Source organism: Peromyscus eremicus, chromosome 3 (genome assembly GCF_949786415.1).
Source record: "Peromyscus eremicus chromosome 3, PerEre_H2_v1, whole genome shotgun sequence".
NCBI lineage: Eukaryota > Metazoa > Chordata > Mammalia > Rodentia > Cricetidae > Peromyscus > Peromyscus eremicus.
The window spans coordinates 118,814,544-118,886,632 of record NC_081418.1 but is presented as its reverse complement, the minus strand read 5'-3'; positions in this window follow the sequence as shown (position 1 = coordinate 118,886,632).

Below are 72,089 nucleotides of genomic sequence, written 5' to 3'. Positions count from 1 at the left end.
ATGCTTCCTGTTCTAGTTGATGACCTGAGTTCAGATTCTAGTTAGTACCCACTCACAACTGCCTGTAACTCCAGCTCTAAGGGATCTGATGCCCCCTTCTGGCCTCTGAGAACACCTGCACTTACTTGTATGTACCCACGTAGAGACATGCACATATAATTAAAAATAATAAAATAAAATCTTAAATTGGAAAAAAGAAAGTTCTTGGCTGATTGCCAACCTAATCGCTATCTGCACATTGCATTGGTGTCATTCCCAGAGACTCTAGGTAAGGGCAGAGTGGCTTGTCTTCTGGTACTGAAGTCACCTTTATACCATTTTTAGTTTCAGTTCACTTTCGTTCCTCTAGGAAAAGGCTTAGAAATCACGGTGCTGAAATTCACTGTCCCCATTTTCATAAACATAATACATACACTTAGTTTTAGACCTGGGGCCTATGAGGTTATAACAGAAAGACTGGCAGATAGGTTCAGCACACACACAACCTGTTTTATGTACATTTTATAAACACTTGAGATCACAGAATTTCCTCTTTATTTCTTGTAGTTTGTCTGCCAGGTTTGTCCCATTTTTCCTGGACTTCTTTTATTTTTATGAAAAAGCAGTCTCATGCTTTTTTTTTTCCCATTTGTGAGCATGTAAACAGTTGTCTCTGATAAATCACTAACCACATTCCATCATAGATAACCAAGTGCTTATCTTCCAGATGGATCATCTATTGAAATGATGATCCTCCCTCACCTGATTTCACTTCACATTGTACCCTTGACTATCCCTGTTCAAACCTTTGCTTCATGTACAAGCTGTCTTTTAGAACAGAGAGTCAGTGTTTGAGTTTTAGGAGTACGAAGAGAGCAAGCCCCAAACAGACATGCAATGTATAAATGGTAACTTACCTAGTTTTCGGAAGTGAGGTCATTGTCACTCAATTTAGCGAGTGCCAGAGGATTTAGGATCTGAAAAGAACTTAAGATATGATCCATTTAAACCCATTCATTTTACAGATGGGCAAACTGAAGTTTCCAGAAAGTTAATACTTCTGTGATCTCAGAGGTTCTAGGAAACTTGACTACACTTAACTTTTATATAAGTCTGTTAGTGGCAGAGCCAGGCCCAAGAGCGGAGTTTTTTGTTGATATTTGGAGAACTTAAACTGGAGCCTAAACTCTTTCAGATATTCATGCATATATCTTCTCCCACTTGGCTTAAAAAATTTCCCATAGTTTTTGTATTCTAAGTCTGTTTTTTTTTCATTATTTTGAAATTATCATATTATACATGCACTTTGCTAGACTGCTGTATGTGAACTCAAGAGATCAGGCAGCAAATTCAGACAAATGGGTCCATCTCAAATTATAAAGTGCCACACACAGCTGAGGAAACCAGAGAATGGGAACAAATACATCTGACCCATACCATATGTGTGACAAGAGGTTCATATCTAAGTTATACAAGGAATTCAGATTTCAATGGTAAGAAAGTAAGTATACAAAGGATTTGAATATGCATTTTAAAGGAAATATACAAATGGCCAACAAGTACATGAAAAGCATGTTTATAATCACTATTGAAGAACAGGTCTTCGTGCCTGTTAGAATGGCCATTATAGGAAAGCATTGGTGAGAGGTCTGGAGGAATTGGCTCAGCAGTTAAGAGTACTGGAGTACTGGCTGCTCTTCCAGAGGATCTGGGTTTGATTCCCAGTACCCACATGGTAGCTCTCTGTAAGTTCTGCAGTACCAGGGTAAATAATGCCCTCTTCTGGCCTCCATGGGCAGCAGGTACCATGTGGTAGACAGACATATATGCAGGCAAAACACCCAGACTCATGGGGGAGGGAAGGAAGAGATATTCCAAGATGGCTCAGCAGGTGAGGGTGCTTCCTGCGGAGCCTGAGGACCTGAATGTAATCCTGGGACCCATGTGATGGAAGGAGAAAAACAACTCTCGAAAGTTATTCTTGGACCTCCATGGGAACATGGTGGTATGTGTGTCCCTCATAAACAAATAAATGCAATCATTTTTTTTTAGTTATGAGAAAGAGAAAAACTAAATAAATGAGAATATGGAGGAAATGGAACCCTTACACATCATTGATTGAAAGGTAAATTATTTCAGCCATTATGGGAAGCAGACAGATGTGGAGGTTTCTCACAAAGTTGACCGTAGAAAAGCGTATGATTCAGCAATGTGCACTCACTAGTGAGTGTAGAAACAGAAGGTAAGCCTGGTGCAGGGAGGTAGGTGGTGACTGAGAACATCAACAAGTTCTACTTTGCTAAAGGCATTCATACTCAAAGATTTTTGAATGTATAGTCTCTGGTGTATAAAGTATTTAGAGATGGTAACCCAAATATGTTATTGCTGAAGTTGGGATCTTAAATGTCCCTCCATAGGCACATAAGTCAAAAGTGAGGTACCATGTTGGTGCTATTGGGAGGTGGAGAATACTTTACAAGAAAGGCAGAGATCTTCTGCTCATCAAAGCAAGAGGTTCAGAGAAGGAGCAGGACCCAGTCTATTCCTTTTTTGTTCTTTCTTGTCTTGTCCATGAGGTTAATGGCTTTGTTCTTCCATATGACCCTGTCATGATGCACTGCCTCCCCACAGGCCTGCAGCAATGGTACACATTCATGGACGGAAAACTTCAGAACTATGAACCTAAACAACCTTTCTCTTTAAAAATTAATTTTCTCAGATATTTGTTACAGTAACAGGAAGATAACTGGCACAGTTACACATTTTGTATGTACAAATGTTTAGCATCCTGGATCAAAATGTCATTCATTGGTCAGCCAGTTACCTCTTGCTTATATGAGCCCCTTGAAAAGTCAAAACAAATATCTGCCCAGCCTACACCCACAGTTTCCAGAGCAAATCTAGCAGTCTAAGGAAGCATTTTACAAATGATAGAATCTGTGTGTATGTATGTATATATATATATATATAAAATTTATACTTATAATTAATTATTTACATTTATATTTATAGTATAATTATTTACTATATATAACTATATTCATAATTATGAATATATATTTATAATGCCATGAGTATTTTCAAGTTGTCTCAGATGTGGCCTTATAGAATGAGGTTCTCAAGGATTCTGACAGCCTACAGCTTGTGGGTGATGACTAACAGAGAACGAACTGGCCAACTCTGCCTGCTCCATTTCATCTGAGTTCCTGGGCAGAAAACAACATACCAAAGGGCCTGGGGAAGATGACTAAGTGCTCTGTAGGCCCATTCCTTCAGAAGTCTGGAAAGAGTACCCATACTGGAGTACTGGATGCAATAGTCTGTAGATTTTTTTTCCCCATCACAGATTGTTCCATTTGAGTAATGATGACATCAATGACAGTAATTTAACATATATCATGCATTCCTTGTGTGCTAAGCATGTACAATTTTTCCATGGGTTCCACATAATTCTCATGAAGATCCCATGAGCTAGCCATTATTATCACTCTCATTTATCGGATGAATTAATGGAGACCTTAGTGACGATGGGTAACTTGACATTGGTCACCAGTCTGATACCTTCAGGAACATAGTCCCTTAACTATCATGTAATCTTCAGTCTCTGGAGCTATCCGCTATATTGCTATAATCTGAAAGTCCTGCACCATTTTGCTTATATCAACATAGATACTGCATCTGGTCAGGAAATAACTTACAAACTCAAAAAACAAAACAAACTGAATTACTACCCTAGAAGCTGTCCCCAGACACCTGAATTCTTTCTGCAAGGAATGGTGCTCATATTTTATCAGAATAATGGTGATAGTCACAAAAATAGCAGGATTTGAAAGTCGGCAGCAAGGGATTTGGCGAAATTTCTAAAGCAGAGGAATGAAGTTTCAGTTGGTAACACTGGTGCACATGAAGGGCCAGCCATGGATGACCTGCTTGATTCTTCAGGAATAAGCTTTTGAATGGGACTTGTTGGCCAAGGCCACTTTTTAGAATGTCATCTGTAGAACCTATAAGAACTGGACTCTGGACTCACCTTTACTGTTAATAGCTTCATTTATCTGACCCAAATTGTTGGTATGTTAAGTAAGGCATTGATTGGATTCTTGGCAAGTAAAGTAAGGCATAGATTGGAGTCTGTGAGGTTCATAATTTCACACCCCCCCAGGACTCTTTGGTTAAATTAACTCATAAATACCATACTAAGATATTTAAGCAGCACACAAGCTGGATTAGCAGCTAGAGAAAACAACCACTGCACCAGGTACAATTGTTCATCATGTGGTGCCTATCACACTATTTTCTGGTAGGCAGAAATTGTGCACAGGTCACTGAAAAGATGCTGCCATTGTCCTTGCTGGAAGACCTTGCACTCACATCATTATTCTTTGTCTGTAGCTTACCTGTCCTTTTGTATTGCTTGATCACACCTAGCCTTGGTGATCAGCAGGAATCCAGCTGCAAGGGTTAGGACTAGGAACAAAGATATCTAGGCAGCACTCAAGGTGGGTGTTGGTGGTTCAGACTCACAATCCCTACCCTCTGTGTTCACTGAAGGTGTCCAGAGCAGCAGCCCTTACTTTATTCTTCCCTGGCTCTTTGGGTGTTGATGGTATCTCGATCATTCCCTGAATAGGCTTTACAGATCAAGTTAGAAATTCATCAAACTACATTAATTTTGAAGTTCTCTTTGATGCTAACATTCCTTGAGTCTAAGCATTTCCAAGGTTAAAGTTGAGGAGTTTAAACAAGTATTTCCCTATAGGTTTTGGCTAACTCCAATCTACTCCTTGTAATTACCAGTATTTGAGAATATCATATCCAAGGGATGCAGCTTTATCAGCATTTACATTTTAGTCGAAATCTTTGTTTCCATATATCAAAGCAGAAAACCCAACTCAAATCACAGGAAAGGGAGGGGAGAAACACTTGACCAAGATGTTGTGTGGACTATCTTTACAGAAGCTTGTGTTTTGGCCTTTCAAGGGAAGCATTTTGAGTCAGGCATACTTGCAGATGCAGTTAAAAGAAAACTGCTCACAGGGTTTGGCAGAGATTCAAATTTATAATCTCCAAACACAAAGCTCCAAGATCAAAAGAAAGAGCAGGCAAATATAAGCTACCTTGAGCAACACAGATATGTTTATATAATCTCTCACTCTTTAATGTCTCTGAGTTATCAAAAATAATAATTGAAGTTATCAAGGCACCAAAAAACATCAGAAAGCGGCAAAGTTCCATTTCCTAAATTTATCTTTTAATGAATTAATTTATTAGTTTATGTGTACGGGTATTTTGCCTGAATGTATGTCTGTGTACCACCTGTGTGCCTGGTGCCCATGAAGGAAGTTCAGATTCCCTGGAATTAGAGTTACAGATGGTTGTACTGGGATTTGAACTTGGACTATCTGGAAGAGCAGCCAGTGCTCTTAGCTATCAAGCCCTTTCCAGCCCCACATCTTACAAATAAAAAAAAATGATATTATTATTGGGGCTGGAGAAGTGGCTCGATGGTTAAGAGCACTGGCTGCTCTTGCAGAGAACCTGGGTTCAAATCCCAGCTCTCACATGATATCTTACAATCATCTGTAACTGTTGCTTGTGGGCCTGCGGCAAGCCAGTACTGTACAGTGGGAATGTAAGGCTCAACAAAAGCACTAATCTCATGACCAGGGAGTAAAAGAAAGAGGATGGGTCTGGGCTTCCACTGTTTCCTTCAAGGGCATGCTTTCAGTGGCCTAATGATCTCCTAGGTCACATTTTTTACAAGCTCCTCCACCTCCTAGTAGCACTTATCTGAGAACCAAGCCTTTTATCATGTGGGCTTTGGGGGAGAATTCTGGGGTCCAAATTCTAGAAGAAGTCTCCTTTGACTTGGTACTTTTGGGGCCCAAATGACATTGTCCACTGAGCAGGGACTTTGGAAAGCTGCTGCTGAGGAGAGGAAAAATATGCCCCCCATTCTGTCCTTCTAGAGAAGACATATGATGCTCTCCCTCAGGCCCTGTGTTCTTAGCCATCACTAAGACATACTGATCCTTTCCCTGTGAGTCTTTCTTAGCTTTAAAACATCACCCTTGCTGTTTATTATGGGTGGCTTTTGACTACTAGATTTGATTCATTAAATGTTGATGAGCATCAATTGACATGTAAAGCTTACAGCATGTGAAATGTAAAGCCAAACTGCCATAGGCACCAATGTGATAAAGCTTTGATGAATATGTGTTGTATTTTAAGGACTACTTTTGGCTCTGAGCATTAGCTAGGCCAATAGGGAATGATGTTTAAAAAGTAGACATTGGGATTGACTGTGCTCACAAATATGATGGAAAACTACACATGGTATATGTAATTGATTGTTTCAGTTTTCTTGAGGACTGAGGGGTCATCTGAGACATAAAACTTTTGTTTCTTTAAAACCAAGTCTGAGTGATTTCCCAGAATATGATAGTTTGGTAATTAAAGCCAGGAAGTTTGCGGCTTAACTAGAAGGGCTTGGTAGTTCTGACAGTTTTTCCATCCCTGAATAGGATTTGCTTTTCTGTTGCTGTGATAAAATATTTTGACCAAAAGCAACTTGGGAGCAGAAAGGGTTTATTTGGCTTAGACTTGCAGGTTATAACCCATCATTGGGGGAGAAATATCGGCAGGAACTGAAGCAGAAACTGGAGCAGAAACCATGGAGGAAGCCTGCTTACTGACACAGGCTCGGCTAGCTTCCTTCCCTAGCCCTGGTCTGCCTAGGAATGGCAACACCCTTAGTAGACTGGGCTCTGCAACCTGAGTCAGCAATGAAGAGTTCTTCACAGACATGGCCATGGTACAATATGATTGAGGCAATTCTTCAGTTGATATTCCCATTTCCCAGATGACAACTATATATAAAATTGGTTAAGGTTTTTAAAAAATACACTATATGTATAATTGAGAAATATATATGGTTGTATATAATATATTAATATTATAAATATGTATCAATATATATTTAAAAGATTTTTCAAAACCCTAATAACAATAAACAATAACCATAGACACTTGGGGCCAGCAAGATCATTCGGTGGGCAAAGGCATTTGCCAAACAAATCTAGTGACCTGAGTTCGATTCCTGGAAGTCACATAAAGGTAGAAGGAGAGAACTGACTCCAGCTAAGTTGTGGCGTGTGCACTATGACGCACACATCATACATGCATGCATACACTAATAATAGCAATGAATTCTTAATTGGAAATTATCCCCAATGAAAAGCTTTAAACTGGGATACTGTGGTAACTAGGATGCTATGGTAATGTGCAGAGCCATGGAGCTGGGTTAGGCTAGAGCTCAGACTCTGGCTCTACTTCTCCCCACGGAGATTTCCTTGAGAAATTATCAACCTCTCTGGACTTCACATCTTTCAATGATAGACTGCCTTGAAAGTGAGAAGCTCTCTATCTGCACATTTATCTGTGGTAACTTCCATTTATTTTTGCCATATAGCCCTGGACATGCTATTTGTGTTTCAGTTGAGAATGCTCCAAAGTTAATAACCAATTGTTAGCTCCTCAGGTGCAGCACGATTGTTATGTCTTGCGTGTCTCCTAAAAGCTTTTAGACCTTAGCATAGTCAAATTCTAAGAGTACAGATTTCTGAGTTTGGTACGCAGTGCCCTGGGGAACAATTTTTTTTTAATCATTTTAAACTACCCATCTACTATCATGAATGTTAATTTTATATTTTTTCTATATAAATATAAATGTTTTATCACAGCAACAGAAAGCAAACTAGAGCAGTGCCTAATGAGGGATGGAAAAACTGTTAGAATTACCAAGCCCTTCTAGTTAAGCCACAAACTTCTTGGTTTTAATTATCAAACTATCATATTCTGGGAAATCACTCAGACTTGGTTTTAAAGAAACAAAAGTTTTATGTCTCAGATGACCCCTCAGTCCCAAGAAAACTGAGACAATCAATTACATATACCATGTGTAGTTTTCTATCATATTTGTGAGCAGCACAGATCATATCCTTTTGAAGCCCTCCCCCACCTAAATCATCACAGTTAAATCCCTTTATCTGTGTGATTCCTTGTCTTGTGCAGAGTCAGTGGCAGGAGAAGGTGGCAGAGACGAGACAGATGCATTCCCTGCCATGCTAACGAGACAGAAATCCTTCAATGCCTCTAAGCTTGAGAAAGCACAGTTGAAATGTCAAAGCTAACAACATGAGTCCTTGTGTTTTTAAGCAGCAACACATCAGCCACATGCAATCCACTTGACCAAATAGAGGAAAATTCTTTGTAATTTGAAATTTTTTGTTAACATATGGTTTTTCAGTCTGCTCGTTTGGAAACTCCCAAGAGTTTTCTGTAAAAGTACCACTTGGAAAAGGAAAGCCCAACCCTGTAGTTACCTTTACTTTTTCCACATGAACTCTTCTCTTCCTCTTTCCTACTTCCATCTGTCTAGTACTTCTGGCAGTTTCTGTGACTGACTTCCTGCCAAATGTTTATCTGGTATCTTGCTGTTCTTGTTGTTTATTTAGTTGAGACAGGATCTTATGTATCCCAGGCTGACCTTGAACTTGCCATGTAGTAGAGGCTATATTTGAACTTCTAATTCTCCTGCCTTCACTTTCTGACTACTGACATTATAGATGTGAACCACATCATCTAGTTTCTGCCCTGCTGGTGCTTAAACTCAGAGCCTCAGGCATGTTAGCAAACCAGTTGTGCTACACCCTCAGCCCCTCATCTAACATCTTCAACACATGTTATTATATGATGGCTACAATGGTCTCCACTCCAGTCTCTTCTCTCGTCTGTTGAAGCAGCTGGGTCAGGTGCTCTAGCTAAAGATATAGCATATTCTGAGAGCTAGTTTATTCGAGGTTGGCTCTACACCAGGGTGGAAAGTTCTGCTAAAACTGCATAATGAACACTTCCTTCTCATGCTTAAAGGTGCTGCTGAGTTCGTGATTATGGATTCTAAAAGGTGATTCCCCTATCTTCGAAGGTTCCAGAGGAATGAGGGCAGGTAACTGAATGTTTATAACTTCCCAAGAGCTAATGTGACCCCAGCTTTCATTAGAAGTACTTTGGTTGAAGATGGGAGAGGTTTTAGCTAAACACGAGCTGTCTTCAAACTAAATTATTCATTTCTTCAACTAAAATGCATGACACCTAGTCTGTGAAAGCCTCGGTGCTGTGAGAGATACAAAAATAATAAGTAGCACAGTGAGACAGGCATAAATCCTATCAGATGAGAGCTCTGTTGGAGGACTACTGCCGCTCTGGTTTGGCTCATGGAAATACCAAAGACTTTAGCAAAGCAGTCCCCAGCCTGCATGTCTGCAGGGGCTTGGCAGGGGCTTGGCAGAAGAGAGGAAAGTGGCCTAGGAGAATTGGGACCAAACTGGAGAGGATGTGCCTGCCCTGCTTAAAGTGGGCAGCTGTTCTTCCCTTCTCTTAGATTGTCATAGTTTAGAATGTAGGTCTGGTTTTGCCAAAAGTAGCTAGACATCCAGATTGTATGAGAAATATATTAACATAGAGATGTTCCTCAGCTTATGATGGGACTATGTCTTGTTCAAAATATCTAGTTAAAAATTCATTAACTAAATCTAATCTATTACCTGTCATAGCTTAGCAACATAGGATACTGTTTAACACTCCTACCCCCCAACCCCGACTAAATGGCTGGTTGAGAATCATGCCAAATAAAGAAATACCATACCTACACCATGTACATGGACTACTTTCATCCTGAAAAGAAGTCATGGGCCATGTTCTGGTCAGTTGTTACTTACACACATTAAATTTACAATACCAAATCTGGTCATGGTTACCACCCTATTCCTTAGGTAGAAGTTGAAATGTCAAAGGGACATTTCACCTCCTCCCTGCTATTTTTGTAAAGTAAATGAAGTAATAATTGACATTCTAAATGAGGGCTATCACCTGCTAGTTCTGAAGTAAACACATGACTGGTAAGTTTGTTCCAATGTGTCTTGCCTAGAATGGAAAGGCTAGAATGCAGGTAGCCTCTAATACCTGCATAGAAACTGATTATGTAATTAATCATATGTATATATAACATATTGCTTATGTATAATATAAAATTATTGCTTTTAAAATATTTTTATTTTATGTGTATGTGTGTTTTGCCTTCATGTATGTCTGTGTACCACAGAGGCCAACTGGAGTTGCAGTAAGTTAGCTCCCATATAGGTACTGAGAGCCAAGCCCTGTGCTCTGGATGAGCAGCAGTGCTCTTAACGGTAGTCATCTCTCTAGATTTTAATCCTCACTTGCAGACTACTTGTAGTAACTACTCAGGTGGTTACATATTCATAGAGGGAAAGAACTTGAACTTCGCGGGGGTGGGGAGGGCGTGTTGCTGGGGATGGAGAAATACCATTCAAGCCTTGTCAGCTGCTAAATTTTGATCTTTTGATTTTCATGAGATTTGTGATTTTTTTTATATCTTCACATACTAAATAGAGGATTAAGTTATGATTCACTGTTATTTGTGGATGGTTGATGAATGTTTGACAATTCCACCATTGCGTCAACACTGATCCCACCCTTCAGTGGAAGCTGATGCCTTTGTGCCCTTTTAATCTGTTTGTGAAAAATGTGTTTCCAGAATGTGTGTGTGTGTGTGTGTGTGTGTGTGTGTGTGTGTGTGTGTATGCACCTGTGTACTTTCTGTGAGCTAAAGACTTGACTAAAGTCCAATCATTATTTAACCAGCAGTCTCATGCTGTAATTGTTGTGTCCTGCTGCACATTTCAGGAACTGATATTGGGAGTAAATGAGAAACTTGCTCAAAATTTTGCAATTGATAATGTAAGGATTCAGGATTTGAACCCAGCTGTCTTATTTTCATATCAAATTCACTGCAGCTATGAAATACATTTGTAACTCTGGTTACTCAGAAATTACTTTATAAAATTCATACTAACTTGTACCAAGAACATAGTCAATATGAATCCAGATACTTTAAGCAAATCCATTTAAGTTTGGAATTATCACTTAAGAGGCAAAGAGATGGTACAAAAAAACCCTAAGTTCCCATTAAATTTAAAATACAGTAAAAGTACACTTGACACCCTTCTTTCAGCAAATTAACTGACATAGCTAAGCAGAAATTATTCTCTGTTGAATGGAAATGTCCTACAAGGATCTGTGGTCTCAGATTCTGAAGTTCTAGCTCAACATTTGAATCAGGAACTGTTACAGGCACAGGGATGAAGGGTATTTTTAGGAAGAGCCTTTAAATATGATCTTATCAAAATGGACAAATGCAACTGTGTGTGGCCCTGCTCCTTAAAACTGGTCCTCTGCATGTATCAGCACTTGCCTGTTGTTACTTTAGAAGGAAAGAGAAACCATAAATCAAATGCAATTTGAACAATCAAATCTCTATTGGAATCTCTTGCATAATGTCAGGTCAGAGCAACTTGAAACCCCCTTTAACCTTTATGAATACAATTATTTTTCCTTAATTCCCTCTAATAGTGTCCCCCACCCTAGACCCATACTTGACTCCAAAATATTCTCTGTTCCCACATTTCTCTTTTATAGCTTAAACAAACTTTCATTTTTAATGCCTGATTGTTTTTCTTATACCACTTCTTTTATGAGTAAATTGTGGCCTTCTGTGTGTGTGTGTGTGTGTGTGTGTGTGTGTGTGTGTGTGTGTGTGTTTTAATCCATTGTTTCTTAAAAGACTTTCTGTCCATTGTTCAGATTGTTTACCACAAAATTCAAGGAATCAAGCCATTAAAGACATAATTTGTGGAGCAGGGGAGATACCTCAGTGGGCAGAGCTTGTAATTCAAATGAGAGGACCTGAGTTTGATCTCCAGCACTCCTCAGGCATATTAACATGTGCTTGTAATTTCAACACTGGGGAGGCAGAGTCAGAGTTGCTGAGGCTCACTGGCCAGCCAGCCCTACCAAACTGCTGAATCCCAGGTCCCAGTGAGAAATACCGTCTAAAAAAAAAAAAGGTGCACAGGTCAAGAGAAATAATGTCTGAAGTTGCCCCGTGGTTTGTACTCGCACATGCACACATGTGCATGCATATACCCCATGCACATACATATATGTGAACACACATGTCTTAAGAATAGATTTTCCTTTAGATCAGTGGTTCTCAACCTTCCTAAAGCTGAGACCCTTTAGTACAGTCCCTCATATTGTGGTGACCCCTAACCATAAAATTATTTTGTTGCTACTTCATAACTGTAAAAATTCTACTGCTATGAATCATAATGTCAATATCTGTGTTTCCTGATGGTCTTAAGTTACCCTTGTGAAAGTGTCATTTGACCCCCAAAGGGGTGACAACCCACAGGTTGTGGACCACTACATTAGATGTTGGAGCCTAGAGAATATTTATACTTTATTTATTTTTGGTCTACCTCACATAAATGCTACATGCTATTACTAAGAACTGAATATAACATAAGCTGTCTAGACACATCATTCATAAGCCCTCAGCTCGCACAAGATTCTTGAACCACAGGTTTAGAGAAATCCCAAGAGTTAAAATGAGGAGATATTCAGTCTGTGGTGGAGGTGAGGTAAGATTTGCAGACCTATGAGTTGAAATTCCTCATCAGGTAGAATATGACAGTATTGTTTTAAATCACTTAAAAATAACACTTAAAAGCTTCTTTTTAAGCATCATCAAAATAACCCTTTGCCCCAGTGTCTGCCAGACTGTTCTTACTTTGCCTTTGATGACTCTAGTGTTTTTGCTCCTCATTTCCTCCCTTGTTTTAGTCTCGTGGCTACTCTGCTGGCTAGTATTTATGTCAACTTGACACAAGCTAGAGTCATCTGAGAGGAGGGAACTTCAATTGAGAAAATACCTCCATAAGATCAGGCTGCAAACAAGCCTGTAAGGCATTTTCTTAATTATTGATTGATGGGGGAGGGCCCAGCCCATGATGGCCTCTGCATCAGCTCCTGCCTCCACTTGCTGGGCCTGCTTGAGTGCCTGGCCTGATCCTTTGATGATGTGGAAGTTTAAGCAAAATAAAGCCTTTCCTTCCTAACTTGTTTTTGGTCATTGTGTTTCCTCACAGCAGTAGTAACCCTAACTGAGACAGAAATCAGATAAGGTTGAGTTGAAATGTCAGGGTTGGAAAGAACTGTAAAGGTCACAGACTTCAGCAATTCCCAAATCTCACACTTTGGCTGCTTTTTCCACATGTGCATCCTTCCGTTCTCATCCTCAGAGATTCTTCTTTACTGACTTGTGATGGAGCTCCAGAATCTGCACAGAAACAACAAACCAATTTTTTCCAGGTACACAAATGATATGTGTGTGTGTGTGTGTGTATGTATATAGATAAATACGTGTGTGTATGTATTTATATGATACAGTTAATTGATCCTAGAACCATGTTGAACAAAGCTTCACGAGATTAACTCAAACATAAAAAAGGTGACCAATGTCTCAGTGGGAAAAGCCATTTGTTGAGCAAGTGTAAGGACCAGAGTTGTATCCCTAGTATCTACATAAAAAGCCTGGCATGGCCTCACATGTGCCTATAACTCCAGTTTTGTGGGGATGGCAGCAGGAGGACTGTTGGGGCTTGCTGTCTGCCAGCCTATCTCCAGGTTCAGTGAGAGACTCAAGGGAATAAGTTGGAAAGTTGTAGAGCGGGATACCTGATACCTTCCTCTGAACTTAGCACTCAAGCATGGGTATATGCATTACACACACATTACATGTACATCATACAATTATACACCACACATCTTTGGCACACATACTCTCGCACACACTAAATAAATAAATAAATCAAGCACAGGAGAGAATGGTGTGAAGAGTGTTACACATGAGTTGTATGATTGTGCCACTATAGCATGAAATACTGTGTAAAATGCTTTTATAAACAGAAGGGCACTATCAATGATAAAGATATCATATAGTAAACACACATGAAAACCACATGCTTATTATGTAATACATACACAGAGAATAAGGAGATGGTTCAGTGGTTAGAGAACACTCACTGATCTTACAGAGGATCTGAGTTTAGTTCCTAACACCCACATCAGGTGGTTCACAACCTGGAATTCCCCAGGTAATCTGATGCCCTCTTTTGGCCTCCATGAGTATCCACACACACATGGCATACACACATAGATATACACATCAATAAAAATACAAAATGAATCTTTAAAGCAGTATATAAAATAATGTCCTTATTAACTCTCACATACTGTACATAATTGTGTATGCTCTTATGGGTTTGTTTGTATGCACATCCCCACAAACAATTGAATAATGTATTGCAATATGATGTCAGGACATCTATGATATCACTAGGTAACAGTAGTTTTTCATTTACATCATAATCTTGTGGTACTGTATTTATCTCATGATTACATAACAATCTTGAGAGAAAAGACTATTCTCCTTGTCCCTCTAATTGCTGAATTTGCTATAGACTCACTGTTCTAGGTGTTGGTCCATCCAGGTACTGCTTGCCCATGAGTCAGTACTACCTAATCTGCAGCCCTGAAATGCTGTGGGATGGTCTGTATGTCAAATTGCTCTGATTGGTCAATAAATAAAACACTGATTGGCCAGTGGCCAGGCAGGAAGTATAGGCGGGACTAACAGAGAGGAGAACTGAGAGAACAGGAAGGCAGAGGGAGACACTGCCAGCCACCATGACAAGCAGCATGTGAAGATGCCAGTAAGCCACGAGCCAAGTGGCAAGGTATAGATTTATAGAAATGGATTAATTTAAGCTATAAGAACAGTTAGCAAGGAGCCTGCCATGGTCATACAGTTTGTAAGCAATATAAGTCTCTGTGTTTACTTGCTTGGGTCTGAGCGGCTGTGGGACTGGCGGGTGACAGAGATTTGTCCTGACTGCGGGCCAGGCAGGAAAACTTTAGCTACACTGAAATGCATGCCTCTCTTTTGGGCTTTGCAACATCTGTGCTTACTTCTTCCATATTTCACTGGGAAGACAATACAGTTTATCAGCTAAGGATGTGGATTCTGAAGCCAGACTCTGGATTTTATGTCCAATTCTGCTTCCTTCTGGTACTGTTGCTCTGAGCTAGCTCAATTTGTATTGCCCTAATTTCTTCATTTGTGAAATAGAGATTAAAAATGGCATCTCTGCTGAGCATTTAATATGAGGATCGATGCATAAATGCACATTAAACATTTAGCTTATACTCAAGGAGGAAATAAATGCCCCATAAATATTACCTTTCATTATTTTATTACTTGTCTTTCTCACTAATGGGTCATGAGTTTCTTGAATGCTGAGATACTATCTTCTTCAACCTTTATGCTTTCCATCTGAAATTCCAAACTTCTTTCATAAAGAACTTTGGGTCTCCAGGGGGAGCAGGGTAGCTCTCAGTCACTCTTGTTTTCAAGTATAAGAAAATCCAAGCTGCATTTACTATTTATAAGCTGTGTTTTCACATTGTCACATGACGAGATGATGCTCTGCTTTTAAGAACCAGCAAAGGATATGAGATTCATTATCTTTTAATGTAAAAAGGATAGTAGAAAACTCCACCATGTAATGCACAACCAGAAGGCTCACTGTTGCCCTAGAATTGGCATTAACATCTTTCTTCTAGAAATTAGTAAACTACATGCCATGTTTATAAACACACTATTTGACATAAAAGCAGTACATGTTGGAAATGGCATTTGAGAATTAATTGCTGTACACGATTCATAAAAAGAACAATCCAGCAGCAACATCCTGGTACTGAACTCTGGAGTCTCTCTCCTCTCCTCTTCTCTCCTCTTCTCTCCTCTCCTTCCCTCCCTCCTTCCTTTGTCCTCCCCCTTCATGTGTGTGTGTGTGTGTGTGTGTGTGTGTGTGTGTGTGTGTGTGTGTGTGTATGTGTATCTTTAAAGAACATCTAATAAAGAAGCCCATGAGCTTTGCTATCACACCCATCTTTCAACAAGGGGTCCAGGGCCATTTCTGCCTCAGTGTCATTCCACTTTTAAGTACAACAAGAATGAAATGGAAACAATCAAAGGAATTAGAATTGAAGCTAAAAATTAACCTCATCACCCCACTTGTTCTAGAAGAGAATTTAATTTGTATTTAAATCATTTTTCTCTGAGGCATGGCTGATTGTCAGAGAATTATCATAGAATTTACTCTTCTCTTGAAATCCATTTTCTAATTCTCTTTCCTAAAACATTGAATATTCATTCTTTCAACTATGGTCTACTACTGGAATTGATAAACTATCTCCTTCAACTATGGTCTACTACTGGAATTGGTGAACTATCTCCTACTGCCTGTATTTGAACTGCTTGCTGAGTGCTTTTCACATTTCCATTTTTTTTTGGACAATTTAGCAAACTTTACTGATGGTTTTAGATGAAGAGCTCCCTAAAGTTGCCCCTGCCCCTGGCTCCCATTTCATGAGGTCTAGAATGGAAACTGTAAGGAGTGGAACTTCGTAGTATGATGGATGCTGAGTTGGGGTATGGACACCCCAGTAGTCTAGGGTCTCCTTTTCCCTCTTACATTCCTTCTGGAATGGATGACACAGGGACTCTTCCTTCCCGGAGGCCATGTGAATCATGAACCTCTTGGTGAGGTTGAAGGAATTTGATAATGTTGTCACTGAGAGAAATGCCAAGCCCAGCCTCCAAGGTGGAAGATTGGATGTTATTGTTGAATTACAGTGGTCCTCAGTGTAGCCCATGATGTCCTTTAAAGGGTCTGATGATGTTTGCTTTATTGTCTTGTTGATGTCATCATATTTAGTAGCTTTTTCTATGAGGCAGATCAGATCTGCCTATGATGGATACTTTTGAGTTGAGAGTGCTAAATGCCATGCCAGTTGAGTTTTCCATTCAGCTCCAGGATAGTAGCTGAAGGTTTTCCTGTGTCCTGCCTGTTCCAACAGCTGCTTAGACCCAAGTAAACACACAGAGGCTTATATCAATTACAAATTGCATGGAAAATGGCTCAGGCTTCTTGCTAGCTAGCCCTTACATCTTAAATTAACCCATTTCTATAAATCTATACTTTGCCACGTGGCTTGTGGCTTACCAGTATATTTACATCTTGCTTCTCCTGGCGGCAGCTAACAGTGTCTCCTCTACTCTCTTTTCTCCTTCCTCCCTTTCTAGTTGGAATGTCCCAACTAAGCTTACTCTGCCTCACCATTGGCCAAACAGCTTTATTTATCAACCAATCCGTGCAACACATATTTACAGCATACAGAATGATATTACCCATTACAGGATAACCTTGTCCACAATCTTGGACACAGAAATGATGTTCTGTGCAGTCTTATGATCATCATGCCACAGTTTCCCAGAGGGGCTATACATGATCTTCTGGGTGATAATGATGGCATGAAATATAGTCATGAGTTCCTCCATAATGTTATGAATGATCTTAGACAACAGGGCTAAACTCAGGTAGTATAGGAGTCACTGCTGATAATCTTAATTGAGTTGTACTTCTCACAGTTCATGCCTATAAAAAATATGGGGGCATCAGCAGATTCATCAGAGGTGATGACTCTTGCCTCTACCCTTCAAGTGGGCCTCAGCATTCTCCATGGTAATGAAGAAACCAGTTGATTCCACAGAATACTCCTTGATGGTATCATCCTATTCCATGTTGGCAGGATTTACTCATGAAAGATGATATATGTCACCTTCTGTCTTAATCAGTGTTCTATTGCTGTGAGGAGACACCATGACCATGGCAACTCTTACAAAAGAAAGCATTTAATTGAGGTTTTCTTACAGTTTCAAAGGTTTAGAACACTATCCTTATGGAAGGGAGCATGGTGGTACACAGGCAGACATAGTCGCTGATAGTTCCACATTTGAATCTTTAGGCAGCAGGAAAAGAGGACTCTGGGCTTGGCATGAGCTTCTGAAACCTCACATCCCCACCCCAGTAACACACTCCAACAAGGCCATAATCCTAATCCTTTCAAACAGTGCCCCTCCTCGGTGGTCAAGCATTCAAATCCATGAGTCTAAGGGAAGCATTCTTACTTAAACCACCAAATTCCACTTCCTGACCCCATAGAGTTGAAACCATATAATAATGTAAAAATACGTTTGTTCCAACCTCAGTGTGTGTGTGTGTGTGTGTGTGTGTGTGTGTGTGTGTGTATCAGCCTCAACACCATTCAAAGTCTCTTCTGAGACTCAAGGCAATTTCAGACCAGTAGGATTTGCAGAAGGATGCAGAGGAAGGACGATCATGAGTTTGAGGCCAGTCTGGGCTACTGAAGTTGGTACCAAGAAGCAAGGTATTGCTGTGACAGGCCTGACTATGCTGCTTGGAGCAGAATGTGGATTTGGGGACTTTGAATTAGGAAAGGTGAACACTTTAAGTGAGGCTCAATGGGCCTTTCTAGAAGGAACATGGAGGACAATATTGCTGAGAGCAATGTATATTATGATAGCCTGTTTCAAGAGGTTTCAGAGAAGAATATTATTAGTATGTGGCATAGAAACTGTTCTTGTGTGATATTTTGGCAAATAATGCGGCTGTTTTCTGCCTTTGTCCAAAAAATCTGCCTGAGACTAAATTGAAGAGGTTTGGATTAATAGCATTGGCAGAGTAAATTTCAAGACAACCTAGTACTGACTCTACCATGTGTTTATTAGTGGTCACTCTTATACAAATCTATAATGAAAAGGGGTAAGCCAGTAAGCAGAACCCCTCCATGACTTCTGCATCAGCTCCTGCCTCTACATTCCTGCCTGTTTGAGTTTTCCTCCTGACTTCCATCAATGATGAACAATGCTATGGAAGTGAAAGCCAAATAAACCCTTTCCTCCCCAGGTTGTTGTGGTCATGGAGTCTTATCACAGCAACAGTAGCCCTAACTAAGATACTTCACTATTGATAACAAGTATCCCATTGTCAGCCTACACTGTGCCATGGGACCATCCATCAAATAGAAGAAGCACACTGTAACACATAGACTATGTATTTGAGGTCAAGAAATGATTGGTATCCATTTTAATGGAGTTGAAACAGCCCTGGTGACCACAAACTCAAAACAACTAAATCCTGACCCTCACGATCATGCCATCATATCTCAGAAACAGGGACTTGTTTAGTACTACATGAAAAGAAGCAGCTGTCTGCCTGGTGGGGTAGGGATGGGGCGAGGCAGAGGGATTCTTTTAAATTTTTAAATGCTTTGAAAAAAATCAAAGGAAGAATGACTTTTTTTTTGGACAGGTGGAAATTATGTGAAAAATCAAATATTAGTGTCTATAAATAACGTATCAGAACAGGCCCATACTCATCATCATCATCATCATCATCATCCTGTCTGCAGCTGCTCATGGCCATTTTAGTCACTCAGGAGTTCTGCTTTGTTCTCCTGGCTCTAAATCCACCAGCATGCACTAAAGCCTTTTGTTTCTGGCATCCCCATTGCCTTGTACTTTTTATTCCTTTGCTCTGCTTAGCTTCCTTTGTGAGGCAGCAGCCATCCACATGGTTGATCCCAATTCTATTTTTTTTTCAAGGCAGATCTACAGCCCATCATCTAGTTCCACCTAAATCTACTTCCAGCCTCATCTGCCTAGTTGGAACACAGATATTCTATGTCTAGATCTGGAGCTTGGATAGTATAAAGATAACAGTCATTGATGTTTGTTTTAAAATATTGTATTTAAAATTGCCCTGGGATTCTCTGATATTTATTTATTTGTTTGTTTGTTTGTTTAAGGTTAAGTATAGGTATCACTTTCACACTTCTTTAAAAAAAACAAAAATAACAAACAAACTATGTGAATGAGGGTTTTGCCTGCATATATGTCCGCACACCCGGTAGGTATCTAGAGCCCATGGAGGCTAGACATGGACATTGGGTCACCTGGAACTGGAGTTAAAGATGAGTGTGAGCCACATTGTGGGGTATGGGAGTTGAACCCAGGTCCTCTGCAAGACTAGCTATTTCTCCTAACCTCTGAACAAACTCTTCAGCCCCATGTTCAAACTTGATAAATCTTTCCTGATTAGTTTTGTCCCAGCGTTCTGCCTATGGATATGTTTTTTAACTTCCCTCGGTTGGCCACTGTATTGCTTACTTTCTTAGCTGTGTGTGTTGTAAAGACCTCCCACACTCAACAGACATATTATACATTTTAATCTGATAGACTGATCAAAACAGTCAAGAGCATTCCACCACAGACGAAGCTTTGTGGCACTGTCTTACAAATTTAATATTGATCTGTTAAGTAGTACTTATTTGCAATGGCTTGTTCAAATAATTGCTGATCCCCTGAGCATCATGCAATTATAGGAGATGCTCAGGTATTTTTACCAACATTACAGTAAACTATGTCTCGGTCCTTCTCCTATTCCATATGCTGTTTGTAATAGGGCAGAGGTTGCAAGTTTGATCTTTGCTTTCTTTCTTGACCTCTCTTTCATTTCCCACCATAGATTGAAATAGCAAGGAAGCCCTTTCTAGAAGCTGGCTCTGCGTTCCTGAACTTACCAACCTCTAGAAATAAAAAAGCAAATAAATTTCTGTTCGTCATAAATCACATCTGTGGTGTTATGGTAAAGCACTACAAAGTGGACTAAGAGAAATTCCGACTGAGAGAGAGGGTGGGGATGGAAAAGAATTGATGTTAGAGAGTTCCTCTTACTTGATTTTTTGATGTTTTAATCCTCTCAAGGAGAATGTTGGGGCGATAGATCTATCTGCCCACCAGTCTTTTGAACACCACTTTGACTTTACTCAAAAGTACTGAGTTCTTCTTTGATCTCAGAAATGGGTATTAGGTATATGATTTTATCTAGAGTGAAATAGCATTCAACTTATTAGAACTTATGAAGAGTTGCCAGAATGTAAGAGTAATGTAGGAATGGTCTTCTGGCCTCAGCAGCGTTTCTTCTGTGCCAAATATGAAAGCTGGCACCTCAGATAATTTCTACCTAGTATTGCTTCTTAATGTTCAGTCAAGTCTGATGGAAAAACAATGGAGCTGAATTAGTTACTTACTTTTCTATTGTTTTGATAAAACATCATAGCTAAGACAGTTGCAGAAGAAAGAGTTTATTTGGGTTTATGATTCCAGAGGGATAAGAGTCCATCATGGTGGGAAAGAATGGAGGTAAGCAACAGGTGTGGAGACAGGATCAGGAAGATGAGAGCTCACATCTTTCAATGCAAGCATGAAGCAGAAAGAAGTGGCTGGAGGATTTCAACTCTCAAACCCCAGCCCCAGTACATCCTCCACCAAAGCTGCACTTCCTAAACTTCCCCCAAATAGCATTGAAAACTGGGGACCAAGTATCCAACTATCCAATCAGAAGAGGGATTGGATATTTTTCATTTAAACCCCCATAGGAGTGATAGATGGCACTTTGAGGAAGTCAGGGAAGTTTGTGTATTAGGAATACAAGTCTTGGCATCAGATTCTGGACTTACTGCCTAGTTGGATGAAGTGAGATAAACTCATAAAACAAAACAAAAACAGGAGAAAATAACCTGTCTTTACAAACACCTCATATTTTATCTGATAGGAGGTCATAGTTTAAAATCTTTTGTGGCTTAACACAGAGTACACCAAACATCGTCAGGGAAATGATAAATTTTGGGAAGAGGGTATTAGAATGTAAGTTATAATAAAGTGAAAGCAGAGATGGAGAATACTGGGGAGTGAAAAGTTTCAAAAAGGAAGTGGGATGTTAGGGATGAGGAAGCAAGGGCCCAGAAGACGACTTAATCAAAATGAAGTCTGTATAAAAGTGACTTGTAATCTAAGTGAAAGATGTGTAATAAGAGGGGATAGTAAAACATACGTGATATGTGAAAACAGGGGGATATTGAAGGTTTACGTGGCAATCCTCTGCTGTGGAATAGAAGAAAGGAGGAGAAGGGGTGGGTTAAATCCAAGCTAAGGATGTACAAACAGTTGTACGAAACCTCACTAGTTTGTAAGCTAACTGAAAACATGCTTTAAGAAAAAAAGTGTATACCCTGACCCTCCTAAAAAAAAAAAAAGAAAAAAATTAAAGCCGGTCTTTATTATTTTGCAAAATGAGCATCATCATAATAAAACTATAGACATTTTCATTAGAGTGAATTGCCTGCTCATACAAAGAGCTTAGAGGAGGTGTTGGATTAGAATAAATGGCCACTAAATGTCATTCATTCTTTTTCATAATGTTTTTTTATTCTCCCACAGTGCATACATATTTTATTGATAGGAATAAAATATTCCTTATAGAACATACTTATGAGGGAATAAGAAAAAAAGAAGTAAAAAGTTCTGAATATTTCTAAAGCCATCAATTGAAGTTAACTGGGCCCCTTAAGTTTCCATTAATATGTAGGACAGAGGACTGACCCATCCAATAGTCAATACCTTCATACGTCTTCATTTTTGAACTTTAAGATGGTGACAGAGCATTTTTTTTAAGTCTTAGAGTTTTAAGTGTTCTTTGTAGACCTTAAAATAAAAATCATCACATCCCTTGGCTCTGTTCGGTAGTTTTGTCACTTAAAATTTATGTATTATTGAAACTGTCATTAATTAAACATGATACAAATACAACAGATAACAAAATGCAAGCATTATTTGGCCTAAATTGTGAATTCATTTTAATAGATTAACTATATAAAAGATTTAATTATGAAATGAAATATAATTGTAAGACGTTTGTTGGAAATCTTTGAAATGAATTCTTGAATATATAATTCCTTTATGAGCATTTGGAAAAAAGGTTATTCCAGCCTGTCCCTTGAATGTAATCATTTTTCTTTAGAATTCCCAGTGCCTTCGTCTTGGATTTATTCAGTCAAGGTAAAGAACAACTGAAGGCTATCAGCGGGTGAAACACGACACTTGGGAGTGTAGAAATCATAAAGGGACATTGGAAACACTGGGGCACTGGATGCAGGTCCATCTGCTACTGCTGGGATTAACTAGGCAAGGCTATCAAGTGCTTTATGCACTCTGTAGGAGAATTAATTGACGTATTTTTTTTCAAACTTCTGTGTGTTTTCTTCTTGACACTTTCTGACAGTGAATTCTCTGTCTTGGTTTTCTTCTTTCCTCTTCTCAATGTTCATACTTTTGCTAGGGACAAATTGGAGGGCTACTGACTGCTCTTGGAAAGAAGTAGTAAGATAAACTGAATATAGCACACATTGAAAGTGCAAGAACTTTCTTGAACAGTAAATACACGTAGGCAGTAGAAGGGTCTTTGTGTTATATATCTAAGAAGAAGTAACAGAGTGTACTAGACAATATACACAAGCAAGAGTGCTACTCTGGTAGGAATATGGGTTAGATACTTGGAAGGGTTTTTGTTTTTGTTTTTGATCTTACAGTTCTTTATTTTTTTGCAGGAAAAGATGCTAGTTCACCAACCAGCACTAGGGATGTGCACTAGGAATATACACAGCTTATTCAAGCAGGGTAGATTTGAACAATTGAAAACACAGCCGATAAAGATCAGCAAGACAATGGCTTCTGCACAGAACTGAAAGACCTTGGTTTCACAATGAGCCTCTTGTTGGATGTCAGGCTTTGTGTACTTTTAAGTAGATCACAATGTGTCTATTGAAATGTGGGCAGGCTCAACTTTCTTTACAATGTTGGATTCCTCTACAGAGAAGACCTGTACATTACTTGACTCTTGACCATTCCTTTGCCATTCAATTTCTACCATCTCTATTTTTCTTTGTTCATTATATGCCTGATGATTCTCTGCAAAAGCCTTTTAGGGGGGTGGTAATTGTAAAACAAGACCACAACAGAAATGACATAGTGAACACTTATTTTCCTCATAAAAGAATTCAAAACCACAGAGTATCATAGAAAACAAATTTTTATAACCTTTTCAAATGTTTTGACTTGTAACATCATTATGGGAGGCCTCGTTTTCACCTTCTATCTGATTATCCATCATTGCCTTGGCAGGAAGAATGTGTTCTGGTTTGTGATCTTCTCTCTTAAGATGAGCATGAAAAGCAAAGGCCACCTGTTGCCATTTAGAAATACAGATTTTCTCCAAATCCTCTTGACATTTCAAGGCTTCACATCTGCTTCTTTGTGATAACATTTTCTTTTATGGACTACAAGGTTTGTAAGACAGTGTCATGTGGCCCAAAATCTAGTTAGAAATTAATGGTGTTAAAATTCATACGTATAAAGTAGATTTTAGGTTCATGTTCCATGCAGGGGAAAGAGTTTGTGCCCTTCTATAAAAATATATTACATGCTTTTCCTCATTTATGCCATGTCTGATCAATAACTATGCAACCACGCCGAGAATGGCCATCAATACATTACCAAGTAAAAGAATCTACATCAAGTTGAGATGTCTGTCATTAATGAAGAAGTTGGTCCTGTCCTCTACTGTCTATCCCTTTTCTGGATGCTTTTTCTGAGTTTTTCTCCTAACCCAAACACACTTAGATTCCTAGCCAAGGCATGTAGCAATAACTTTCACCTAATTCTTTACGTCTCATTCTCTTACACCTTTACCCAGATGGCTATTTAGATCCTATGCCAATTTCAAAAATGGCGTAAGTACTAGCTGTGATTTTAAAAGACTAGGTATTGTGGTGTGTGTGTGTGTGTGTGTGTGTGTGTGTGTGAGAGAGAGAGAGAGAGAGAGAGAGAGAGAGAGAGAGAGAGAGAGAGAGAGAAAGAGAGAGAGATAAAGATTCATATAAACATTTGTCTGAAGACCTCTTCTGTGAGTACCAGGGCCATCTAAGTCACCAGTATGCTTCTGGTTGCGGCAATATTTGCTCTTGGTGCATTTTCAGAGGCCAGGGTAATTCCGTAGCCTGCAAAGGAAGATAAGAGTCAGGTTGCAGGCTGAGAAGCAGTTGTGGGCAGATAAAAGCATGTTATTCCATGCCAGAGGTTAATGGGAAATGTCAGCACAGTGGTGATTTTCCAGTCCTTTGTTCCTATTTTGACAGAGGACACAGTCTCAGCCAAACCCCAGATCCTATTTCCAAGAACACCTGTCACTCCATGGATCAAGTGGTCTTAGGAACTCTGTCTATCCAAATAGCCCCATGTCTGTTGTGTTCTGTCTACATTCCTGGAATAAACTCTATCCTGGCTGAGCCTTTGGTCACCAAATGGCTAATCTTCAATTCTGTGCATTGTTTCCATGCAAAGCTTAAAATATTTCTTTTGTGTTTCTGAAGGAGTGACTGAAATACATTTTATCAACATTTAAACTGCTTTGCCAGATCTGGCAGACTACTAATCCATGAAGAAATCAAAGTTTATTTCTATGTTTATTTCCAGGCAACAGTCATTCAGACACTCACATAAACACACCCACTTACTACCTGGACATCTTCCCTCTCACGTCTCCATGTGATTCCCAACTTCAAGAAATCCAGCCTTGAAACTGGGAATCATTTGTGCCTAGTCCTCAATGAGTTGCATTAGTTTTCAGTAGATATTTTTTTCTCCTCCTGCTTACCTGAATAGCTGTAAATAAATTCTATTATTTTAAAAAGGAAAATAGTTAATGGACCAATCTATGATGTGGCAGGTACTATTTACCAGCCCAAAGAAAACAATTTACCATAACCAGGTGACTTCACCTGAGAAGGCAAGGGGCACTGGACAGAATGGAAAGGCTCCTTAGCTTTGTCTTGAAGGCCTTAGTCACTGTATTGCTGTCTACTATAATAATACTACATCCCATGGATTGCATGCTTACCCTATGCCAAGCTTTGAGCTAATTTTATATGTATGATCAATTTAACACTTATGGAAATGTGTTTTTAATTTAAATATTTTTTTTGAGAATTTCATGTGTGAGGACTGTATCTATAGCAACACCATCTTTCCCACATCCCTCAAATTTCTACTGTGCCTCTCCTCCCAAATTCATGTTTTCTTCTTCAATTATTAGTGCTACACATACACACATGCACACATATATGCACATGTATATATACATGTATGGGTATATACTCTCTACTGAATCCCCTATTAGCTTTGCTTACATGTACACAGATCCAGGGCTGACCATTTGGGGTTGGTCATTCTATACAGGAGCTTGTTTCCAAAGGAAACCAATTCTTCCTCTCTCCACTGACCACCTGTAGAACTTCATTCAGGAGTGAGACCATATGGAATTTACATTATCCAAGTTGTTATGTCAACCAGTATTGCCATTATGGCACCAATAGCATTGTTGGGTTTTACGGGTACCTTTTCCCTGTTGTGCTTATGGGACACTACTTAGCAACAAGTGTTCTGGGCCGGTGACTTGTGAAAATTTTCTACCCACCAGCTCTGTGATTATTCTTAAGCTTTATGCACAGATGTTGTATTGCACAGTATCAGTTGGTATTGGACATCCCATCATCCCTTATTCTCTGCATCCAGTTGTGGATCTTCATAATAATCTCCATCTGTGGCAAAAGAAGCTTCTTTGATGGGGGTGAGAGCTGCACTTATCTGTGGCTATAAAGATAAATATATAGAGTACAGTTAGGAGTTATGTTGGATTAGGATAGTGGAGTAGCAGATTCTCCTCTCAGGTTTATGACTTTTCCAGCCACGGGTGGTTGGATAAGTTTATAGTACAAGGCATGAATTCCTTCCTATTGAGTGGGTTCTATCCAATTAGACAGCTATTGGCTATCTTCAAGATAAAAGTGCCACCATCGCACTGTCGCAGACATCTTGTTGGTCCAGTCATTGTTGTAGTTATTATGCCTTAAGCTGGATAGGACTGCCAAGTGCTCTTCTTCCTTGGCAACTTGAATAACACTTTCTGATACTGTCTCACTTCCCAGTATCTTAGGAAGGAGACTTGAAAAGGTTAGTTCCAGCTCGATTCCTCCTAGGCCTGTGTCAGAGAGTGTGGTGTCTTTAGCAATAAGGCCTTGCCTTCAAGTTCTGGAAGGCAAGCCAGAGCAAGAGCAACAGCGACAGCCTACATTATTTGAGGACACTTTTGTGTTCCTATGACTAACAATTTGAGGGGAGGTTTCCCACACCCAGAGCAGGGGTTTTGTTAGATAGTACATGGCTCTTGGAGGGATCATCATTATTCCATGTGGCATGACTCCATTAACACACACAGACACACAGACACAGACACAGACACACACACACACACACACACACACACACACATCTATATACATGCACAGACACAGACACATCTATATATACACAGATATATAATATTTTTTAAAAAAGCTTATGAAATAATATTTCCTTATGGCTTTTTCATGCATCCTCATTGTTATTTCTCTCTTTCTCCTGTCTCTTCTTGTATTACCTTTCCTCCCTTCTCCCCACTAAGCCCCCTCCCATTTACCATTACCCCTTTCATAGCACCTGTCTCCTGCTAAACCCTTTCTAGAGCTCTTTCTCACCCTATTCCCTCATGATCCCTTTCTACATTGCTGGATTTTTCAAATACTTTAGGTTAGATATTAAAAATCTAAAGATTTGGAGCCAGGAACCACATACAAGAGAAAAAATGCAATGATTGTCTTTCTGAGCCTTGGTTACCTTACTCAGTATAATACTTTCTGGTTCTATTCATTTACCTGCAAAGTTCATGGTTTTATTTTTTTCTTTTCTTTATCTATCCACCCATCCATTCACTGGAGGACATTTAGGTTGATTTCTTTTTTGAGCTATTATGAATAGAGCAGCAATTAACACAGCTCAATGAGTTATCACTGATGTACGGTGTGGAGTCCTTTGGGAAAATGACAAGGATAGGTATAGCTGCTATACGGACTTTTAGCTTCCTGAGAATTCTCTACACTGATTTCCATAGGGGCTGCACCAGTTTGCAATCTCACCGAGAAAAAGAAAACTCACAGAAATCTCTGAGATTGGTATAGATTTCAATTTGTTGAATCTGAATTTTATTTAGAAACAGGGCAGCTTGCAGCAGTAGGTCATACAGCTCAGTAGAGGTTGATGTAGAATTTGAACTTAGGCCATTCTGCTTCCTGGGCCCACTCTCTCTCCTACTTCTGAATAAAGCACCAGGTCTGTCTTTCAAAGCATGATCTCTTCAGATTCTTCATCTCTTAGTTCTTCTGATTTCTCTGGACTCACTTTTGTTCTTGAATACATATCCTTAGCAGCCTCATCTCTTATCTCCTAAGCCAAAGTTCTTTCTTGGTTTCACTACTTCTCAGTATTAGTTATGACCTCTTATATGTACCTTTTCTACCATCCACCTCCATCCCATCAGATGTTTTCTGTTTCAGAGAGAGTACCCCTTCTTAAAATTGTATTAAATATTTTTCATCATGTTTTATCATAATAGAACATCTGCCTCAGGAGAGGAAAATTTTATATCATTCACCATAGGTATTCTTAGAAACTATCAGAGTACCCTCCTCTAGTAGGCTCTTGGCAACTACTTGTGGAATGAATGAATGAATGAATGAAGATGTGAGCTTTCATGATGATCTCCTTCTTTTTAATTGAGAATCCTCTCCAACATAGCGTTTGTGAAGAGCTTCAGGTACTTGTTTTATTCCAAAGAACAGCCTTATTCTTGTTTATAATAATGATTTACTGTGTCATTAGTGTGGCATTATTCCACATCCAGTACTCTATGTATGCAACCTATTCTTTTGAAAGCTCCGGCTGATTTGTAATTAAATATGCTTCAAAAATATCACTCTTCAGCGTCTGATACTATGTGCAACATCCAGCACTTGAAAACACTGTTCTGTTTGTCTGCACAATGTGAAAGAACAATAAAAGTGAACAAACAACAAAACAAGATGTTTATTGCATTGTTTCTACTTAAAAAGAAGAAACCTCTTAAATGTTCATTATACTTTAACAGAAGCTGTGTGCGTATCATTTCAGGTCAGTAGGTCCAGATTTCCCAAGGCTAAGAGTAAACTCAAGCATCTAGAATGATTTCCTGTCTTCCCAGGAGAAAGGGAAGACTTTTTATGCTTCCTGATGCCTCCTAGACTCCTTCTTCCTCCTTGGCGAGTTCAAGGATTACGATCTTTCTCAGGAAGCTCTGCTTACAAGGGTATGAAAGACAATGGATTGAGAAAACCATGAGTTTCTGATACTGAAGGGAATCCTAGGAAGATATTATTTTTGTATCTCTCATGTTATCTAAGAAAGGATTGTGTTCTCCTTTTGTTCAAAGCAAAGGCATAAAAACTGATCTTTCTTACATATGTGAATGCCCCACTCTGAAAGGCTTTTCCTATCCAGAGTTATCATCCTGTAGCCTTCTGCTTCCGCTTGCTTTTGATTTTTCTCACCTCCCCACAGTGTAGTTTTGATGTGCAATTTCTTCTGAAAGATCCAAATTCCCATTGAATTCTTTTACTTCAAAGTGTTTACTTTACAGCAAGTGATCAATGTTGAGCTAAACAGGGAAGAAATCGTCTGTATAGTTACATTTCTTTATATCTCTCAGCACATGTTCGCCTATTTTAAATACTAACATGGCAAGCTATGTTGGATAAGCATTCTGGGGTGCCCATGTGTTCTTTATTTTGCAACATAAAGTGGAGATACTCAATTCTTGAAAATTGCTTTCTGAGATTGAATACTGCACCACATATTATAAAAAGCATTATGGAAGAACTATTTGTGTTCTTGCTGGATCAGCTCAGTACTGTTAAAGTTGGGTAATAAATACAGATTTTTTTTTTCCATCGGGGATGCTTGGTGTGGTGGTGGTGATGGCAGTGTGTGTGTATGTGTGTGCATGTACTTGTGTATTTAATATGTAACTACTTTCAACTTAGGTTGACTTCTTCAGCAAAGGACTAGTTCAAGCTTAAAGTCAAGGTTAAGGGTTATCTCAAATCAAAATAGGCCAGCCTGAGTTTTATTTTGACTTTATTTTACTGCTTTGGTAAGCTCTTAGTTTCTGTGTGCATTCTTCTAGCTCCCACCTCTACAAATGGGGATAATCGTAGCACTAGTTTTTAAATCATTCTGATATGAGTTTTAAATAGTTGATCTGTGTAAAAGTACTTGCTAAAGAGGTGAGAATGTGAAGAACCCACAGTTTAAATTTTATTGTTAGTTCACTTGGAAAATAAACATATGGTAAAGCTGACCAGAGTATGGAAAAGGATGGTGACTTGTGTGCTCTAATTACTGCCATGTCTCCATGGAAACTGCTTTGAATCTAAGGGTAGCAGCCTCTGGTTGGATGCCTTCACAGCATTCTGTATCATTTTCTTTTTCACACTCACTACAGTTTAAATAAATTGATTGTTGAATTATCCATTTAGGCTGTGATAGTGATGGAAGGGGAGGCTATCATGTTTGCTGCTGGATGCTCAGTTAGCATTCCAAAGTGCTTGGAACAGAGGGGTTGTTTAAAACCAGTTGCTAACTTATGAGGAATATTAGTTACTTTTTTTTATTGCAGCAACAAAACACTATGACCAAGGCAACTTATAAAAGAAAGAATTTACTTTGAGGCACAGTTCCAAAGGGGTGGAGTCCTTGGCCATCATGGCAGGAGACATGGCAGCAGGCATTCCAGAATGTTTCTAGAGCAGTAGCTAAGAGCTTACATCTGATCCATAATCATGAGGTTGGTGGGGCAGGCACTAACTGGGAATGCTACGGTCTTTGAAACCTTAAATCCACTCTCTAGTAACACACATCCTCCATCAAGACTATGCCTCTCAATCCTTCCCAAATAGTTCCATCACCTGAGGACCACCTATTCAAATATATGTACTTACAGGGGCCTTTTTTTCATTCAAACCACCACAGGGGGTAACCTCAACAAGAAGGTATAAAGGAATCTATATACTTGGCCGAGGACCTTTGAAAATATATGGATAGATCGATGGGTAAGCGGGTGGGTGAGTGGTTGGATGAGTAGGTGCATGAATAGATAAGTAGGTGGATAAGTAGTTAGGTAGTTGAATGGGTGGATGAATAGTGGGTGGATGTATAGATGGATAGAAGGGTGGATGACAGATGATGGGTAGATAAGTGGGTCTATGGATGTGGGGTGGCTGGCTAGCTGGCATGGTGAGTAGATAGGTAGATGGATGGATAGATAGATGATGGATATGTAGACATGTGATTTCATTTGACTGTTTTGGCATCTTTGTTCAGTGTGCTGTTTCATTTTTCTTCTTTGCTCAATGTTGAATTGAATTAAAGAATTGAATTAGATCTGAAAGTCAGGAGTATGGGTGGGAGGCTACCCCTTATCCAAAGGAGAACTGCCTTTCTTGTGACATAGACATAGAGGAATATGATCCTTGAAATAGGTCACATCTCTATTTTATATTTTGTACTTTTAAAATCCCCAGTTGACAATGGCTTCGACACACATGCTATGACTTGAGGGTGTTACGTGTGTGGTTTCAGGATACTGGTGTGCAGTAGAAATACCATGCTTACATGTGTACAGGGTCAAGGCAGAAACCAGAGAAGCTGGTAGGGGCTAGTTGTAGAATGAAAATGAATACCCTATTGCAAGGAAGTCCATATTCCATTCCTAATGATTTTTACCATAGAAAGCCCAATCAAACAAGTTTTTCAAGAGAATCTATATAATCAAATTTCAATGAAAAAGCCTCAGAGTTAAAAATATTATCAATACACTCATGTATTATATAAAAAATGAAATGGTCCAAACCTATAGTTCTAATGACTGCATCCATATCACAGGACTGCTTTTTGAAAAGTTGTATCTGTGCTCTCCAAATAATTTATTGCAAAGCAAAGTAAAAATGCTCTAAATGTATGGATAAAGCTCCTACAGGTGAATGGGTGGTACATATCTCCAGTGCCATCCCTGGGAGGCTGAGGCAGGAGGATTGTGCATTCGAAGCTTGTCTTGAATATATAGCAAGACCACATCTGAACAAGAAGACAAACAAACAAATCAGGTAGGAAGAAGAAAAGGGAGAAGAGGAAAGGAAAAGAAACTACTCTGAAAAAATATCTCCTAAGAATTGGGATGCAGAAGAATAAACACAGTCTTTGGATTTATGTAAATCAGGGTTTGAATCCTTGACTTATCATTAGTATAGTAGTGTGATCTGGGACAGAGTACTGATCCTCTTTGAGACTATTTCAACTGCAGGGTCTTTTATATTATTTAATGGAGAAGAACAAACAGTTTAATCCATATTTCATAAAATGGCTTATTACTATGAAAAACATACATATCTAACAAAGTTTGCAACATCAGATCAAATATTTAAAATGCATTCTAAATGCATCTAATTAAACTCATAGAATATGAAGTTAATTGTTGGAATTTTAATGTAACTGAAAACACTGAATTCTATAAATACACTAAAGATCAGATAGAACCATAATCTAATGGTTCCTGTTTTTATTACTTCACTGAAATTTCAAAATTGTCAATGTTCTGATTCAATATATTTGTCTCAACATGTTTTCCAATACTTTTGGAGGGTAGAATGATACTTGTTTTAATATAATTAGAATATTATACTAGAATTGATATTGACACTTTCATGTATTTATTACTTTTCTTGTTACTATAATCAAACAGTTCACAAGAGGTGAATTAAGAAGGGAATAATAATAATTTAGAGGGAATTGGGGTCATGATTTCAGGGTACCTTCCATCGTGTCTGCAAGAGAGTCTAAAACTGTGGCAGGGCTAGTTACAACATGTACAGTTATCCTCCAGTGAGCCACCTTTCCTTCAGCCAGACTGTCTCTTAAAGATTCCTTAACTTTCCAATACAGCACCACCAACTGGGAGGAAGAGGGGAAACAAATGTTCAAACTCAAGAGCTTGTGGGGGACATTTCGTGTCTAATCCATACAGAGTCATCTGGAAAGAGAGAACTATCAGAATGTATACAGGCAATACGTTGGGGCATTTTCTTAATTAATGGTTAATGTGGAAGGCTCCTTCCATGGTCTGGTGGTCCTGGGTGCTATAAAAAAAAAAAAACAAACTGAGCATGCCACTGGGAACACGCCAGCAAGCAGCGTTCTTCCAGGGCCTCTGATTCAGTTCCAGCTTCAGATTGCTGCCTTGAGTTTCTACTCTAGCTTCCCTTTATGGTGGACTGTAAGCAGTAAGATGCAATAAACCCCCTTTCTTCCCCAAGTTGCTTTTGGTTGTGGTGTTTATCACAACAATAGAAGGTTAACGAGAACACACACATGCGCGTGTGCGCGCGCGCTCACACACACACACACACACACACACACACACACACACACACACACGACTGAGAATCCTAGGTTTCTTTTTAGGAGAAACACTTTGAAAAGTAATATCTAAGTCCTGGAGTTCCACATAAAGACATCATGGGGTTAAAGTACTAGCACGTTGCTGGGCTGTTTTTAAAATTTCTTGTGTTATTTTATGTGTCTGGGTGTTTTGCCTGCATGTGTGTCTATGTCATGTGTGTGCCTGGTATCTGTGAAGGCCAGAAGAGGGTATTAGATCCCCTCGAGTGGGCTTATACATGATTGTTAGCTACCACATGGGTGCTGGGAATCAAAACTGGGAAAAAGACTCAGAAAAATATATTTCCTCTTATAAAAAGGAGTTCATTTTGATTTTTTTTTTTTTTTGCAATTTATCTCTAACTTTATTCAATTGCCCTTTAAATGTGATTTCCTAGTTACTTTTCTCCATATTAAAGAAATGTCAAACTCTGGTTGTGTGATCTCTGTCACAAACCTTATTATAGTGTCACATTATGCCAATTATAATAGAAGCCATTCTGAGCACTCTTTCTCCTCCAGAGCGATGCTAAGACGTGTTCCTTACAGGGTGGTTGTGTTTTTCAATACATGTTTGGCAAATAGAACCCAGTATGTTTGGCCATACGTAATCCAGAATCTATACATACCTATCATGCAAACAAGCTCTTGCTTAGGGGGTAGAATTCCTGTGTAAGCTGTAAAGATCTATTTAAATATACCATTGATACACAGAAAAATGTACGTGATATATGGGAAAAAATTACTTTCCAAAAATAAACGCCTGCTATCTCTTTTGTATTGCTAATCCTCTATGCGACATTCTGTAGCTCTTTTAAATATTTTTGTATTAACATTGAAATGCTCCATCTGGGTGGCTTCTGCATCTGCTTGGGTATTAATAGTCTGTTCTGATCTGTCTCCATTTATGGAGGAGCTGTTATACTAGAAAAGACTGGATAGTTTGGACTGAAACCCTTAGGGGAAAAAACAAAAACAAAAACAAACATATCCAAAGGTTTGGTGACTTAAGGCTTATTGAAACAACAGTGGCCACAATCACAGGCAATTCTTTTTTATAACTGTTTTTTAAATAAAAATTTAACATGGATGGCACTATACAAATTGAATCCCCACACCCAGTTTTTTTTTTTTAAACAGTTAATGCGTATTGATTTTGAAAACGGTCTCATCTTACTAAAGATCAATTAACCAGTTTTTTCCATATATACCCACAACCAAATAACTGTACGTGAGCAAAGTTGTGTTGTAAAAGAAAGAAAAGTAAAGAAAACATACTTAATGGAGTGCAACAAAGATTAGCTTTCACGAAATAAAGTTTGTCAAAATGTGTTATGAGTAAAGTGAAGAGTACAGAATATGTTGCCCTTATGACAGACAGATATACTTAATAAGGTTGCTAATTGTAAAATGATACTCATTGCATGAAAACATATTCTTTTCACGAGGTATCTAGGGAGATCAGAGAAGTGCATGATTCTGGTTAGGATGCTAGACTGAATCTCTCTTTAGGAGATAAGATTTAAATTAGCCTTTGAAAAGTTCCTAAGAATTTGAGAAAGCACAGGCATGAAAACAAAAAACCTCTAAGCATTTCGGGACCTAGTCAATACAGACATCAGACTGTATGTGAAGGTTCATGAGGGGGCTGGAAGGTGGAAAATCGGTGGAGTATAGTGGAGATAAATGTCGGACTATGGATTTTAGACTATCTAGTTAATAATAGGGAGATTTTAAGGACCCATGAGTCAGTTTTTAATGTTCAGCTTCCTTTAACTTGGAGATTTACCATTCTTCTATTCACTGGTGAGCAACATCTTCATTCAATGGCAGAGTAAGTTTTGCCTTGATTTTTGATAATTATCTAACCTTTGTTTCTTTTTCTCTTTGATGTAAGAGCTCTGTCTCTGAGCTACATTCCAAGACTCTTTAATCCATGTAGATGTGTCTGGGAAATATTTCCTTTACCATTATGAAAACAAAATTTGAGTGCTATTCAAGCCCAGTATGTTGGGTTGCAAGTTTAACTCTTTATGACCTCTTTCTTTTACAGATAAATATTTTGATCAGTTTTCCAAACCTTCCTGTTTATAGACTTTCCCCTACTGCCCACACGCTGGTAGCATTCCATTGTCCATTAAGTACAAAAGTTTGTCTATCTTTCCTCTTCTATTCTTAGGCATGCCATCATTAGCCAGGCACAATAGGCTTCCAGGGAAAAGTTGTTGGACAGTTGAGGGGAGGAATAGAGGAGAGAAGGAGGCACAGGGATGGAAAGAAGCTGACACAGAAAAGGATGAGCCCCCATCATCTGAACACAATAAATTGCAAGCCCATGCATGCCTCACACCACTCTTAAGCTTGACTCTTTATGATTGTGGGAATGGTGAAATCAATAAGAAAGATTTATCTTACAAAATAACAGAATGTTTTGAGCAATGCCTTGTAATAGAAGGCCAGTAGGGAATTTCTAATGGACCGTATATTCTTGGTCAGTTTCCTATCCATCAGCTTGGTATGATGTAATTTAAAAGGGCCTGGGCAGCTTAAAACAGTTTTAAAGGAACTCTGAGTGGTGACATAAAAAAATAGGAGTGGTGGGTAATGGCTGCTGCCAGTTGGTTAGGCTGCATATTGACAGAGGGTGTGTACAAAGTCACAAGCTGATTTTGCTTTTTGTGGCTTGCTAACTTCTTTCTTTCATCAAAGAGAAAGCTTTTCTGTCTATTTTTAGGAGAAAATGAGTACAGAAATGCAAGTAATAAATAATGCTAATCTATTATTTAGAGACATTAACAAGTGCTCTTATGTATGTAGAGCTTTGAATGAAGAGAAAATGGACAGAAAACAGCATCAAGAAGACTGGATTGCAAGGTCACCTTTGAAATGTCTTTAGTGTATCTTTTCTCTCTAAAGGGATTAAGTCTATTTGGAAGCAGAGGTTTTATTTAGTTATAAAAAGAGGAAAGTCACTACTTTCTATTTTACCAGTAATATCTTCTAGCCTGATGGCATCCGTTCTATTAGTCAAAGCCCTAAATGGCTATTAAACTTAATTTAAATGAATTAAAATTACATAAAATTTAACATTTATTGCCTCAGTTACATTAGCACCTGAACAAGTGTTCAGTAGTCATATGTGGCTAGGGGCTGAAATCTTGGACTGTGCAGGTAGAGAAACTTCTCCCTTTATAGGAAGTTCCTTTGAGCAGCGTAGCTCTGAAGCTGACTTCACCTTTCTTTGAAAACAGCTGGGCTTTGGGCATAGCCCTTAGCAACCAGTGGAATATTACTCAGAGCTCATGGTATCTCTAGGTCTTCTACTTAAGATATTTTTGTTTTAATTTCTTTTTAATCATTTGTGAGAATGAGAGTGAAGATTTTACTGAGATTATTCCTAAAGCCTGGGATGCCTTGGCAAGGAAAAGCAAAGAAAAAGCTTGTGTGAATCACACTCATGTATTTATCTTTTGCTATATGAGTGGTTAGGAAATAGTGCAGCTAACTAGTGCTATGGTTTAGACATGGTTTAAGTGTGTCTTAGAGGCTTGGTGTGTAGTATAGTGCAATGGGAGATAGTGGGAATAGAGGTGTGACCTAGTGGGAAGACTTAGGGGACAACCTTCTCAGCCTCCTTCTGGCTCTCTGTTCTGTCATGTGATCTCTACCTGTATATACTTGTCCTCTTGCCTCTGCCATGAGGTGATGCAGCCAAGGAGGGGCCTTACCAGGTTGTGTGCCTGACTTTTTAGACCTTCAACTTTTAAAACTGTGAGATAAACAAAACTTATTTCTTTCCCCTTTTAAAAAGAGTAATGTGATTATTTAGTTTTAAAATTAGCATGCAAAACATTAGATATCTGCATGACATTTTCTTCTTATTTATTTTACATCCCAGCAGCAGTTTCCCCTCCCTCCTCTCCTTCCAGTCTCCTCCTCCCCGACCCTGCTCTGTTCCCACCCCCAATTCATTCCTCTTTCCTTTCTATTCAGGAAAGGGCAGGTTTCTCATGGATTTCAACAAAACATGGCATATCAAGTTGTAGCAAGACTAAGTACCTCTCCTCCTATTAAGACTGGGCAAGGTAACCCAGTATGAGGAGTAGGGTCCCAAAAGCTATTAGAAGGGTCAGAGATAGCTCCTTACCACTGTGAAGAGTCCCATATGAAGACCAAGCTACACAACTGTAACATATATGAAGAATGCTTAGGTTAGTCCCATGGAGACTTCCTGGTTGTCGGTTCAGTCACTGTGAGCTCCTATGAGCCCAGGTTAGTTGGTTCTGTGGGTTTTCTTGTGGCATCCTTGACTTCTCTGGCTCCCACAGTCCTTCCTCCCTGTCTTCTGCAGGATTCCCTGAGTTCCACTTAATGTTTGGCTGTGGCTCTGCATCGATTTCCATCAGTTTCTGGATGAAACCTCTTTGGTGACAATTAGGCACCAACCTATGAGTATAGCAGAACATCGTTAGGCATCCTTACATTGACATTTGTTTTGAAGATATTTTCATTTATTATTTTTAATTCTGTGTCTCTGTGTGTATGGATACATGTGTGTGCAAGTCCCTGCAGCTAGAGTTACAGGCAGCTGCGGGACAGTTGAGGTAGATGTGGAGAACTGAGCTTAGGTCCTCTGCAAGAGCAGTATGTGCTCTTAACTACTGAAGCATCTCTCCAGCTCCAGAACATCTAGATTTGATCCTTCCCTTCCAGCTTGTTTAAGGCCCGCTCTCTTGTTATTTGCTGCTGGCTGTAACAGGAGAACCAGACCCCAGGCTGTAGGTATCTGCTTGTCTCTGCTTCCCATCTGCTAGTGGCTGCACTGGGGTTGCAGCTGTGTGCTTTTGTTCTGGGGATCCAAACTCAGTTTCTCACACTGGCACAGCAAGCATGTAACCCATTGAGCCATCTCCCCAGCCCTTGGCAGTCTCATATAAAGTATGTTTTAGTGACTCTCTCCCTCCTCATCTGCAGCCCCTGCTACCTGCCTAATGTTTCTCTTTTCCTTTTTCATGCCTCATATGTTCTTTTGTCTACCACTCATTCTTCCTTATCACTCATCTTTATCCTCTTTTGGTCTCTCCTTTCCAGTTTATGTTTTATCTACACTTACACCTAAAATTTCACACACACACACACACACACACACACACACACGCACACGCACACACACACACACACACACACACACACACAGAGAGAGAGAGAGAGAGAGAGAGAGAGAGAGAGAGAGAGAGAGAGAGAGAGGGAGCAAGGGAGGGAGCGAGGGAGTTTACAGACTAGGTTCCATATTTGAGAGAGAACATTTCCTTTTTGTTTTTGTTTTTGTTTTTTCATTTCCTTTATGAGTTTGGGTCACTTCACTTAATGTTATACTTTTCAGATCCATCCATTCTCCTAAAACTTTCATGATTTAGATTTTATTTACAGTTGGATAAAATTCCGTTGTATATATGTACCCCATATTCACTATTCACTCATCTGTTAATGGCATGTAGGCTGATTCCATTTCCTCGCTACTATGAAGAGAGCAGCAATAAAAACAGGGATGTGCAAATATCTTTACGGTAGTAAAAGGCGACCTTCGGGCATATGTTCCAGAGTAGTTAGCTCAGTCATATGGTACTTCTGTTTTTTAATTTTTGAGAAATCTCCATACTGATTCCTATAATGACTGTATTAGTTTATGCTCCCACCAACAGTGAATGAAGGTTCCTCTTTTCCTACATTTTCACCAACATTTGCTATCAGAGTTCTTGACTGGGTTTTTGGGTGGTATGTCAAAGGCGTTTTAGCAATGACTAGAGATACTGAACCTTTCAAAAAAAAGTACTTACTGGCCATTTCTTTCTTTCTTTGAGAGCTATCTGTTCATTTTATTAGCCCCTTTGTTGAATGGCAGTTTGAGTTCCTCTTTCTCTCTCTCTCTCTCTCTCTCTCTCTCTCTCTCTCTCTCTGATAGCATCATGGCCCTGTGTGCCAGTACAGGCCACCCAAATTGACATGGCCCCAGTGGCAGCTTGGCCCTTGGACAGCAACTTGGCCCCAGGTGGCAGTCCAGACCTTGGGCGTCTGCATGGCCTTTGTTGGTAACAGGAGCCATGGACCCTGGCTGCAGTAGGGCTATGGACACAGCCTCAGCTGCAGCTCTAGCCCAGATGTCACCATGGCACTGAGTAGCATCATAGGCCACTCAGCTGCAGCATGGCCCTTGGATACCAACATGGTCTCAGGTAGCTGACCAGACCACAGGTATCCACATGGCCCTTGATGGCAACAAGAGTCATGGACTTCAATTCAGACTCTGGCTACTGTGGGGCCACATACCCAGACAGAGCCCTTAACAGTGGCTCAGGCCTGGAGAATACCAAGGCCTTGGGTGGCAACACAAACCACAAACTTCTACACAGACTCCAGCTGCAGTAGGACTATGGACTCAGACATGGTCCTCTGCAGCAGCCCAGGCCTGGATGTCACCATGTCCCCAGGTGGCAGCACAAGCCATCCAGATCAGCATGGCCCTAGTAGCAGCATGGCCCTCAGACTCCAATGGCCCCAGATGGAGGCCCAGAAAAGCATTTCAAGTTTTAAGGTCTTTTATTCACTCTGAGTTTATTTTTGTATGGGATAAGATAGGGACATAGTTTCATTCTTCATTGAGTAGGTATCCAATTTTGCCAGCACCATTTATTGAATAAGCTATGCTTTTTCTACTGCATGTTTTAGACACATTTAAAAAAACAAAACAAAACAACAACAAAACAAACAAACAAACAAACAAACAACCCAAAAAACTCAGTGGCCATAGCTTTGTTGGTTGATGTCTGGTTCCTCCATTCTGTTCCATTGTTCTGTCTGTTTCCACACCAGCACCCGGCCGCTTTTGTCACTGTAACTCTGTCCTGTAATTTGAGGCCTGTAATACCCCCATCTGTGCTCTCTCAGGATAGCTTTGGCTATTTGTGGCCTTTTATATAGGTTCCATGTCAATTCTTGGATTTTTTTCTAGTTCTGTGAATAATAACATCATAATTTCGATGGGAATTGCAGTGAATATGTAGATTATTTTGGTAATTTTCACTGTATTAATATTTCCAGTCCAGGCGTATGGGAGGTCTTTCCATTGTCTACTGTCTTCTTTGGTTTCTCTTTTCAATGACTTGAGGTTTTCATTATAGAAATCTTCTTCCTTGTTTATGTCTATTCCTATGTACTTTGTTGGTCTAGATACTTTATTTTTTGGAACTGTTATGAATGCGGTATTTTCCATAATTTCTTTCTCTGTGAGTTCAATGTTGGTATAGGTGAAAGTTACTGCTTGCGTATATTGACGTTTTATCCTGCAACTTTACTGAAATTATTTGTTATACCTAAGAATTTTCTGGGTTCTATGGTTCTTTTAATTATAAAATTATGTTTTCTGAAAACAGGGATAGTTTGGCTTCTTCCTTTCACATTTGTATGCCCTCTGTGTCTTTCTCTTGTCTTCTTACTGTAGCTAAGACTCTGAGCACTATATTGAATAAGAGGGGTGAGGTTGGCCATCTTTGTCTCATTTCTGATTTTAGAGTAAATACTGTTTCCATTTAGTATAATATTGGCTCTAAGTTTGTTGTATATCACCTTTATTATTTTGAGATATTTTACATCTATTTCTAATATCTCCATGACATTTACCATGAAGGGTTATTGAATTTTTCAGATACTTTTTCTTTATCTATTGAGATTATTATATAATTTCTGTCCTTACACTTGTTTATATTAGATATTACATTTGGTTTGTATATGTAAAACTAAAGTTGCATCCCTTGGATGGAGCCCATTTAGTCAAGAAGTAAGTCAGTCCTGAATTCAGTGACCAAATACTTTGCTAATAATTTTTTCATCTTTATTCATCAGGGAAATTGGTCTTTAGTTTTCTTTATCTTATCTCATAATTGAAGGGTACAGGTCATCGTGGTCAATAAGCTATAGCAATAAGATATTGAGGAAGCTGGTCACATTGCATCCCAGTCAGGAAGCAGAGAGCAACAAACGTTTATGCTTAACTTGCTTTTTCCTTTTGATTCAGTCTGGTATCTGAACCCTTGGAATGGTACCACCTCTGGTTCAGGTTGGTCCTCTCACCTCATGCAACTTAATCTAAGTAAGCCCTCACATGCATTTCCATGTTTTTGTTTCCATGGATATTCTAAATTCCATCACTTAGATAACTTGCTTATAATCCCTAATAATTGTATTTTCAGGAACTGCTCTATCATTTTTTGATTATCATTCATTACCCTGCTCAGTGACAACTTGCCAGTTCCCGATGACTCTTAACTGAGAATATGGATCAATGTTAACTATGTGTCGCCAGAACCCAACCCAGAATAGGACACTACAACCAGAATTTAATGAACATTCGTAGAATGACTGAATTAAATATGATTTGTCAAAATCACAAATCCCATCAAATAGAGTGAAACAGCTTACGTCTTTTGGATAGTAGATAGTTTCCAAAATTATCCCAGCAGATTAATACCATGGGCCATGTATAACAAGATGAAATTTAAGAGGGAGAATATGATGAAGAAAGGAAGCAGATGGGGAAGGAGTAGGTTTTAATTAACTGTCAGTTTAATATGGTCTCAGAGTGGTGTGGCAGGAAAGCTGACGCAGCCTCTGACTGCAGTAATTGGAATGCACACACTCCACATGAGAGAAATTGCACTCTTTTCCTCTCCTCTGCACTCCTGGAAGATTGCTCCCAATTCTGGAGAAAAATATGGATTTGAAAGATGTGAGTCTAATGAGGATAGCCACAATGATGTGTGAGAAAGTATATCTACTGTCCCCGGGTGATTTATAAAACACGTAAAACATTGAGCTCTCTGTTTTGGAGGCTGGGAGGTTCAAAAACAGGTGCTGGCATTTCCTTGGTGTCACATGTGGAGCATCTCATTACATTATACCTGACAGAGGACATCACAAGGTGAGATAGAGCAAGTGTGTCCATGTTAAGCTCTCTCCCCCTGTTAAGACCCCACTCTAATTTAATCATCTGCATATCTCAAGACCCCCCTCATCAATATCATTAACAGAGGGGCATTAATAGATTTCCAAAATATGAACTTTTGAGGGGCACAGTCAAGCTATAAAAGAGAGCAAAACTCAACCTCAAAGAACTAGTAGTGCTCATGACAAAGTGAATTAAGTTTGGCAGAATGGTGTCATAGGTATATGAAAGTCATGATGGTGCTCTGAAAGACTCTAGGCATTATGATTCTTTTTCTTTTTCTTTTTCTTTTTTTAATATAGGGTCTCATTTAGCTCAGGCTGACTGCAAGCTCATTATGTAGCCAGGGATAAGCTTGAACTTGTGTCTTCTGTCTCCACCTCTCAAAGGCTGGGATTATAGGAGTGTGTTACCGCGACTGGTTTATGTGGTTCTAGGACTACACAAATGGATTTGTGCATGTTTGACAATCAGTCTATCAACTGAGTTATAACTGTAGCCATTGGTATTGCTAATGTTTTAAGAGAATAGGTTTCATCTAGGCAGTGGTGGTGTAACTCTTTAATCCCAACCCTGGGGAGGCAGAGGCAGGCAGAAACTCTGTGAGTTCAAGGTTAGGCTGGTCTACAAAGGGAGTTCCAGGACAGACAAAACTGTTACACAGAGAAAGCTTGCCTTAAACCTCCCCATACTACCACCAAAAACAAAAGAAAAGAATAAGAGAAAAGGTTTCAAAAGTGTTTAGAAATATAATACATGGGTTACTTTTTGAAACAGTAGAAGAAATACCAGGAACTAGATTCATTTTGAGAGGCCTAGGAAAAGCCCATAATTAGGAAGAATTGTTTAATAATAGAGATGCCCTGCAATGTGTAGGCATGTGCCTACATATCCACCCCCCCACGTGCATGTAAAATAATAAATAAACAAATTTATTTTTAAATAAAAAGGAACAATGATGTTTATAGGAATTATAGGAGAAAGAAGGGAGAAGAGGTTGACTGTGCATAATTATTAGAATAATGTAGCTACTTTAAAAAAATAGTATTATTTGGGGCTGGAGACATAGCTCAATGGTTAGCAGTATTGGCTGCTCTACTAGAGGACCAAGATTTAATTCCCAGCACCGACATGGTGGCTCAAAACTATCTCTAACTCCAATTCCTAGGGATACAAATGGCCTGTGCAGGCACCAGGCACACACAGGGTCCATACAAATACATGCAGGTCAACACTTATACACATAAAATAATAAAATGAAAGTTAATGTTGTATCACTGACTGAGTGATTGTATGTGAGGGAGGTCACATAAGTGTGATGGTGCTCAGAGGACGACTCACACTTTTTTCCTTTTATCATATGCATCTTCAGGGTCAAACTCAGATTGGCAGCAGGTACCTTTACCAACTGAGCCATTTCACTGGTCCCAGCACAACTATTTTGCATGGCAATTATAGATTATAAATATATAAATGCATACTTTTATAAATTATAGATATGTCATTACTACATCTGTCAAACCCACAGAATATAGGACATCAAAAGGAACCTGAATGTAAACTACAAGACTGTTTGATAGCTGTGTGTCCAGGTATATTCATTGATTATAACAGACTACTGGCCCAGAATGTAGGTAGTCAGAGAGATAGTGTGTGAGAGCGTGGAAGATCCATGCAAACACTCCACTTTCTGGTTCACTTTGAGGTGGGCCCAAAACTCTCTTCAAAGTCTGTTTAGGGATCTGGAGGTATATCTCAGTGGTAAAGTGCTCACTGGGTTGGATCCTCAGCACCACAAAGAATAGTCTTTTTTCAAAGATAAGTTGTCCCACCCATTTGTAATAAGAATTGCCCATCTTATGTGTTTCAATTTCAAACTTAGAATCTTTAGAACTTCCGCTTCCTCTCCTCCCTTACCCTCCTCTTTCCTGTCTTCCTCTCCTCTCTTCTTCTCTGCCCTCATCTTCCTTCCCCTCTGCTCCCTCACTTTTCCTTCTGTTCCTATTTTGTTTTTGTTCAGACAGGTTCTCACTCTGTAAACCAGGTTGGCCTGAAACTTGCTTTATAGTTCAAAATGGCCCCAAACTCATGGCAATCCTTCTGTCTCTGCTTTCTGAGTACAGAAATTACAGGCATGGACCGTATCTGACGATCTTTAAACATTGACCATGACTCTCCATTTTTGCCACATGTTAAACAAGTCTGTTGTAGTTTTTCTGAAAATATAAAAACTGCATCTTGAGTATGGGTGCCAAAGTCAGTTAAGGCTTCCTGCCAAGTGTCAGTGAAAAAAAACCCTAAATTTAGCCATTAAAATGTTTGAGACTTATGTATGCAAGCACATATTGTGAGTCCTATGGCCCATGGCCTTTGGGATAGAGAATGAGGAGAAGACTGTGGGAATATAAGACTTCAATATATTTTTCTTCCTTTGTTAGTAAACGGAAATAGAGAACTGGTTTTCACAAGAGAATTGTTAGCACTTTGGGCAAAGAGGACTGATGCTTGATTCTCTCCAGCTGTCAATTGATTTACAAACTTTGAAAAGTGGTTTTGGTTTTCCATGTTTCTGAAACCTATCTTCTCTCAGTAACTTCCAGCCTGAGTTTACACAATGAGGCTGTGGGGTTTCTGAGGTGTGTCTTATACTAGAATGAATATACTAGAGAATATACTAGAGGAGGCCAGTGGTACTCTGAGCAATAACAGTGGAGATTCTGAGACCTTTTCTGTCATAGCTTAATTCAAGTTGCCCCAGGTCATTATTTTCATCATCTGTATTTGTTTGATGTTTATCTAGTGACAGCTCATATAGCACAGGGAAGGTGATAGCTAGAACCTCCACTATGGTCAGCACTGGGACTCACTGAGAAGGGCTTCCTAGAAGGGGAATTGCTGAGATGTTGATATTGGTATAAAGAGAAATGAAGCCTGAGTTTTCTAATATTCTGTAAGAAAATGGAATCAGAAGGGGATGTTTTCATAAAAAAAAAAAGTCAGAAAGTAGAGTGTCCTAAAAAGAAAGGAAAATCTTCAGCTCAGAGCCTTAAGACTCCCACCCAGGGGATGAGAACCCAGAGTGCATGGTGCTGCAGAAATCAGCCCAGTATACTCAACATCTGAACTTCTGTCAGGCCCAGGGAGATGATGGGTCAGATGTTCCCCCAGGCCCTTTCTGTACAGCAGTGCACCTTCTGGTTGAAAAGCTAATCAGGTTCTTATGTGGGGCGAGGTGCCAGGGGTGGGGTGGGGGGAGGACCATCCCTTATTATGTGGTGTGATTGCATTCTTTTGTGAGAAAGGTGTGTTCTGAATTTATATAGTGGCCTCCATAGAGGAGGTGAAATATACCTTGCTTTTTCTTCCTCCCACTGTGTAGTAGGTAGGAGTCAAGTACTGATTTCATAATTCAAGCCTCCATGGCAGTGCCATTTGGAGGTTCCCTAGGATGGAAAGGAAGCAGAGAGAGAGGCAAAGCTAAGAAAAGCAAGTGCAGGAAGGCCCTGCTCACATGTAAGAACTCTCCAAGACTAAAGCTTCACTTCTCTTCCTCCCTCCCCCACTCTGTGCTCCAGCCATCTTTCCCTAGGCCTGTTCTCCTGGGTATGCATAAGATTTCCCCTGTCCTGTCCAGATAGCAGCTCTGGCCTTCTTCCAGGACATTTCCTGGCTTCCCAACAGCTGCCTTGTAACTGCTGTAATCATGTGTTCAGCTGTCTTTGCATTACTCACATTTGTTTGCAGCAATCTGTGGATTCATGTCTCACACTAGACAGTGAGCTCTTTGAGGGTGAGGCAGGATCTACTTTATACATTGATTCCCAGTGCTTAACAACTGCAAAGAGTATACATGCCTATGAGATAACATTTATGGCTGAGTGAATGAATTAATAAATGAGTGAGTGAGTGAAATACTTCCCTGCTTTGCTGTACCTAGAGTTTGGATCTGTTCAGGAATTCAATCACCTGTGTTGATCTTACTGAGACAAATTCTGGGGTTGGTGAATATATCTTTTCTCCTCTATTATGTTGATAATGTTTCTTCATGAAAATGATAGAAATGCCACCTCTGAGGCCCGTGTGTCTATCATTTTCATCAGATGGTTAGTTGAAAAGCTTAGATTAGTAAAGCTGTCCTAGTATTGATTAATTCCCAAATGAATGCACTGTGAAAAATTACTGTTTCTCTGCAGTGCCCAGTGTTAATTTTCATGCCATCCTATTGGAACAGAAGGGAGTCTTTGGATGACTTTAAAGGAGAGACCAGACAGGGAGACGAGGATACCCCTGCTTTCAACTTCATTTTTTTTTATAGTCATTCCTCTGCGAAACTATCTTAGGCAATAGATTTGCTGTTCTAAACATTGAAAAATACTGGCATTGTTTGTGAAGAATATAGAAGAAAGAATAAAGAAAGAAAATAGCTGTGTGTATTAATTATTGTTGTTAATGATGGTGAAAAGGTCATAGCATAAAATTTACCATGTTAACCATTTTTTTCTTTTGTTTTTGTTTTTTGTTTTTTGCAGTGATGATCATCAAGCCCAGAGCCTCATGCATACCAGGCTGACATTGTACCACTGAGCCATACCCCCACCTTATTATATCTGTTTTAAAGTCTTCATTATAGTCATGTTAACTATATGAACATGTTCACGCAACACATCTCTAGAACCTTCTTACCTTGTAAAGCAAAACATGATAAGGTGTGATAGAATGGTATGACATTTTGTTATTAATTGTTGACTTCAGCCAGTCTTTTAATGTATATTCTTCTCCTCTTGCAGAATTTATCCATGATGGCATATATCTAGTTGCCTCTGTTATTTCCTGCATGAAATACTGGCATGCTAAACTATGATCCTTCAGTTTCAAATGCTGTGTCTAGACCTTATTTATATAGTAAAAATCTCTGAAGAGTAGGACTTCATACAAAGGATCTAATTTATCTTTCTTATTTGAAAATAGGTCCAAGGACTAAATGATTTAGTTGTAGTCACAGAATCAGTTAATGGCAGCATATGGACTAGTTTTCTTATCAACTGATCCAACATGCTTTACGGGCTTAATTAGCTTCATTGCAGAAATCAAGGGTTAGTGGACTATCTCCATGGCCTGAGCTATGTGTATATTAGCATTTTTTTAACTGCCATTGGTGGTCAGGAGGAAGGAGAACATAAATGATACAATGTGTCTAATAGCTAATTGCTTCATGCCAGGATCTGTATTATGGACTCGATTTAGACTGTTCTATCTTGTTTCCAAGTTCGAATTTTTTATTTTACTTTTATTCTTTAAATCACATGAAAATGCACATAGTGTAATTTTCCTATCTTAACCATTTTAAAGTATGTAGTTCTGTGGTAAACTGTTCTCTGTTTTGAATTATTATAATGAAATACCAAAGATGAGCTACTATATAAACGAAACCTATTTGTTTTATGTCATGGCTTAATGTTGGCAGGCCGAATCTGCCAAAGGGCAGCTTACTGACAGAATCTAGACGTGGCACAGGGCATTGTGTCGCAAGAGACAGAGAGCACTCACGTGTGTGTGTGTGTGTGTGTGTGTGTGTGTGTGTACATGCTCTAGAAGGAGTTTTATTATCACTTTACCAATGAGAGAACAGAGTGGTAAATATTAAATAACTTCCTTGTGGTCACAAAGTGTATGAAGGGGAGAGAGATGGATTGAATTCAGATATACTTGTATCTGAGTCATATTATTAGTGTTTGAAGTTGTCTCCCAATATTAGAAATACAGTTTATCTGTATCAGCATGATTGGTGAAAGTCCCTAACATTGCATGTTAGAGCCTTTATTTCTTTAATTTGAGGATAATCGAAAAGGAGCCTTTCTTAAATTTCTTTAAATTTCTCCAGTGTTTATCCTTTAATGTGTATCTACTTGCTGGGAATTAGCTGTTAATTCAAAGTGATTTTATCGTGCTGTAAATAGGTGGTAATATTGAAATAAAAGTAAACTTTATTCAAAGACACAGTTCTTTGGTGAAGTATACAATAAAAACATCAGTTTATGATGTCAAAAAGAATCATTATGCCCTTTACAGTTGAGGGAAAACGTTATCTACCACAGTGTCTTCTCTAGGGATCAAAACCAAAACACATGGAAATTTAAGAATCATGCCCCCATTTTGGTGATAGTAATAGCTAACATTTACTGTCTTGAAACTGTGTGCCAGGCACTGTGCTGAACTCTTTGCATGCTGTGGCATTTCAAATGATAATGGCCCTCATATGCTCATATATTAGAATACTAGAGAGTAGCACTATGTGAGAGAGATTAGGTGGTGTGGCCTTATTGGTGTAGGTATGGCCTTATTGGAGGAAGTGTGTCACTGGGAGTGGGCTTTAGGGTTTCAAAAGCCCTAGTCTGTCCCAGTAGCTCTTTCTTCCTGCTGCTTAAAGATCCAGATGTAGAACTCTTAACTACTTCTCCAGTGCCACATCTGCCTGCATCCCACCATGCTCCCCACCATGATGAAAATGGACTGAATCTCTGAAACTGTAAGCACACCCCAAATATTTTCCTTTATAAGAGTTGCTGTGGTCATGGTGTCTCTTCACAGCAATAGAACACTGACTAAGACACGTGTATTATGGGGTTTAATCCTCCCAGCATCCTTATGGTGTCTGTACTGAGGGGTTTTGTGTATCAACTTGACACAAGCTAGAGTCATCAGAGGAAGAAGACTCAGCTGAGGAAATGCCTCATTGACATCCGGCTGTAAGGCATTTTCTCATTTAGTCATCAATGGGGGATGGCCCAGCCCAAGGTGGGTGGTGCCATCCCTGGGCTGCTAGTCCTAGGCTGTATAAGAAGGTGGGCTGAGCAAGCCATGGGAATCAAGCCAGTAAGCAGTTCTCCGTGGCCTCTGTATCAGCTCCTGCCTCCAAGATCCCGCCCTGTTTGAGTTCCTGTCCTGACTTTCTTCAGTGATGAACAGCAATGGTGAAGTGTAAGTCAAACAAATCCTTCCTCCCCAACTTACTCTTTAGTCATGTTTCATCTCAGCAATAGAAACCCTAAACAAGACAATGTCCATACTTGAATAACCATCCTGGAAAGAGGAAGCAGTAAAGAGAGAGATGAATAACTGTTGCAAGGTATCTTAGAGTGTGGCTTTGTTTAGTAATTTATAGATGCCACCAAGTTTATGTGAGGTCATTAGGGTGAGCTCTACTTAGTATGACTGGGATCACTTGAAAGGGGAATCTGAGGTAGGCTAAGTTAGGCTGTGAGACAGACACCTAGGCAGAGATAGATGCACCCTGGGAAAAGACAGTGTGATGATGAAGTTTTGTTGTCAACTTGGTGAGTTTTAGAATCATCATGGGAACAGATATCTGGGCATATCTATGAGGGGTATTCTAGATAAGGTTAATTGAGGTAGGAAGACCTGTCCCCAATAGAGGTGGCATCATTCCATAGTCTGAGGTCCCAGACTAAAGAATAAATAAGAAATGGACTGAATGAATGCCAAAACCATCTCCCCTCTGCTTCCTGACTGCATGAATGTGACCAGCTGCCTCAGGCTACTGTGCCCAACCTTCCCTGATGTACAATGAACTCTACCCTGGCACTGTGAGCCGAGATAAAACATTCCTTTCTTAAAGCTGCATTTGTAGGCTGTTCTGTTGCAGTGATGTCACAAATATCTAAGAATGACAGCCATTCTTAGAGTTATGTATCTATTGGCCATGGAATGCGAAGGACTGAGAGCAAACTTTGGAAGAGAAGAAGTAAGTGAGGTCCTTAATTTCAGTCTTCTATCCTTCAGAGCTGTGAGGTGCCAAACTTCTGCTGTTACACTATCCAGTGTTTGGTGCATTGTTCAGAAGACTAGCACAGAAGACTAGCACAAGGTCAAAAGCAATAGCAAGCAGTAGGGTGGATGTTTGGACACATGTATCTCTTAAGAGTTCAATATATTATTATATACAATTCCAACAATGATATTCACTGTTGTAATTATTAATAGTGAATTCTCATTGTCCTTTCTCTCAAGCCTGTACTATTGTCTGCCTGTTCTGCTGTAGCTAGGTCATGGTTGCCATGCCTTTCAAAGCTCATTGACCTTCCTCAACACCCAATAGGAAACCAATTACATACACATATGCAACTTGGCAAGTCCAGATAACAACCTCCACTAAAAGGAAGTACACCTTTAAGAGCCTGCATGAGTCATCTGTAGGACCCTTTCAGGGCACATTTGTGAAATGATCCCCAAATACTTGCCTATCATAGTTACTTGTCTTATTGCTACAACAAAATACCCAACAAAAACAACTCCAGGAAAGTAAAGTTTGTTTTGGCTTATAGTTCCAGGGTACACAGCCCTTTGTGTCAGGAAAGGTGTGGTAGCAGGTGCAGAAGGCGGGGCAGTTAAATTGCATTCATAGGAAGCAGAGGGTGATTAGTGTTTAGGCTTTCTCTGTCCTTTGGATTCGGTCTGGGCCCACAGGCCATGAATGGTACTGTCTGTATTTAGAATAGAGTCTTCACACCTCAGTTATCCTACTCTAGACAACACTTCATGTACATGTTCAGAGACTTGTTTCCATGGTGATTCTAAATCTTATTAAGTTGACAATCAAGATAAACTGCCCAAACTGCCCAAACCTGAAGCCATGCTTCCTGAGCTGGTAATGAGAGACAAGACTGACAGTTGAAGTCCTGTGTTTTATGAGGATTTATATGGAGAGTATTATTATGACTCTCAATTCTGTGTCAATGCCCACCATCTGCATATTTAGCTACAGAAATGTAATTTAACTCCTTAATTTTCCAGACCTGCAGATAATTGGCTCCATAGAGACACAGCAACTCATGTTCTTAATCCCAACATCAGAAATGCTGCTTACTAGCTTCCTTTGAAGTTAGAAAAATGGAGTGTACAAGAGAGAAGGATGCAGAGGGAAGTCGAGAACTATTTCTGGGTCCTTTATCATAACTACAGTGGATTTCAGCTGTTTTAAGATAAAGCAGACAGAGTAGAGCCAGATCCTATTACCCCACCTTATACCTTAGGGGAATTCTCATGTGTTTTATTTAGTAGAAAATAAGCAGACTTCTTTTCTTGTTATATAGATTGTTCTCACAATTTTTTTTTTTGGCAAATTATGAACAGTTGAGTGAAACAGCCTTGTGGATAAAGCCACAGGCAGAACATAAGAGGCCTGGCTTGTAATTTGTGTTTGCCATTGACCCACTTTAGAATTCTTGTAAGTCATGTGGCTGCTATGACCTTGGTTGGGTTATTTATGAAATATCAGCTACATAGACCTCAAAGCTGTGGTATGCGGTTTTTAGGAAGATGACTGTGATGGATTTCTTAAAACACGGAGTCTTTAAAAGTCGTTAAAAGAGTATTATTAGGTATAAAACAACTCTATACCTCAGAGTTGTTTGCAGGATGTAATGATGGTTCTAATTCTTAGCATATTTGGTATATTTGGGAAGTGTTAGACACTATTAGGCAACTATTTATACTTCTTTTCTTGTATAGCCCTTTACCATAGTTTTGGAGTAAAAATTACTCCACAAATCTTCATTACATTTCATGACTCTGGCTATATCTAAGGGTGAATGAGTCCAGGTTGAATAGTTATACAGCCAGCCATAGACAACTTATGCTTAAGTTGGAGTGATAAGATCCATTTCTTTATCCTGACTTGACCTCCAACTCTGAACTAATTTCCCCCAAGCTCAGCTGCCTTAAGTATTGGGATTTCTTGTTTATATCCTTTTATCTTGGCATTTGATAATAAATAGTTAGGCTATATTATTAACCTGGGATCCTTTCTGGCTTTTGTGCCTTGCTTGAGAAACTTAGATACCAAACAATAGATCTTGTATTTTCTTCATAAGAATCTCTAGATGACAAATTATTAGTATTATCAAGGGTTCCCTAGGGTATGCCATCTCATTCTTAGTGTTAGACTCAGACAAAGAGGAATAAAGACTTGGTTTCCATAAAACATTGAAGGGACAACTAGAGCAACTAAATTCTCCCTAAATTCTGCATGCAATTTCCAGATTAATAGTAAAGCCTTAATTATGTTTCCTTCTATTCTTCAAAGCTGCCACATTTTGCTCTAACTGCCTTAAAGCTATTCTAAAATGCAGTCAACTGAAACAGACAGTATTTATTATTTCTCATTGTTTGTGAGTTGGCTCCATCTTTCTGATCTAGGTTGGTTATGCTGAGGCTGGCATGTCTAGATTGTCTTTGTTTATATGTGTGAAGCTGGGTAGGCTGGTTTGTCTAGGAGCTGTTGTGGGCAGCTTACCTTGGAGTAACTGGTCTCCTAGCCTCTAGTAGACAAACATTGGTTGATTCACATGAAGTCTCAGGGTTTCTAGGCACAGAAGTAGAGGACAGGCACCCAACACATTTCATGCCTTCCTCTCATTTCTAATGCATCTCTCTCTACTGAAATGCTGTTCCTGAACTTACCACTTGACAGACTCATCACAAAACAACAAAAATAGTTATGCTCTTACAGCCTACTAAGAAAAGTTGAAAGTAGCCTAGGCTTTTGAGAAACTTAGGGGATATTTGTCATTAAAGAGTCAGGTTAAATGCTACTTATTAACTCCCCTTCAAAATTTACTTTAATTATTTTTTAAATTAAATGAATATGTGGGTTGAGGTGAGGAGGGGGATATGTGCTTATCAACACAGGTGCCCTTGGAAACTAGAAGATGGCACTGGATCTGCTATAGGTAAATGTGAACTGTCTGATAGGGTGTTGGGAATGGAATTCAAGTTCTCTGTAAGAGCAGTACTGCTCTTAACCACTGAGCAATCTCTCCAGCGCCTCCCCCCCCCCAATCCTTTATAATACCTTCTTAGATAAAAGTAATTTTACCTCTCACTAAACTCCCTTGGTAATTTAATGGCCCTTTTCAAGGTTCTACTTAGTTACTTTGTGATATTAAAGTTAACAATTCCAGGTATACTTTTTCCAGTATTTTATTTACTCATTTTTTTCATGTATTCAACAAAAATTTATCAGACACCAAATATCAGAAACTCTCTAGGCATTTATAACACTACTGTAAACAAAACTGAAAATTGTTTGGAAAGAGGAAAGGGAAGAGGGGAATTATGTTATTATATTACAATCTTAAATAATGAAAGGATTTTTAAAAACATAACAAATTCCCTGCTCTCTAGCCTTCATTTTAGTGGAATGGGGAAGTATACAGAAAACATAATGAGGAAATTATATAACATGTTCTCAATGAATGAGTACTAATAAATATATGTAAATATATATTGGCATTACATAATGGATATACACATTACTTTGGGGCAGTAGCTGAGGAAGTGCCTGGTGTGAAAGCAGCACTTTTTTTTTTTTTGAGACAGGGTTTCTCTGTATAGCCTCGACTGTCTTAGAACTTACTCTGTAGACCAGGCTGGCCTCAAAACCAGAAATCGCCTGCCTCTGCATCTGAGTGCTGGGATTAAAGGTGTGTGCTGCCACTACTTAGCTAGAAGGAACACTTTTTAGCCTAATCTTCTGGTGACTCCTTTAGTGAAAATGCTCCACAGATGTCTGGCAGTAGCTTTGCTGCTAAAAGGAGTATGCATAAGTCCTACATGATTCCTCTCATGAGCCTACAGGTTGGCTGTGAGGAGGAAGAATTATTTTTTTATAGCTTTTTGTTGTTGTTGCTGTCATCATTGTGAACCAAGAGTTTAATTAGAGCTATATACAGGGGCATGAGTGAAAGGCTATTTACAGGAACATGGACAACTTACCAGTCACTACATAATGGCTATATCACTAAAGAAAGTCTCTTTATCCTCAGCAACCATTAACTGCCTGAAAGTGTTCAGGGTCTCATGAATTCAACCCCTCCCATGTTGGCCTCTTCAGGGGTCCAATCTTGATGACAGTTGCTGAGTGTTCAGGAGTGCAATGGCCTTGACATACCCAGATGACAGCACTCCGTAGCACCCCACGTCTTACTCCAGCTCTTACAGTCTCTCTTCCCTGATGGTTCTTGAACCTTGTGGAAATCAATGTAGATGCCTGATTTAGTGCTGAACATTCGGCAGTCACTTTTCTCTCGGCACTTTGACCAGTTATGAATCTCTGTAATAACTACTGCTCTCTGCAAAATGAAGCATCTCTGACCAAAACTGACAGCAGAAATATTTTATGGTAATAAAAAATATTTGAAGGCAATTTCACCATCATAGTATCTCTGTTTAGCAAAACAACAGCAAAAGCTTCTTCACTAGGGCCTATGACCTCCCCAACCCTGGGTTTTGGACCAAATTTATAGGAACCTGTGAATTTCCATCTGTGGAGTGGGCCTTAAATCCAGGAAGAAAGCACTTGGTCACCAGAGAACAACCGTGCCACTATTACACCAGTGGGCACATCTGGATTAGCAGCTTGGTGATGTAGCACAGGTTGTCCACAGGTCCACATCTGAATATGACTATCAATAACAGTCCTTACCCCAGCAGCATGTGTAGTTCCTTCTGGCACTAGTAAAGCTAGCCAGCAGGGAGGCAGCTTCCATCTCCATCCCAGCTTATTTCTTCATGTCCTGTGAACAAACATGTAGTGTCTTCAGCAACAGGATTTTTATCATCTACTTTTGGTAGGCAACCAACAGTGGGGGAACCCAAGGATTTCTCACATATACTGCATGTGATAAGATTTTGTGTGAGTTATCAGATCTTGACTTGTTCTGAAGCCTGACAATAGTTTTTATGACACCTAGTCTGAGTGTCTTCTTTGCTGAGGGGAAAAATGAGGAAGATCCTTTAAGGTATTGGGGAAATTCTTCATATTTGTAAGTTTTGGGGGCCCATCAAATCTTTCTTGGTGTCCCTTACAAGTGGAGTTCCCCCACTACTCTGATGAACAATGACAGGCTCATGGGAGAGCTGTTCTATGCTGGAGAAAATCCTGGTTGCAACTCTATTAGAGACTTTGTGATAATGCAGTTCATTTAGGAACCCTCCTTGGAACCTGGAAGTGTCTATCCTTGCTCTTCTGGGATTATATGGGTTCTAGCAAGAAATATATCCATCTTTAGGCCCAGAATAGTTCCTTCTATGTAGTGAGTAGGGAAGATACTTGGTTTCACTAATTGAGTAATATTGTCATTTACTCAATTAGATTCCCAGGAATTACTATAGACATTTTCCTTATTTGTACTTCCTATTTCCAAAAAAGTGTCTTGGGGAGTCTGAAAGGTATCCCCATATTCTCTCTGTTGTAGTTTTAGTTTCTTGTAGAACATCTCTGGAGACAATCAGTAACTTCTGTTAAGGACATATACTTAGGAAAGACCTTAGAGAAGAACATAGACTATGGCAAACACTTTCCTGGAATTTTATTTCAGACCTTCCATTAATTTAATCAGGTTTCTGCCTTTTGATTCCCAATTCTCTTTCAAAGCAGACACATCCCTGCAGTTTCTGGTAATTAATAAGCTGTTTCAGGATTGGCCAAGGAAGAATTCCATCCTTGCTATGCTCTTCTGGTCGCATCCATGAGTGAAGAGTCTTATAGAGTCTTTGGAGTTTCTGCTTGCTGGGTTTTGGTGAGCTGGATCCAGTGTTTGAGAACCCGAGAGATTTGCTCTCTCTTCTAGACAGCAAATCTTCACATTGATTTAAACTCTAGCTTTTCAGATTCAACATCATTCCAGGATGGTCCACTCTGAAAGGAATGGAGATTAAAGTCATTCTTAACAAGAGTTCTTGGAGTCAACTTTGGCAGTTCAGTGTCTGCTGTGTTGCATTTCTGGAGAGCTTTTGCAATAGCTGGTAGATGTTTCAAGGTGGTAAGTTCTTTCTCAGTTGAAGTTCAAATGGGGTAACCCTGGGCTTCATGCCAAGCTGTTGTATGACTGGCTTTCTGCTCTGAAGTCATCTATCCAAGCAATAGTTATTGGGCGGTGATCATATGTTAGGCGATGTGCTAAGACCCAGAGATACAAAGAAATAGGTACGGGTGCTCTACCCTTTGCCTGGAGCATTCACTGTGTTATCAGTGTAATGTCAGTAATAAGGTAATGAACTGCCTCTCATTCTCTCTGTGTATACTGATGATGTTCTGTGCAAGTTCCTATGCCTCTGTGCCTGAAGGATTTCAAGCATACAGGGAAGGTAGAGGTGCCAAAAGTCAATGTCCCTAGGAGCAGCTTTCCCCTGATAGTGCACAGGAATTAGTGGGTAGACAGCTCAGCTTCTGTTCTCATTCAGCCCTTTTATCAAGTTATGGATAAATGTGAGTAGACAAGTGACTCAGCTCCATCACTTCTCTGGTAGGACAATTAGGCATGCTGTTCCAGAGGACTGTAATAGGACTAAGCCTCAGTTGCCCACTGCCATAGCTGGGTAGGTGATGCATTCATAAACTGACAGACCTATGCTGCCTGACTTCCCCACATCTTACCTGTGTTTCTGCACTTACATGCAAATGAATTGCTAGCTGACAAGCCTTGTCTCAGACACTACTTCTGGGGCCATGAATCCTAAGCCAAGAAGCAAATATAGAGGTCTTTGTTGCTGCTCATTAGTGAAGAAGTCAGACAGAATGGGTAATTACAGTACCGTATAAGAGCTCACATGTATTGTGCAGTCTCAAAGCAATTCTAATAAAACTAGGAAATATTACCATTCCCATTTGCATAAAAGGAAATCAAGACTTTTAAAGACTAAAGGTGGTCCAGGGGCCATTTCAGCCATTAATTACAGGGGAATTAAACCCAAGCCTAGATGATTTCAGAGTTGGAGTTCTTCCATGGAGTTACCTGTCTCTCTCTTAGTTCTTCCTTCTCTGTTGGCAGATGGTTTCAGAAGTGTTTGATTTATTAGAAAAATCTTAACAGGGACTGAAGTCATGGGCCATAAACATGGCCAGGTGTCTAACTAATGGTTGTCATCTATCACGCGGAACCCTGGCATGGAGCAGTAAGGCAATGAGACCTAGAGCTGCCTCTGGCTCGAGACACATTTATCCCTCTAAGCCAGCTGGTTACTTGTAGCAGCTTCCCTTTCTTCACATGCCAGCCAGGCCCTGGGAACACATGAGTTGCTTTGTGAAGCATAGCCTATGGGCTCTGGCATCTTGGATAGCAGCAGCTGAGACTGTGACCGAGGCCCCAGTCTTCCCAGCTCACTGCTTCTCTGCTGCTGTAGTGTGAGGTTGGGGAGGAGGGGAGGCACTTTTGCCTTCACTTTTGAGGTCACTAAAGGCACCAGCTCATCACTGGCAGCTAATTGCTGCTTTCTCCAAGTGACCCGTTTGTCCACTCCAGGTTACTGGGGCACACTTTCCCACGGGAAGCCAGAGAAAATGAGAGGCAACTCTTCAACGAACTTGCTGAGGGATGCTGTTATGGGGAGCAGCACCAGGCATCTGGGGAGAGCAGGCAGATCACTCTAGGGGCTGGCCAAGATGTTTCTCATCCTCAGGATTCTGCAGTAAGAGGCCAGCAGCCTCTTTCACACTCTCAATCCTCCTACAACTCTATGGTAACCTACTCCATTTTATTCTGAATAGAAAAATCTAGATCAGAATTTCCAGCCAGGGGCCCAGGCTGTGTGACTTTGGAGCCAGAGGTCTTGCCTCTTGCAGCCTCAGCTTCTTCATCAGTCAAATGAGATGTGAACTTTACTCTTAGGCCCTGAAGACAATACGACATAACCAGGATTTTTTCCATTGCCTTTTATGGTAGCAAAGCATACATTGATTCTTAGACAGAGTGTTATATAGCAAAGACTCAGTAACTTAGCTGCTGGGTTGGGCCATGCCACCACACTGAAACTGTGAAGGTGGTAAGAAGTATTTATCCACTGTACTTAATGTCATCTATGCTGTCCCTGCAAACCATAAGCACCCAGAATGCTACTCTTCTCATTCCTGCTTTTTCAGAAGAGCCTGGAATTTGGATTAAAAAACCCAGAAATCGGCCGGGCGGTGGTGGTGCACGCCTTTAATCCCAGCACTCGGGAGGCAGATCCAGGCGGATCTCTGTGAGTTCGAGGCCAGCCTGGGCTACCAAGTGAGTTCCAGGAAAGGCGCAAAGCTACACAGAGAAACCCTGTCTCAAAAAAACAAAACAAACAAAAAAAAAAAACAAAAAACAAAAAAAAACCCCAGAAATCCTGGAATATGATTTTTGCTCCATCACTTACTGGCTGTGTCAGTTTGGTTTAATCTATTTTCTGTTTCTCTGTTAGAAAGGACTGGTTTAGAGGATCTGGTTAAAATTGCGTATTGCTTAAAATATAAATGCAGACTCAGACAGTTGGAAGCAGGTCTTTAATTGGCCTAAACCTGCAGTGGGTTACTTGCAAATCAGGACTAATACAAGCTGCCTACCTCAGAGGCAGTCATGTGGATGGGCAGATGCAAGTGAAGCATTTCTTTCTTCTTTCTTTTCTTTTCTTTTTTTTTTTTTGAGACAGGTTTCTCTATGTAGCTTTGGTGCATGTCTTGGATCTCACTCTGTAGACCAGGCTGGCCTCAAATTCACAGAGATCCACCTGCCTCTGCCTCCCGAGTGCTGGGATTAAAGGCATGTGTCACCACCACCCAACGTGAAGCATTTCTTAGGGTGGTGCCTGAGCTGTTCTGATCAACAGTAATAATCCTAACCTAAAGTTACCTCATATAGGCTCAAGTAGATCATTTCCATTCAGCCTAAATTTCTTTCCTAGGTAACAGTTGCTTTATAATGGCATTCTTACCTGTCCAAGGAATTTCAGTAAGGAAGAAGCATTCAGAGGACTTTCCTTGCTCCCATAGATACCAGACTAGGCAGACAGTCTGTAAAATGTGTTCTCATGTGAAATGACCAGAGAGTGAGTCCAGGAAGTGGTATGTATTTCCTACAAGGACTCTGTAGAATATGAGGATCTGCAGATCAAATGTCTGGAATTTGAAAGAAAGAGCATGTATGTATGTGTGTGTGTGTGTGTGTGTGTGTGTGTGTGTGCGCATTGAGGGAAGAAAGCTGGAAGAGCATGCCAGCCCTGGTCTCACATTTTCTTTTCAGAATAGAAAAAGCTTCCAGTAGCCTTTGCTTTCTTGGCTCTGCTTGGCATTCTTATTCAAATCAGACCCCAATCAGAAGGGAGTTCACATCAGTCAGTCAGACATGCTTGCATGTGTGGGTTTTAATTACCCTGTGCCTTCCAACCATTCACACCCAGAGGAAATCACTGCAGTTGAGGATCTGGATTGTATTCTCAAAGGAAGACTCCAGTGAATAGGAAGTGCAAAACCTGTGAAATGTGATGAAAATCGGTATGCAGTCATGGATGGGGGAAGGTTGTGGACAGTCAGGGAGACTGCAGGAGCTAGAAGAAAGCCCACAGACCCCCAAGTTCTGGATGCTATCTTATCCCAGGAGTCTCTGACTCAGTATATTTGAAAAAAACTTGTTATTTGTCTGTGTTTGAAACAGAAATCTTTTAATGATAGGAACAGAGCCTCATAAGGCTCAAGGGGACCTTAGTGGGCACCTGATCTACTCAGCCATCTGAAACTGCATTGGTAAGTGCTCTCTAGAGAAACAAAGGCAACAGTCAGTGTTCTGTAGAGACATGGGAAATGGATGGGTAAATAGATAGATAGATAGATAGATAGATAGATAGATAGATAGATAGATAGACAGACAGATGAGGGATTGATAGACACGTGAAAGACACATGGATAGAAAGACAGATGAGATACATAAGAGATATATAATAGATCATTCACTTGGCCATAGAGGCCATCAAGTTCCACAATCTCATTCACCAGCTACAGAATATAGAAAGCCACTAGTATCACCCAGTCTGAATCTGAAGGCCTAAGAATGGAAGTTGGGGGTTCTAAGGACTGTCTAAATTCAGGTTTGGACTTGAAACTCAGAGAACCAGAAGGAAAGAGCGTCAGTTGATGATGTAACTTCCCCTTTGTCTGCCCTTTTGTTCCTTTAGTCTGGATGCTGCCTACCCATCTTTGGGGAGGACAATCTGATTTACTGATGAGTGTATTGACCCTTCCAGAAACCCTACTCACAGACACACCCAGAAACCTTGTTTGCACCAGTTGCCTGCACCAGTTGTCCTATTATCCAGTCAAGTTGACGTGAAATTCCCTGTCGTACCCATTACCTGGATTCTGTAAAGAGGCTTGTTGCTTTCTGTTGCATGCCTCTAGCAGCAGGCACTTCCCTTATCCAGGATGTGTTTGTTCAGCTACGTTGCTAATCACTTTCACAGCATTGCATTCTTCCTGAAGCTCCCACATCTTATTTCTAGAAACTCTTTGGGACACTTGTTACATACAACTGAATGTTTCCTCAAATTCCATCATTCATATATCATCTTTCTAATTCTTTTACATCTGTACAGTACATGTAATATTATCCATCTAACATTTTTAGTTTAATTGAAATGTCTTTTTAAAAAACTTAAATTTTAATATTTTTCTTAAGCAAAGTTATCTGAGACATCTTGAACTCAAAGCGAAGTAGTTCTGAATATAATACATATAAAAATAAGTTGATGGGTACAACCAGATAGCTTATCATATGATTGAAATCCACATAATGCCACTTTGTTTTATTTAGTTAAATGAAGTAAACCAGAACAGATATTAATGCTTATTGACCAGTTATTATGTGCCAGAAATACAGTATATGCTTCATATTATGTTATCTCAGTGAGTACTTGGAGACTCACAACACTTTCTGGATTTGGCATTTTTTTTTTTTTTATAATTGTTTTCTAAAAGAAGGAATAGAAGTTCAGAAACAGAATCCTTGCCTGAAGATAAACACTTAGTGACTATCAATGTTAAGGCTTGAATTCATAGACTTCTGTTTTCAAATGCCAAGTTTTGCCTGCTGGGCAACAGAATGAAAGATTCTATCAATCTCAAAGGAAATTACTACTTCTGATGGCTTGGAGCATGTGTGTGTGTGTGTGTGTGTGTGTGTGTGTGATCGTTGTCTCCAGACAGCTTACTACAGATTAGAACAGTTGTTCCTTCATTGGTAAGGGCTCTTATGCACTCTCATCAGACAGTTAGGCTGATAGACATCATGTGGTAGTTGTATCATAACCAAAATTCCTTTCTCCTGAGACATGTCTTGGTCTGTGATCAAGCCTGAGCCATGCTAGACATAAATAACAGATGTAGCTATAAAAGTCTGGGACAGGTGGGATAAGGGGTAAGGATAGTTTCTCCTCTAATCCTTTCAACCCTTCATGTACTATTTGGAAGGACTGTTGTATACTAAACAGGGAATGGAGAGTGTAAATGAGGGGAGGGTAAGAGAAAGGAGCTATTTGTTTGCTCAGAAGTGAGGAAAAACCATAAAACCATCTAGATCTTTAGGCAAGCCAGTTGATGTTCTCCTTACCTTTTGTCTAGAAAATTTCAATATAGCATTTCCCAAGCAGATCCTTAAAGACTAGGAATGACCTCTAATAGCTTTAAAAGTGGACTAAAAGAAATCTCAGCAGTAAAGAGAACTCTTCCAAAAGAGCTGGATTTGGTTCCCAGACCCACTTCAGGCAGCTAACAGCCACCTTTAATTTCAGTCCCAGGATACAATGTCCTCTGGCCTCTGTAGGTACCTGTACTCATGCGTGCATGTAAATGCATGTAGTCACACACACACACACACTCACACACACACACACACACACACACGTATAAAATTAATAAACAAATCATATAAAATCCATTAGAAGGGTATCATGACCAAATAAATGGTCAATATCATATTTTTCTTTCTCCTTTTGTATTTTATTTTATTTTATTTTAGTGTGTGTGTGTGTGTGTGTGTGTGTGTGTGTGTGTGTGTGTATCATGTACATAAAGTAACTGCAATGGCCAAAGAGGGCATCAGATCCCCTGGAGCTAGAGTTATAGACAATTGTGAACTGCCAAACATGGCTGAACTCAGGTCCTCTAGAAGACTAACAACTGCTCTTAACTGATGAACCATCTCTCCAGCTCCCTTCACGTAGCTTTGTGTCTGGCCCTCATTTGGCCTACTCCAAGCATGGCTACTGGCTCTGCTTCTCTCCTAGTTTATCACCTTCAAATCAGATTCTGGAGATACCATCTTTCTTCTGGGGTTCGGGATTCCTTTTTTTTTTTTTTTTTTTTTGTAGTGCCAGTGGGTCAGGTAGCCCACCGAGCACAGAATTCAACATGGCTTTCTTCCCAAAGATGAAATCAGATTACTGTGGCCTCTCTTTAAAAATTATTATTGATTCTTTGATAATTTCACAAAATGTATTTTGATCATATTGAACCATATCTCCTCTACATCCAGCTCCATCTTCATATCTCTCCAACTTTGCATCCTTTAAAAAATTAATAACCCATCATTTTCAATTTGCCCTGTCTGTATACTTCTGGGTGTAGGGTCATCTACCGGAGCCTGGTTACCCTACTTGGAACCATGCCCTTAAAGTAAACTCACTATCCCTCCTTCAGGAACCACCAGCTCTCCATAGCTCCTTATTTAGGGGTTGAGAGGAGCTTTATGAACTCCTTCCCACTTCATACTAAAATTTGACTGGCTTGATCTTCTACAGACCTGTGCAGGCAGCCATGACTGTGAGTTCATGAATGCATGGTCTTGTTATGTTCAGAAGACACTGTGCTCTGTTCCTCCTGACCTCTAACTCTTACAATATATATATATATATTTTTTTTTGGTTTTTCAAGACAGGGTTTCTCTGTGTAGCTTTGCGCCTTTCCTGGAACTCACTTGGTAGCCCAGGCTGGCCTCGAACTCACAGAAATCCGCCTGGCTCTGCCTCCCAAGTGCTGGTATTAAAGGTGTGCGCCACCACCGCCCAGCACTCTTACAATACTTTTACCCCCTCTTTCGGGATGGTCCATAAGCCTTTGGGGGAGGTGATGTGATATAGATGACCCAATTGTGGCTGAGCCCTCACCACTCTTATATACAGGTTCTAAGATTCTTCCTTGACATATGATAATGCAGATCCTACCCCTGGCAACTATATGCTTTTAGGAAAGCTTTTTAAAGTGAGTATCTAGAAAGCATTTTCAGAGGAGAGGCCTGGGAACCCCATCACATATCACTTTTCTCTGCCATCCTAAAATTCTATCTCAGTGCTCCAAGCCTTGGGTAATAGCTTGGAAACTCATGATCTAAAAAACTATACTTTGAGGTTTATTTTCTCTGGTCATGTGTGATGCTGAAAACTAGTCCTACCCACAGAAGGTGTCCATATCAAGTTACCAGAAGCTGTGTATGCACCCTGCTGCAAAAGGATCTTTGCAATGACCCTGGCATACTCTGGTTGACACTAGTTCCATAAAATGTCCTTACATGAGGGGGGGGGGGTCAAAGGGCAGTTCAGACAAAGGGACAAAGATTTGTAGAGGAATAGACCAAGACTCTAGTGACAGTGCCATGCACCCAGGAGTGCTGGGTCAGCTACAGGAGATAAAAGAGGCAAGAAATGGATTCCTATGGAGGCTCTGGAAAGAGGCTGGTCCTGCCAGAATTGGTACTTAAAGTCTCCAGTAGTGTGGGAGATGAACTTTCTGTTGTTTTAAACCACCAGGCTAATGGTAATTTGTTATAGCAATCACAGGAAGCAAATATACCATGTAATTAAAAAATAATTTTCCAAGGTATTAAAATAGTTCTATTGCTGTTCTCTGTGAAAACAATTGTTGATTATTGTCATCAACTTCCTCTGGGAAGAAAACAGGCTCAATGCTAACATCAGGGTAATCATCCAAATGAAATCTGAAACCTTCCTCCTTCTTTTCTCTGTAGGGAAAATAATGGCTATTATTTCAGCTAGTTTGACTTTTTTAGTTGCTCCTCTATCAGCTTGAGCGTTGGAAAGAAAGACTTCTGTAATTGAAAAGCTTTAGATAGTTTCCAAGCACACACCACTTTTCCAGTCACATTTTCCCCTTCAAGCACGATGTGTTGTCTCTGAGCTCTTAATCCGTTTACCTAAGTTTGGTCTTGGAGAGATGGAAATTCAAATGGCTTGGAAAAAGAGAACCCAGCCTGTGGTAAGAGATAATGTCCCTTTTTATTTTGTGGAAATTAAGCTATTATAGAATCCACATAACATAAATATTTAAGCATTAAGTGGCATTTTACATAAACTGATAAATGAAAAGGAAAAACCATTTACAGAAAAATAAATGCAATTTTACGGAAGTAGGAAGACTACTCCTAGTCAATACTATTGTAGGATAATCAGCAGAATGGCTATGAGCCATAAGGTTGAATAAACAGTCTCTGGCAAATACATATGTTTGAAGCCTAATATCCCTTAGTGTTGATATGGTATTTTAGAGTTTACAAGTTGCTTTTCTATCATTCTGTTCTACTTCAGCTTGGCAAGTAGATAAAATAAGTAATATCAGTTGTGAGTTGAACTGTGGCCCCTCAAAAATGCGTATGTTAAGTTGTCAAACCAGTATTTCTAGTATTGGGAATGTTATTTTTATTTTAAAAAGGGTCCTTGTAGATGTAATTAAAACTGGAGAGTTTATGTACAGATGTGGAAAGAGGGAAGGTAAGTTACAGACATATGAAGATGTTGGCCAACCCTAAGCCAAGGATAGCCTTAGACTACCAGTTAGGAGAGACTCCTGGGACAGATCCTTTCCCATAACCCTCTGAAGGCATCTACTCTGCCTGACCTTGGATTCTGACCTCTGGTACCATGAGACAATCAGTTTGTGTATGTGATTTTAAGTCACCCAGGTTATAACACTTGGTCATAGAAGCCCTAGAAAGGAATATATCCATGAGCTTTAGGAATTGATTTCATATTTAGAGACTGTAGCCAAGATCATGTAAGAATAGAGTGAGGGCTAACATCTTAATCTTCTGATTTCCAGCGCAATATGTGTGTGTGTGTGTGTGTGTGTGTGTGTGTGTTTTGGGGGGCACTTAAAAATCAACAAATAAGCATCCAAATGTAATCAGAAATGCACTAGATAAAATGTGGGATAGGAAGACCCTAGGTAGTTGTAACAGACAGCCATGAGTTCTGTTGAACAGTAAAAATGGGGTGGATTGATGGGATGTGCAAAGACTAATGAATAGCTATTGGGTTAAAGGTCAAAAAACCATATTAACAACTATGGAAGGTGACCACATTTAAGCCTAAGCACATCTCTCCAGTGAATCAAGACACAAGTTCCCCTCTATTGTCCTCTGATTTATTCTTTGAGACCAGGTCTTTCACTTATTCAGTCTTTTCCAGTTAGCAAACCCTGACAATCCCCCTGACTTCACAGCCTTCCAGTTGTGAAGTGCATGCAGCCATGTTCAGCTTTTTAGTAGATGCTGGGGATCTGAACTCAGGTACTCACGCTTAAGCAGAAAGTACCCACCGAGTCAAGTCCACAGCCCCAAGTTTGGACCCTTAATTATTAGGCCACATCACTTAGAAATGTTTATCTGTCTGTAACTAATGCAGCAGAAAGTAAATGTTGACTATCTCCAAGTGCATTTCCACTTGGCTTGGAGAGTCCACCTCTCCCTTCGTATTTATTAGTGGTAAATCTAGTTTGTAGAAATGCGGCCTACATGATTGTTTTGCATATGGTCATTATGAGGCAGATACACACATCATCTTCTCCCTGAGACTAGGTATGGACAGCCAGAGAATAATAGACATGGTGGCTCACAGCCTTAGCTTTTTGGCTTAGGATTGCTTTTGTCATATTTTATGACATAGAGAGCAAGAGTTTAGAGGTATGCTGTGTTTTGAGATAATATTATTGACCAACACAAAATAGGAAACAGATTCTGTCTAGGAAATACAAGCAAATGTTTCTTAAATGTGGACTTGGACAAGTTCATTGCTGGAGTGAACTTCTTAACTCACTGGAAACTCCTTGCAAGCTTGAATTCCTCTGGTCACTGGTAGGAAGGGATTGAGTATCAAATTCCATTTGTGTTGGAGACCATGTATGAGGCTCAAAACTGTACAAAAATAGCTTTTAATTTGCTTCCCCTGTAAGCGGATTATATAGAATTTGATTTTCACGTTCTGTGGATCATGCTTCTAACCCAGACACTATTACAAGATCTGTCACGGGGAAGGGGAGTGCTAGGTTTTGAAAAGCCAAGTAACGATGTTCCCTTTGAGTTTAAGGGAAGCAGACTGCAGGAGCACTTCCTTTGGATACTTGGCTGTAAGTCTGGAAGTGGGATAGAGATATTACACACCTCCCTGGTGTTGAAAACAGAAGACTCCTGTGGGGGGTTTATTTCTTTTATAACCATGAGCTGAATTGCTAGAATGTGTTCTGGGATCAGGGAAACAAATGGAGCATTTCCAAACGTTTTTGCAAAGAGTATCACCAAACTGTCTCAAAAAGCCAGACTAGTCCAAATAAGTGCAACCATTCTTTTAAAAATGTTTTTCTATTATTTTTGAGAATATAATTTAATTATATTGTTTCTCCCTTCCCTTTGTTCCCTCCAAAGCCTTCCATATAATCCTCTTTACTTTTTTTCAAGTTCATGGTTTTTTTTTTTTCACTGTTTTTGCATGCAAATATGTATATGTGTACACATTTTGTTGATGTCATTGTTCAGGTCATGTTTAGGCAATCATGTTGATCAGGCATTGTGGGTATGCAGCTTTTGGCATTACTGGGAGACACTGTCTCATAGAAAAATCCCTGATCCTTTGGCTCTTACAACCCTTCTGTCTTAGTTAGGGTTTCTATTGCTGCAATGAAACACCATGACCCAAAAGTAAGTTGGGGAGTGAAGGGTTTATTTTGCTGACACTTCCATATGACTGTTTATTATTAAAGGAAATTAGTACAGGAACTCAAAAAGGGTGGGAACTTGGAGGCAGAGGCTAGGGAAGAGTACTGCTTACTGGCTTACTCCCCATGGCTTGCTCCAGCTGCTTTCTTATAGAACCCAGGACCATCAGCCCAGGAATGGAACCACCCACAATGGGCTGCTCCCCACCCCCATAAATCACTAATTAACAAAATGCTCTACAGGCTTGCCTATGGCCCAAACTTATGGAGACATTTTCTTAATTGAGGTTCCCTCCTCTCAAGTGACTTTGCGTGCGTACGTGCGTGTGTGGATGCGTGTGTGTGTGTGTGTGTGTGTGTGTGTGAAATTATATTCGTGGTTTTGGCAGTTACCTCAGGTTATATACTCACATCTGTAGATTTAGAACTAGGAGCCTCAGAAGAGAAATAGTGTATGATATTTGTCTTTCTAGGTTGGGGTTTCTAGTTCTATCTATCCGTTTTGCCTATAAAGATCATGATTTTATTTTTCTTTATAGCTCAATAGTCTCCCATAGTGTATATGCACCAGATTTTCTTTAGCCATTCATCAGTTGAAAGATATTTAGGATGTTCATTTCCTAGGTATTATGACCAGAACAACAATAAACATGGTTGAGCAAGTATCTGTGGAGTAGGATGTCTAGTCCTTTGGGCATATGCCAAAGAATAGCTAGGTCTTACGGAAGATTTATTTTTAGCTTCTTGAGATTCTCCACATTGATTTTCATAGTGGCTGTACCAATTTACAATCCTAGCAACTGTGAATGATAGTTTCCTCTTCCCCATATCCTCCTTGCATATGCTATCAGTTGCTTTGTTGATATTTTCCATTCTAACTGCAGTAAGATGAAATCTCAAAATCATTTTGATGTTCATTTCCCTATTTGCTAGGAATGATGAATGGTCTTTTTTTTTTTTTTTTCCTTAGACATATCTATTGCTTCATCTGAGAACTTTCTCTTCAGGTCCCAGGTCCAGTTTTTGAATGTTTTGTTTTTGTCTTTGTTTTGTTTTGTTTTTATTCTTTGTTCTTTGAGCTCTTCATATATTTGTGTATTAATCTTCTGTCAAATGTATAGCTAGCAAAGATTGTCCTCCATTCTTCACCTGGTTGGTTGTTTCTTTAGATGTGCAGAAGCTTTTTAGTTTTATGAAGATCCACTTGTCAACTATTGGTGTTAATTCTTGGGCAAATGGAGTCCTACTCAGGAAGTTCTTTCTTATACTATATCATCTAGAGCACTGCCTATGTTTTCTTTTGGCAGTTTCATGCTTCTCCTTTAGGTCTTTGATCCATTTGGAGTTTTTATGCAATGTGATAATATGGGTCTAATTTCATTTTCCTGCATGTGGACATCCAGCTTCCCTAGCACCATTTGTTGGAGATGCTTTCTTTCCTTTAGATTATATTTTTGGTATCTTTATCAAATATTCAATAGCTAAAGTTCTGTGAACTCATGGTTAGAGCTTTAATTCCATTGGTTTCCATGTCTGTTTTTGTACCAGTACTGTATTGTCTTTATTACTATGGCTCTGTAATATACCATGAGATTTGGAATGGTAATCTCTCCCAGACTGTTTTGTTAAGGATGTTTCTGGGTTCTTTTATGGTTCTATATGAATTTTAGGATGTTTTCTTTTTTTTCTATTTCTATGAAGAATGAGATGGGAATTTTGATTCGGATTTCATTGAATCTGTAAATAGCTTTTGATAAAGTGTTTATTTTCGTAATATTAATCCTACCAACCCATGAGGATGGATGTCTTTCCATTTTCTAGTGTTCTTCCATCTTTCTTCAGAGGTATAAAGTTCCATTGTGGAGGTCCTTTACTTCCTTGATTAGATTTATTACCAGACATTTTTTGAGGCCATTGTGAATGGGAGAGTATCAATGACCTCATTATCTGTATATTTGTTGTTGATGTATAGAAAAGCCATTGATTTATTCAAGTTCATTCTGTTTTTGCCGCATTCTTGAATTTGTTATCATTTCTAGAAATTTTCTAGTAGAATTTTTGGGATTTTTAATATATAGTGTCATGTTATTTGCAAATGGGTACGTTTTACTTCTTTTTCTATTTGTATCCTTTTAATTTCCTTCTCTTGCCTTATTGCTTTGGCTGGTATGTCAAACACATATTGAAAAGAAAGATGGATAGTGGATATCCTTGTCTCATTCCTGACTTCAGTGGGATTGCTTCAAGCTCTTCTCTATGTAGAATGATGTTGGCAATGAGTTTCTCATATATAGCTTTTATTATGTTGTGTTCCTTCTATTCCCTACATTCTCTAGTGCTTTTTTTATGATATGCTATTTTTCAGAAAAGTTTCCATGTGCTGTTGAGTAGAATGTGTATTCTTTGGTATTTGGGTGGAATATTCTTTAGATATCAGAATTATCTTGTGAATTCAGTTTTGTTTTTCAAAGGCTTTTTATTACTATTTTTTTTTCTTGGTTTTTCTGAGACAGAGTTTCTCTGTGTAGCTTTGTGCCTTTCCTGGATCTTGCTCTGTAGGCCAGGCTGGCCTCGAACTCACAAAGATCCGCCTGCCTCTGCCTCCCAAGTGCTGGGATTAAAGGCGTGCGCCACCACCGCCTTTTTTATTACTATTTTAATCTCCTCATTTGTTATGGCTCTGTTTCAGTTGTTGATCTCTTCTTGGTTTAATTTTGGTGGTTTGGCTGAATCCAGAATTTCATCCATTTCTTTTATATCCTCCAGCTTTACAGAGAACAGGTTTTTAAAGTATTCCCTTGTGATATTCTGAATTTGTGTGGTGTCTGTTGTAATGTTTCCCTGTTCATTTCTGATTCTGTTAATTTGAATCCTCTTTCTTTCCTTTGGTTAACGGGTCAATGATCTGTCAATCACATTTATTTTATTAAATAATCAGTTTTTCGATTAGTTGATTCTTTGTATTGCTTTCTTGGTTTTCTATTTCTTTGACTTCTGCTCTGGTTTTTATTACTTCTTGTCATCCACTGGGTTAAGATTTGGTTCATTCTTGTCTTTCCAAATTTTTGAGTTGTATCATTGAGTTATTTATTTGTGTTTTTCTGTTTTTTTTTTTTTGTGTGTGTGTGTGTAAACACTTAGAGCTATAAATTTCCCCTGTAGGAATGCTTCCAATGTGTCTCAGAAGTTTTTGTTGTGTCTTATTTTCATTTTCATTTATTTCTGGAATTTTTTAAAATTTCTTTTTCAATTTCTTCTTTTACTTATTTATCATTCAGTAATGAGTTGTTCATCTCTGATTTTTTTTTTAAATTAGAGACTTGTTGCTGTCTCTTCTAAGTTTTATTTCATTGTGGTCAGATGAAGATGCAAGGAATTATTTCAGTCCTTTTGAATTTGTAGAGAATTGTTTTGGTCCAAGTATGTGCTATTTTTCAGGAAAGTTTCTCTGTGCTGCTGAATGTGTATTCCTTGGTGTTTGGGTGGAATATTCTTTAGATATCTGTTAAGTCTATTGATACATTATGTCAACTCTGATGTTTCTCCATTTATTTTTTGTCTAGATGAGTTGTCTATTGGAGAAAGTGGGATTATTAAAATCACCTACTGCTAATGAATTGATGTTAATTTGTGTCTTTAAATCCAGAGATAGATTTTTTTTAATGAAGCTAGGTTCTCAGAGTTTGGTGCATATATTGCCAACTTGGCTTTATCCCTGAAATGCATATGAGTTTTGGGGAATGGTTGGAGAGGAATGAAGTCAGGTGGACAGAAGGGGCTGGGCTGGTGCATAGAATGTATCTACTGGTCCAGTTTGGGGGTAGATCTTGCTGGGTGGCAAGGTTGGATACAGCAACAGCCTGTGGCTTATGGGGGGTATATAGGGAAGATCCTGGCAGAAGCCTAGAGCTCAATTTCAGCACAGGCAGGGTAGGCCAGACCTGACTGGGGTGATAGCTCTGGGACTCCAGGCTTGATCTGGAAGGTTGGGGAGGGTGGATGGGAAAGATCTGGTGGACTCATTGAAATAGGCATCTGTGAGTGGTGGCAGGTGGAGTGGGTTCTGGTGGAATCCTAGAGTAGGGTGCAGTGCAGGTAGATGATCAGGATAGACAGGGGTACTGGATAAGGGTTCTGGGCCAGACCTAGTGTGTTGGGGAGAAGGTATGCATGGAGAGAGTCAGAGAGACTCCCTGGAGAAGGATGTGAGTGATTTGGCTGGGGGATAAGGTTGGCTGTGGCTCAGCAAGTACAGTTATTTTTGACAGATAAGTCATCTTTATAGAAGAAGCCTGGAAGTTAAGGCTTGGAAAAACAGAAACCCGTGTGTGTGTGTGTGTGTGTGTGTGTGTGTGTGTTTGAGTGTGTATGTGTTTGGGTGTGTGTGGGGATATGTATGTGAGTTTGGGTGTGTATGTGTGCTTGTGTGGGGGGGTATGTGTGTGTATATGTGTTTGGGTGTGTGTGTGTGTGTGTGTGTGTGTTTAGGTGTGTTGTATGTGTGTTTGGGTATGTGTGTGTTTTTGGGTGTGTGTGTGTTTGGGTGTGTATGTGTTTGGGTGTGTGTGTGGGTATGTATATGAGTTTGGGTGTCATCCCTCAAATGCTGAAGTTATATGACAGTACTGGTCTAAATTCTTCAGAGAATTTTTCACTGGATTGAATCAAAGGCTAGAATCAAATCTATACCAGCACTTTGATGTCAGGATACAGTCTGCATACTGCGCCCAAGGTTCTTATGATGGAAAACATTCATTTTCTTTAGTTCTAGAAGGGGTTTGGGTCCTAGATATCTACTCTCAGCTCTGTGAAAAGGCATTTTATTTATTTATTACATTCATAAAAAAGAAAAAGAACACCGAAACTTGGTCTCTGTTAGCCTCAGGATGCGCTAATATTGTTTTTAAAACAAACAGAATTGATCCCTAGTTAAAAATCTCTCAAAAGCCCTCAAGTTTTCTAGTGTCATGTTTTCTTTAAATGTGCAGTTAAGAAACAGGGCAGATAGAAAGAAAAAAGGGGGGAAAGCCCTGATGATGAGGGAAGAGAGGGGAAAATACAGGGTAATAGAACATACGTGACTTCAGAACAGAAAC